This window comes from Apteryx mantelli, chromosome 6 (genome assembly GCF_036417845.1).
Source record: "Apteryx mantelli isolate bAptMan1 chromosome 6, bAptMan1.hap1, whole genome shotgun sequence".
NCBI classification, from domain to species: Eukaryota; Metazoa; Chordata; class Aves; order Apterygiformes; family Apterygidae; genus Apteryx; species Apteryx mantelli.
Window position 1 is genome coordinate 29,208,407 of NC_089983.1, and position 72,089 is coordinate 29,280,495.

Sequence of the window (72,089 nt, forward strand, 5' to 3'; positions counted from 1 at the left end):
ACAATCCATGAAAACATGTAACACACTTCTTGGTATTTCTGTCCTGTGTATCATTAAGAATTTCGGAGGTTATGAAAGTCTTTAGAGTTTAAATCCTTCCCTCTCTCTCCCCCACCCCCCAAGTGGAAAAAAACTTACTTTTTGACTAAATGTCAATTAAGGCACACTTGAATCAATAGGATAACACCAGTGAACAAATTGTCAATAATAAACTCATTATTTCTGTGCAATACATAATATGATGTAGCTTCCTTCCTGATTTTTCCATAATCAAATTCAGATTGTCTAATAATTCAGAAGAAAATCACAGAAAATGGATTTCAGAATGTAAACTCATTTGTTCTTCCTCAACAACTTATTCTTGATAATGGTTTACTCTTGAAAATGTTTGTTGTGCCAAATGACACACTCATAGCTTTTTTTTTTTAATGTTAGCATCTCATGCGAAGAAAACTTTCGGTACCTCTTAAATGTAGTATGATGCCTAATCTCTTACACCTATGTGAGGAAAAACAGTTATTGTTTCTGTAAAGCTGAAAATAAGGGTCTGTTTAAAGCTCTGCTTTCCTTATACCACTGAGGTGTTGCCAGTTTCTGTGACCTGATTTTTAAGGTATTGGGAGTGAAAATTGCTTGGATCACACAGAATCACAAGATAATTCAGGTAGGGAGGAACCTCAGAAGGTCTCTAGCAGAACCTCCTGCTCAAAGCAGGGTCAGCTAAAAGATCAGATCAGGTGGCCCAGGGTTGATCCAATTGGGTCTTGAAAACCTTCAAGTATGGAGACTGCACAACCTCTCTGGGCAACCTGTTCCAAGGCCTGGATGTCCTCATGGGAAAAAAGTTTCTCCTTATATCCAATGTGAACCTCTCTTGTTTCAACTTATGCCCATTGTCTGTCATTCTCCTGCCTCACATCAGTGTGATGAACCTGGCTCTGTCTCCTTGATAACCACCTCATAGGTATTGGAAGGCTGCTGTTAGGTGTCTCTGAAGCCTTCCCTTCTCCAGGCTAAACAAGCCCAGGTCCCTCAGCCTCTCCTCCCAGGGCGAGTGCTCCAGGCCCCTCTTCATCTTGGTGACTCTCTGCTGAACTCGCTCCAGCTTATCAATGTCTCTCTTGGGGGGGGCGGGGGGGGGGGCAAACCTGGGCACAATATTCCAGATAGGGTCTAACAAGTGCTGTGTAGAAGGGCAAAATCACTTCCCTCACCCTGCTGGCTGTGCTCCTGCTAATGCAGCGTGGGAGGCTCTTGCCCTTCGTGGCTGCCAGGACACACTGCTGGCTCACCTTCAGCTCGCTGTCTGTCTGCCAGCCAAGACCCCCAGCACCTCTTCTGCAGAGCTGCTCCCCAGCCAGTCAGCCACCAGCCTGTTGCAAGAGGCTTTTCCTTCCTAGGTGCATGACTTCACATTTGTCCTTGCTGAATGTCACAAGGCTCTTGTTGGCCTATTCCTCCAACCTGCCTTGGTCCTTCCAACTCAGAGCCCATCCTAGACAGCATCAACAATTCCCCTCAGTTTGGTATCGTCTGCACACTTGACAAGAGTGTGCTCTGTCGCATTCTCCAGGTCATTCATAAAGATGTATAACAGGACAGGTTCCGGAATAGATGACTACATGAGTTTCAGCTTTCATTAAAAAAAAAAAAAAAAAAAAGTTACTGTTTCTACTGCTTACGGAGAAAAGGTGGGTGAAAAATATGAACACTAACAGCTCAAAATCAAGATGATGATAATTCTTTTGATTTTACAGTTGTCATAGTTTTGAACACTTAAAGTCGACAATATTAAATTGATTAACAAAATTGAGTTTGCCTGAAGCCTACAGAAATAATTTCTGTCTACTTTGAGTGAAATAGGTTACAGTGTTCTCTTTCTGATTTTAATTGTGGCTCATTTATTTCAAAATCTGCTTTTACTACCTCATTTAATGTTGTGTGTAACTTTCTCTCTTTGAAAGTATACACTGGGGCAATATTTGAGGTAAAATAATAAAAAATGCTATATTTAATGAAAATGTTGATCATCAGTCAAAACACATATGAGCCATTTATATTCTGAAAGGTGGTTGAAGCAGAGGCGAATGTAAAGTCCTTCCCTGCTTTCCCCCAATTCAACAGACTTAATTGCTGCCCAGAAAAGAACTAGGTATATGTTCACATGCTAGTGGCATGGATTTAGCATATAACTAAATCAGATAATTTTTCCCTTGAAAAATAAGCAAAATGATTATGTAATTTTAGGTCTGTTCAGATATAAAACCATTCAGTGCACAGCATTAACAACTGACATCGTTACCAGAGTTTTGCTCCAGGTTGCGTACTGGTAACTTTGCACAGTTCCATCTGAATGTAAGAAAACTTTTTCATGGTGAGGATGACTGAGCACTGGAACAGGTTGCCCAGAGAGGTTGTGGAGTCTCCATTCTTGGAGATACTCAAAATCCAATTGGTCACGGTCCTGTGCAACGTGCTCTAGGTGACCCTGCTTGAGCAGGGGGGTTGGACTAGATGATCTCCAGAGGTCCCTTCCAACCTCAGCCCGTCTGTGATTCTGTGAAGTCAGTCCTTCCATCTGAAGACTTACTCACAACACTGAAGGAGAGCAGGCATTCAAAAGCAAGACAGGACAACCAGGATGACTTGGGGAATTGAGATGTACTACAAAATGCTTCTGTAGTAAGAAAGTTCTTAAATCAGCTGGGATGTATGGGTTTTAATGATGTTTGAATCTTTAATTAAAGTGTTTATGCATGTGGCTCTTAAACAGACAAACTATTTATAACATTTGGGAATTTCAAGTATTTGCCTGCCTTCCTTTAGCTTATGGTAATTCAGCCAGCATTATATGAAAATTCTATATTCCCAGTATTTCCAGTCAGTTTACTAGACTTTGAAAAACATGCAAGTAGACTGAGAAAACATGTTGGAGAGAGAAGACAGAAAAGATCTTGTACAAAGACTGAATTTCCTTTCCAGACTAGCGGAAAGGACCTGACCACAAACACAAAGAATATAATCATTTAGAATCATTTAGTTACAAATAAGGAAGTCCCAGTCTTGAAACCACTGAATGAAAAAAGAACCAAAAGAATCTAAGTTAATAGAGTAGGTTTAAAAAAAAAAAAAAAAAAAGTAAAATTAAAAGCCTTCATGAGTTTAATGATTCAAAAAAGAATGGCTCATCCGAGAGATTTCACAATGATAGCAGAATTATTTCAGGTAAGGCTTCCTTAAGGAAAGGATCTAAATCTGAATGTCACTCAGGTTGATATCAATCAAGCTTATTTAAAAAAAAAAAAAATAAAAAAAATAAAGAGAGAGAGACTCAAAAGAGTTTATATTTTACTGCATAGTATTATTAAGCAGCTGCTTGATGATCACTTTTTTTTCCCCTCCCCTGTCTGCATTTGTGTAACTGTTTCCCCTAACACTCTCTCTCTCTCTCTCTCTCTTTTTTTTTAAATATACTTTGATTGTATGCTTTATAGGGCAGGTAGGGTGCTTTTGTGTTTGACTGCACATACCACCAGAAATCCAAATTAACAATAGTTCCTGCTACAAATCCATCATAAACCACTCCATCAACTAGCAAGCCCATAGTAAGTTGTTGCATTTTTTTTTTTTTAATCTTTGCCTTCCTCTATCACTAAATGAAAACTTAAAACTTTTTTTGGACAGACATAAATTTAGAGCTCATTTAATCCATGTTCAAACTTTTCCTAAGTTGTTAACTTAGCTTCAGTCTGACCATGCTAAAGGAGAGCATTCTTTGTTTGCTTTTAAAGTCTAGCGTGTTACGAGTGTCATTCTTCAAATCAAACTGAAGGACAAGTAGGATGGTCATTACACAGCCACAGTTCAGAGAATTTAAAAAATAATTTTAATGTAGAAAGACTGTAATTGATTTGTTCTCTATATGGAAAAGGCAGTTTTCTTATGGAAAACTTTTTGTATTTGAATTACAAAAAACAGACCATAATGATGTATTGAAGTAACAGGTTCACAATCTGGATCTACTGTGGAAAGGGGCAAACACAGGTCACTTTTTTTGAAGGGGTAAAAATATACAAAAACTAGAGATAAATGCAAATTTTACGAATTGAGCCTGCCTCTTGACTTTTTTGACCCTCTGCCACAGCAGGGAGGGTCCATTCAATCATGTTTTTGCTAAGTAGTGCACTGAATGGAAAAACAGAAATTCATGCACTATGAAAACAGTACTGTGGAATGTTTCCCCACAGAGGAATGATATCACCACTGTTATCTTAGCCCTCTCCCTCAGTCAGGACTGAAGCATGCCACAAGAGCAGATCTCTCCAATAATGTCCAGTGGAAGAAAAATAGTATATCATCATGGTGACTCTCTGGCCAAGATCCTTTTGTTAGTCCTGATTTACCCAATATTTAAAAACTAAAAGCTAATATTTAAAAACTAAAGTGTAAGACTACAAGTAACTTATTTCAGGATATGCACATTAGTCAATTAAATGACTTATGTTATATGTCTTAAAAGTGACTATTTTTGCTGAAAATGTAGCAGGCAGCAGCAAGTGAAAGAAAACAGAAAAAAGGCTAACTGACCTCCTGAAAAAATATCTAGGGCTAATCAGTTGGCCAGAAAATATCTTTGATGCAGATATCTTTTGTATTTTCATGGCAAAGCAAATTGCATGAGCGCTGAGTTTGGTCACTGTCCTTGTTATCCTTGAAATATGCTATTACTACTGCTACAACAGATGGAGTATTGGTAAATAACCTATCAAGTGCAATCCCATGCAGAGAAAGGGTGTTCCAGATTGGTATCTCATCAAACTAAATTGAGAAATCGCCATCACTGGTAGTGTCACTGGCAGATCCTATCTTTTTGCCAGGGAAGGTGATGAATAGATAGGTCACACTCGTGTGATTTTCAAGAGTGCTTTTGTATCACAGTTTGGCAACTCAAGAGGTTGCTTCCGTCCTTAATTACTGTGGCATTTGCTTCCATTACAAGGCTTTTGAGCTACATGCTTTATTGTTATCAGTCCATGACAGGAAATACTTAATATTATTCTATGCCTTGTGCTTTTTGGTAAAACACCTTCCACTCAAGCCTTCAGTCTTAAGCAATAGTTATCAGTGGTTAGGTGACCTTCTGTACAGTATCTGTTATATTGGGAAGATGGGTGTGTTGCCGTGCAGATAGTGGTCCTCACGATGCAGAGCAGTGGCTTTAACGAGCTTCTCTTTTTATTTACTATACTACCTCTATTGAGGTAGTGTTCCAGCTCTATGACAAAACTTCATCTATGCTTCACTGCAAGTATGTGTGTGTAACAGGGTGGGTTTTTTTTTTTTTCTTCCTTCTGATCTGGAGTCCAGCTTTAGAAGTCATTTATAGCTGCAAAATTAATTTCCCATGCAGGCAAGGTTCTCAATATCTTTATCTTAAAATGGCAACAATACCTTAGTAAAACAACATAGAGCAAATGTGCACTTTTGTCAGTCTTAACTGTTACCATATGATACAAATATGAGCATATAATATATGTAGTGAGAGAAAGCAAAAGAAAGCGAGAACAATGTTATTTATTGGTGTATACGAGTATGTTATCTAAAAAGCTCCTTGGTACCTATTCAAGAAAGCTATGGAACATGGAGATTTTGACTATTTAGTGAGGTGCTCTCTGCAGCAGTAAGCATAAGATTTTCTCAAGCTCTCCATTATTTTAAAAGTGCATTAATGAAAAAAAGGTAAAGTATAAACAATTTATTATTAATGTCACAGGTACTAAAAGTTAAAAATAGAGCAGATAATTGAACTGAACAGTACAGCTTTTCTAATCGGCCACCAAAAGGGGTAAATCTCTCACTCATTAAATACATACACACACACACACATATGTGTATGTATGTATGTAAAGCATTGTACATGGGCAAGTTTATTCAATTCTAGGAAAAGAAATCATTTTCACTACAGCAGAATACTGTTTCCTTGACTTCAAAAACATGAGTACATAAAGCTCACAAGAGCTGAATCCACATGCACAGATTATTGAATAGGATCTCTGTATATATGACATGACATGTATTCATGTATTTATGAGGTTCTCCTCATGCATACGTTTTTCAGTGTTAGTGTATGTTAATGATTATTAGTTAAAATAGCATAACTCAGAATTCATAAAAGAGTTAATGCATCAGTTAATCAAGATAATAGAATGAAATCTCTGTTATGGGGCACTAAATAGCAGCCTTATTAATGTCTCCAAAATATGGAATACATTCTCTTCCCCTTATTGTTGTTTTAAATAACAGCTAGACTTAACCTGCTAAGAAGATGTTCTGACTATAAAATTTGTGGAAGAAAAGCCACTACCAATTTTAAAATTTGGGGAGGACTTAGGGAAAGAATCTGCAGTGTAAATAACTACCTGGCACTGCCTTTTTGTACTTGGTCCTCCTAATGGAAAAGGAGTGAGTAGTGCCTTGTATGGCTCCATGAACATATCAAGCCAACTTATATTCACAAAAGTAATGGCATCTAGTAAGTGAATCTAAGCCGGTGTTTGTAGAAGATGCACACAAAAAAAGCTTCCAACAAGTACTTCTATGCGTATGCTAAACACTTTGTTATTAGACACAAGTTTGGTCATGTGAAACTGGAAGCTTTCGGTCTGCTTCCGCTAAAATTTCTTTCAATCCTTCATCTTCTGTTTATTTTTCAAATCTTTTAAAATGATTTCAAAAGGTCTGGAGCCAAACAATACTGCTAGGTGAGTTGCAGGGCTTGCATCACGGCAGTGCACCAGACAAACTCTGGTGATCTGAAAAATGCAAATACCAAACTGTGAACCAGCTTTGAAAACAAGCATTGTTTTGTAAATATCATCCTCTGATTCATACTTCCTTGGAAAATCCCCGTTTGCTAATAAACGCAAAATGAATGAATGAATACACTTCTACAGGGAGCTACTGCAAGAGCCTGAATTGAAAAGTTTAACTTGTCTAAACCTCCTCAGACCATCCAAGAGGAACAGCGGCTGGTTTGGTACCTTATACAACTACCCAGAGGAAGATTAAACAGCACCTCAGCTGAAATACAAACGTTCTGAGCAATCAACTTGTTGGTGTCTCTTCTTAGGCTCTGATGTTGTACTGTGGCTAACTGTTCTGTAATTAGCCATCTTTTGCAAGTATGAACAAAGTCCCCCAAATGATTTCAGATAAGAGTATGTATGGGAACTCTGTTATACAGACATCTAATAAGAGGTTCTCTTCCAAAATTTTCATGATTAAGAAATTGTTCTACTAATGGGCCCAAACTATAGGATAATACCCTTAAAGAAAGATAGAGCTCTATTTTTATTTTATTTGCCCTGAATCAGAAATAAACTCATCTGAAACTGTACTTGAAAGTTACAAGTTATCTGGTAAGTATCATTTCCACTTTTAAGGTACTCTAGCCTTAAAAATAATGTCAGGGTTGTTCTTGTCCCTGGAGTTTAGAAAAAAATTCTCAGACCTAGGTAGTTATTGTACAGAATATTTAGCGGGACATTTATACCTTCTGTACACATTGGCATCTATGCATATACTGGTACCTGGGCCTAGGATATACAGAGATTGAATGTATTTTATTCTGTATTTCTCTTTGAAAACTCAGGAAGCCTTTCACCTTCATGAGGATTCAGAACAGTAGTATGAAACTCCTTAAAGAAGTTATTCTGGATCTGTTTACTTCAACCTCTTGACAACTACTTCAGAAAACATGGTGAGCCCACTTCTCTTTCTACTGGTTACTGTCAGAGAATAATGGAAGTGATAACAGTTTATCCTCACAGAAGTTATACAGATTGAAAGGAAAAAATAACAGGAACAGACACATTGGGGAATTTATTTTCCATGTTTGATAGTCTACTGAAATAGCCAGTAATTGTGAGTACATTTTGGTGCAAGGGCTTACTTGATTGTTAGCTTGAAATTGTTCACTTGACATATTACGTATTGTCCTCCACAACTGCAAGTCATGTCTCCCATTCCTGCTTAATTAACAGCTCTGCTCTCCCCTGCATGCCACCACCTGTTGATTTCTCAGACTTCTGCTGCAAGCCTACTTCCTTCCCAGTCAACTTAACCCAGATGTGTTTCCCTATCTGTACTGTTTCCCAAGACATGCTAATAATGAAAGTATTTACTTCCCATCTTTCTACTTCACTTTCATGCTTCAAGAATTGATCGAGGTGCCACAGGCTTCTAAATTGTTCCAAATACCAGCAAACAAAATGGCAGTGAAGTGTTTAAGATTTCTTACTTTGTGTCACAAGTGACAAATATTGTACAAAAGGATACTTAGTATTATCTATAAAATATTGCAAACTAAAATTAAACTCAATGGGGGGATGAAGTTAAGGAACATGCTATAAATAAAGTATACTTTTGCAAATGCAATTCCTTGCTGCCGATCTCTGGAGAAGGCGGTGTGGCTCCACGGTCGCTTTCACATGCAGGTTATCAAGCTCTGATGCCTCAGGCCAAGAGCTTGCAAACAATATAACCGCAATGGTCATACTACAGGCTCTGGGATAGCTAGGAATTTACTGGCTTAAATGTCTGTAAAGCCTGGAGGTGGTTTTTTTTTTCTTTTTTTTGAATGACCCAGAAAGCAGAGTTCTTTACCCTAAAGATCAAATTGCACAAATACTTTTTAACCTTACTGATGTCTGCAAATTTTTTATGCTTATTCCTACACCCCCCAATTTCTGGGTAATCTCTGAGAGATCATGTCTCTAAAGAAGAGTACTTTCATGCTATTAATTTTTGTGACTTTCCTAAGAAGCCCTGAGGGACACTTTCCTCATTTCTACATTCTCTTAATAAGCTTGCACAGTCAGATTAGAGATAGAATCAGCTTATGGAAGGCAGAGCCTCTCTTCTTTTCTCTCCCTTCTGGAGATCTGTGCCAAAGGTTAGTCAGTGTGCTGTAACCCCGAACTTCCATGAAGATAACTTCTGCTAAATCAAGCCCTAAATAAATATTAAGAAAGTCAACTCTGATATCTGTTCAGAATAAAATTAACAGCTTTTTAAAAAGGAAGTTAGCCAGGTCCTTTGAAAATCTCATTTCTTCTTGTAACAGCTGCAGCTTCCAATGCACTGTGAAGAGCAAAACCAAAACATTCCTCCAAATCCCCCCCCCCAAAAAACAAGGAGGGAAGAGCAAAACGAGACAATATTGAAAATTGCACTGATGAAGGATTAGTAATATAGTGGGAAAGAAATACAGTGTTGCATATAGAAGTAAACATCCTGTAGTCTCTATTTCTGTCCTATTGCTACAAATAGACTTATTTTACAGTGTTAGCATGTGTGTTTAAAAAAAACAAACAAACAAAAAAAACCCAACCTGATGCTTTTGGTTCTTCCAGTGTTCCTGAAGTGAATGAGGCTCTCCTCCATTCATTCTATTCCCAAATTACAGGCTCAGATGGAGAAATCCAACTAGTACAAAATAAAATGATATTTTATTGAACTGAAAATATTTCAAAAACAGGGTTTTTTTGTTTTTTTTTTTTGCAAAAAATCTCTTTGGCTTTGTGCTTTTCTCACTTCTAGACTTTGAGAACACGTATTAGATTTATACATAACTTTTCCATGTCCAAAAGAGCCTCACATGCAACTTTTTAGGGACGTATGCTAACATGTAATGATAGAAGCGCTATTGTGTTCAGCAGCATAAAAAACCCTGGGCTTAACCTTGTAAAGTGCTCTGTGTTTGTTTCTTCAGTTCATTATCTAAACTACTGCAAAACATAAAAAAGATCACTTAGTACTTCAGAATATGCAAAGCCATACCACGTATAACAGTCTGGAAAGTTTTAGGGGAAAAAAGTCAACAAGCTCAGAGTTTCAGGAGCACAAATAAGCAAAAGAGTTGAAACTCCCTGACACTTCTGACCATTCTAAGTCTAGCCATTCTGGTTTCGATTCTGTGAAAAAGTTTGTTTGGGGCTTTTACTTATTTTTGCTTTCTGGAAAGGCTTTAACAATGTGCTGAAGGACTGTTACAGTAACCCAGCATCAGTATGAACACTTGGAAGTCCCTGAATGAGGAGGAAAAAACAAATCCCAGTACTTTGTTGCTTTACTTTAATAAAAAAAAAAAAAAAAATCTATGGCAAACGCCACTACTCCTCAATGGCGTGCTAGGATGGCAGAATGGCCTTTATCAGCCTTAGATCACTGATTTGTCAATGTCACAGAATTTTTTTCATAAAGATTGCACAGGATGAAGCATGAAAACAAAGAAATGAGAACACATAATGGAAAAAAACAACTTTTTGTATTCCATGTTCGGTTTAATAAATTGCTTATATAAATAGGAATTCTGGGGTTTTCATCTGTACTGAGCAATCTGATCACAAAATCATTCATGTTTGCAGCTCTATGAATGGCAGTAAGATTCCTGAGACTTGCCTCTCATGCATAGCACAGCTGCACATGTAACAGATTTGACTCATGCAATGGCTATTTGTCTGAAATTTGCTGCTGCTCCAACTTGGTTGCTAGACATCCAGTAATCAAGTAGATTATTTATAAATGTGGTATGCCCAAATATTGTCAGTAGAAGCAGTAATTTAGATAAAAGCAGGTGTCCAAAGTCCAGATATCTTATCAGTTGTGGCAAATGGGCATCAAACTATACAAAAATTTTGCTTCTGTGATTTCTGGGGCAAATCTCTTCTTTAATTTCATATAAATTCTTTAACTGTAAGTTCATTTACTTTCCTCAGATAGATAAAACTCCCTGGGTAAAACAGCTAGACTATGCTTATACATTACATTTTTACATGTAATTGGCCTCTGCACATAAAACCTCTATTTCAAGGATTAAGTATTCAAGGCCCCCTTCGTGTGTTTCCAAATAAAAGGCTGATTCCATAAATTCTTTAAAGGCCAGAATCTTAACACAATTATTACAAGAAGGGAAGAGAAGTGTAGGCCAGAACAAGGAAGGAACAGGTTAAAGAATACTTAGAAAAAATAGGTGTATTGAAGTTGACAGGGCCTGATAGAAATTTGCCAGAGTACTTTAGCAACTAGCCGGAGCAATTTCTGAACCATTTGTGATTACTGCTGAGAACTCAGGGAGAACAGTGAGGTCCCATGAGGACCACAGAAAAGCAAATGGAGTGCCTGACTGTAAAGATGGGGAAAGGAGGATCAGGGGAATTTCAGTTGACTGGATTTGTGCTGCCTCTTAAGGACAGATTTGAACTCTCTCTGCCCGTGCTGCCAGCCAACACTGTGTGAGCTCTACTAGAAGCTGACTAACAGTGAGCCCTCCTCAATGAAGGTCTCCTAGCTTCAACACAGCACCGTGATATGAGCCGAAAGAAGCATAAATGCCTCCTTTGACACCCAAAGCAACAACAATCAATCTATAAATACCCAGATAATGACAAAAATAGTTGACACATGCAAGAACGAGTCATGTTAAAGCAACCTAAGTTTTCTTTACCAAGATAAATGGACCTCATGAGTAAGGAAAAAGCAAGTATTCTCTCCTGAACAGAGAATTTTTGCCTAGATGAAATCACAAGTCAGGTGAACAATTACTGGGAAAACTGAACATCAGAAATACATGCCAATGGCTCAGTGTCAGACTGAGAGAGCAGATCCAGGACGTGGTCATTTCATTCACTTGTTCCATTAGATGATGGAACAAAGGGTATGCTTGTAAAATTTCTGAATGATATCAAGCAGAAATTTGATTGAAATATGGTGAAATGTGGGACTGGAATACAAAAAACCTTGATGGGTTGGAAAAATTGTCCAAAAAGAAAAAAAATCCATGAAGAAAAGTACAACATATTACACTTGAAAGCCATCATATACTTCAAAATGGGGACTAACATAACTCAGGCAGCCATGTGAATCTGTTGCAAGGAAGACAAATATTATTTTGTGACAAGTTAATGTCTGTAAAGCATTGAAGGTAACTCTTCATCAATGATTCTTAGAGATCATCTAGATGACTCTGGAACACTGTATTTTAAGAAATACATATACAAAAACAATAAAATTCAGAGGTAAGCAAAAAGACAAATTCTGTAAAATATGATCTATGAGAAAACTTTGAAAAAACTGGGTACATTGATCTGAGTGAAGGGAAAGTGGAGACAGCTTAAAATATGTCAGAAGCAGAGAAACCTTTTTTTTAAAACACAGTTTATTTATGCTTCAGCCCAAACTTTGTCCATCCTAAGTGGACATAATTTGCAATACATATGGCTTAGCTTAGATGTTAGGAAAAACTTTCTCTAGTTTTAAGCGTAGTGAAACATTGAATCAGACATCTAAGGTAACATGTCCTTTACTAGAAAATTGCAGAGTGTTTGTCAGAAAAGATCTAGTTATTTTTACCCTTCCTTCACCTAACAGATTGAACTAGGTGACCTTTTAAAGTTATTTCCCGGTTTTCATTTCTGTGATTTGATGAATCTACAATTCATAAGTGTCTAATCATAAATTGTTCAAAATGCAAATAGCTACGTACATGTACTTGCCTTCCACAGTATTTCAGACAGACACAAGCATATATGTAAAGCAATTTCAAAATATGATCTCTACATTATTCGAAATTTTAATATGGAGAAGTATATATATTCTCAGATGTATACTACATATTTTCAAAAATGTATATACACCTTTAAGTATTAGATGAATACTGTTTCAAATATATCAGTACGCTCTAAGAAAGGCTCATCTGCTTTATGCTGAAACAAAGCAATTAGCTGTATAATACAGTCATTTCCAGCTGAGATGGCAATGAATATCTTTAGGTTATGTCTACGTTAGGAGCAAATCTGGACAGTGAAAGAGTTGGTGGGGAGTACATAATGTCTGTGTTACATGCACTTCGGGAGGTTTTACTTTAGACTAACTGTTGGTGATTAAAACATACCCAAAAGAAATGCAGTTCACGTGCTCCAAGACCACCCCATGAAACACATCAAAGCATGATAAGCTTACTCAGGGTATTTGCTTAAAAAGAAAGTCCTGTTCCAAACTAAAATGCTGACATTGATGCATCCTTAGAGCTACAGGGTGGTCTGATGTCAGCAGATGTAGAAAATGTGCATGGGAGTGAACAGAATATTCTAACAAATGGACTTAGGAGGGCTAACAAAGCTGAAGTAAATAACAGAAAATCAAAGATGTTCTGCAACCAGCAGGTGCCTTAGCTGTTACATTGACATTTTGACAGGAAAGGAAGCTGCAATTCTTTTTGTTTCATGTATTTTTCCTGGATACCTGTGACTATATTTTCAAGACCTACTCATGTAGTTGGTAATTTTTACATAATTTTTGTTTAAATAGCCCTGTACCTCTTTAAAAAGAACCAAGAATTACATGCACAAATTTTAAAGCAAAGTGTAAGAATATACATCCATCCATGCTTTTATAGCAGACAGGTAAGCTTAAAGTGTGCTGTTGAAAACACTCATTATTATGTCCAAGTTCCTTCTGAATTGTAGCTATCATTTAGACATATGTGGTTCAGAGTTCAAACACAACTCATGGCACAGCTTTATCCATTTGAGACACAACAGCACTGCTGCTTGCAAAAATGAACAGTCATGACCTAAGTGTGGGAAACTGGAGCTTGTTCTTAAATCTTGTTTAGGCTCTGTGAGCAGAACAAGCCAGTGCAGCTAAGAGGAGGAACATATTTGGCATCCTCCTATTGGAAATACTTCTATTTTACACTTCTGAGTTCCAAAAACTACTTTCAGATTTTTAGACTGACTTCCTAGGAAGGTCAATCATCCTAGGAAGTAGCATTTTATGCACTGTAGAAATTTGTTTTTCTATTGACTCACTAACGAATCAACTGCCAATAACAGATGGAAAAGAGCCTCTTTCAGTTGAGAATACAACATACAAAAAACAGGCAAAAAATCTTTTTAAGAGAGGGAACAGAAAGAATGTAGGGAATGGAGCCAGGCAATAATCAGATGAAAATGAGAGCCACACCTGAAATCAGTGCAATTTGTTTAGGAGTAATCCTAAAAATAAGTCACTCTTATTCTCAGCACACAATACACTGATGAATCTTAGTGGTTTTGAATAGGCAGTAAGCAACAAGAAATTTTTGAACAATACACTTATTAAATAGCAAGAAGGTGACTTCCTATATAAATTTTAGTTGAGGTCATGCAACTATATTCCATTCCATCCTGTTCCTTATAAAAATGTAGTCTTCTCAAAAATATTTTATATGTAAATGAGATCTAGAAAAAATTAATATCTCATAAAGAGCCAGTGAGACAAAAGTTTCAATTTTCCAACTGATCTGTGGTACTTTCTTCTAGCAAGCTTCCTTCATTGTTGTAGTAACTCAGACAATAGCATCACGCTGTGAGGAAAGTGGACAATAGATAAATTGATTCTATCCTTTTAAGGTGAGCTCATATTACAAATTGTTTTCTCTGCTGCACACATCTTCAAACAAAGCACATGAAATAGTAAGTCTGAATTTAGGGCAGAAGAATTAGAGTTCCCAAGGGTATGTTAAAAGAAAATATTAAAACTTGTTATTCAGAAAACATTTAAATATTTGGCTTAAGCATAGTTATTTAATATTTAGATAACTATAGAAACAAGGTTAACATGGGCATGAAGGGGAACAAGGTTTGAAATGCTGTCACAAACGTGAATCATTTGTGTTGATTTCAAATCCAGTTTTGCATAACACTTTGAGGAAGGCAGATATACTTTCCAGAAAATAATGATTAGTTCTGTGTGTATATATAATTAACAGTGTAACTAACACAGAAAAAACAGCTCAGAATAACTGAAGAGCTGCAAATACTACACTGTTATGGAATGTGAATCAATGCAAATTCAGTGATTAAACAGGAAGGAACAGCAGTACGTTATAGAAGACCTCTATATCTATTAACCCCCCCCCCCAAACTATAATTGTTCATGAAGCACCCTGTAAATGACAGAGCTTCAGAAAGCTCCCTTCCCACTGTCTAAAGAGCTGCTTTCCCCGGAGAGAAAGGTTGTAGAGATCGGCAAGAATTCTGTCAACATGTCTAGCTTCTAGAAAGGTAAACGTTTAGCGCATGCTCCAAACTCTAAAAAGCCAGACCAGTTCAAAGATGAGTTAAATGAGAACAAATGAAGTGGGGGGAGGATCCTTTCTTCAGATGATTTATAAGGCAAATATAAACAGCCAATGTAATAACTATGATAATAAAAGCACAGAAGAAAAACATTTCTATTAAGGAGAAAAATAATTTGAAATTTAACCAGAAACTGTTCTTCACAACCTACAATTCAAGTCCCATAGACACTGTGACCTTTCCTTGTTGTGGAATCTTTTGGCATTAGACAAAAGGTTAGACAAAGGAAAGAAATGTGTTGTATCATAAAAAGAATGAGCTAAAAATACACATTAAACCAAAAAACAGAAGGTTGACCATACAGCACTCCCCTCAAGATTAGGCTTTTCAGCAAGGATAATTGTTTGGTCATCCCATGCACACCTTACTATTCGCTTTTATTCATCCATAACAAAAATACAAGTTATAAATGATGCAAGCACTGATGGGGTACAAGTCTGACCTACAGTGGTTGTGGGTTTTCCATTCTTTTTTTTCCATTACATATCTTTGCTAAATTAATATAAATGTTTCTTATAGTATTAAGGGAAAAAAAGTTGCTGCTTGTTTAAACAATTTTAATGAAGGTCTAACCTTTTACATTAAACATCTGTTCCGTTCATTTACTTTCTGGCAGCAGTTCATATGTTTTCAGCAAAGGACACAGTTTAATGAACATATACCAGATTATTTAAATGAATGGTTTTAATGAGTTCTTTGAATAGGTTTCTCTAAAAAGCAAGCATGAAATTACTTTCTCAGTTGGGATGCTTTAACATATTTTAAGAAAAACATACATAATTGCTTTCCAGCAAACACAAACCTTAGTTGCTTTAACATTCCAATGCTTTTGAGTGCTAATAAATTAAAGTAGTTGTTTCATGGAAATGATAAGTCGATATTATCGTATAATATATTATCACTTTATAAGAAACAGGTTTTTGTTTAGAAAAGAGGAAAATATCTTTCTGTAATGTTTGTCATTTTATCAGAATGGGACATCAACTTAATTCTAAATCATTGAAAGTTCCTGGACAGGCATGATACCATACGCTTTCATTAAAAGGCTCCAACAACACACTAACTCATTAATATTCCTAAGAAGAAGGACTTATGTCCAAGTTCCAGTGGATAAACTGTGGCAAGAGTAATTTGTTTGACTTGCCCAAGTGATTTAGCTTCAGAATTATTAAACTTAGACTCTCATTCTATTTACTCTTGTATATACTGTCTTATTTTAATATGAAGGGTTAATTCCACTCAAATAATTAGTATTGGACATACTCCATATGTGGCCAGCAGGAAGATAAATCTGCCAAAACTCTAAATACATTTACAGCTGGCTTATAATAATGTCTTTCACTTTCTAACCAGCTGAGGGTTCTTTACAGGATTGATCTAATTGTTTAGAAGTCACTTCATGGTTTAACATTACTTAATGGCCCTGATTTCTCCATTTATTTTTAAATATACAAATAACAGCACATTTTGGATTTAGCAATGGAAATGCAACCTGAATAAGAGATTTTAGGATTTTTAATTAGCTTGTATTTTGCCTTCTTAGAATAAAATCATATTTTACTACTGAATACTGTAATAAGATGGGGCCTGGTCTTGAAATTCTGATTAGTCAAGAGATGGTCTATTTAAACGTGGTTACCACAGTTGGCAGTCTTTTTCTGAGCATAAGGCTAATGAGCACATTCATTTATGCATATGCTAACTTTAGTAAAGTTAGCAGGCACAGAGTCTTAAAAGATATTTTATTTAAATTTTTAATATTCTATTCTGAATTCTATGGACTTGACTTAATTTTACATGTAGCCATTTCTGACTTTGTTCTAACCTTCTCTATTTTTTCTGCATAAAACCACTATAAAAATGCAAGGAAAACACATCAGTTAATTCCCTATCCTTCACCCCTCCTGCCTGTGAAAATGCACTATGGCCGAAAGAGATAAACTTTTAAGCTATTAGTTTGTTAAAACCATTGCATAACCTTGCATTATATTGTGATATAAGCACTTTCTTCTGTCAATCTAATTGATAGAGCTATGATCAAGTATTTTTAGTAGAGATGTAAGCTTCTATAGCACTCAATTACACATCTCATCTTCAGTTCCATGAATTTTCCTTTAGTAAAGATGTAGTCTAATGAAATACGGTTTACCTAAGGCAGCAGTCTTTCTCTGAAAAGAAGCCTAAGGTCTTACAATATACCTATCAGCTTATACGACGAACCTAAACAACATGCTGAATGAGTCTCCAGTTACCAGGGTTGTCTCCTAGAATTCTGACATGAAGAAAGAGGTGATATGTTCTCTGTGTTGGAATGGCTTTCTTTGGAGGTGAATCACTTAATTCAGGGGCTCTCCAATGCTTCTCAGGAGTAAAAGTTTTTTATTGCTTTCAGAATTGACCTGAGGGTGGTTTTGTGTTTTGAAAAAAAATTTTTTTTAAGTTAAGAACAAAACAGAAACAAGCAACAAAATGGATACTGCAGCATAAACTGGTTTGCTAAATTTCATTAGCCTCTTCCTTGGTTGAGAGAGGGTGTCTTGATTTCCAAGGAAAAAAATTAGTTAATTCTCTATTCTTCACCTCTTCCGCCCATGGAAATTTATCAAGGCTGAGAGAGATCATTTTTGCATTCAGCTTGCTGAAAGCCTTGCCATAGAGTGGGAAAAAAGAGGTTGTGGAATGAAAGCCTATAGCCAGTCAAAAGAGAAGATTTGATACAGACAGGGTGCTGAGCAGCTTCACAGCATCCTACAACTATCTTCAAAATATGACTGAGGAAAATGGAGGAGTATATCCTAAGTAATACGTAATTTATGGATTTGTTTCATCACTATACTTGGATATATACTAAAATTCTATGAGTGAATGCCAAATCCAGTCAGCTTTATTATTTTAACATAATTTAATTAAATCATTCCTTCACGCTGTACTGTTTCTAATATGCTGCTCTTGTGGTCACTACTGGATGTCTTAGGTCTTGGAGTTTCTTACACAATATATTATGTACTGTAATTCTCCTTTCAACTGCTTGTTTCTCAAGCAGAATTTCTGAGTAGTCTATATATAAAAGAAACTATTGTTTTAAAGGTGCAACTCTTTAAATGATAAACATATGACCTAATATTACAGACTTTATGCAGATAAAACCCTTATTAAAGACAATGGTTGTAAGCATTTCAACAGGATTGCAGTTTAAATATTCATCTGTCATGTAGTCTATAAATAGAAATTTTGACATCTCTTAGGAAGGTAAAATTAATTCACTGCATTGTATTTTCCATTATTTTTTTAAAATGCAAGTATTGTAATCCAAGATTTATGGCTAAAAAACAGTACTAAATTTCACATGATGAAATCTATATGAAGGATTGCAAAACAACAAGAGCACAGACTTTGTACAATACAACTCTGACAGTCAGCAAACATATTTTATTTTTTTCTCATCCAATCATGTAAACTCTCTCCACAGCTTATTCCTGTTCTTTTAAGCAGAATCATGTTTTATCTGTTTGGTAATATCTTTTTATTTTTAACGGGCCTCATCAGTGTTAGAAATAAAATAGCAGAAACTTATCTTTTCAAATAGATATTTTACTCCTTAGCTTGTTGCTCTTTAATCTACTGGTGTATTTCTTGGGCCCTAAGAGGTAGGCAAAGTTTTAAAATTTCTGACATCTATGTCAAACAACTGAAAAGGGAGAAAACAATGAAAACATTTAAGGGGCATGACATGTAACTCTCCATCCAAAATGTGCTCTTCATTTAAAATAGGAATTGTTCCCAAAAATCTCACTAATGTTCTTATTCTACTGAGAACAGATAAGGTTTTTAGAAAGTAGTCTCAATCAGTGATGTTGCATGTCCATCAGAGTCTTTCATGCAAAGGCAACAGCACTTAGAAGCATCTATGATGGCTAAGCCTGTCCAGTCATGTATTTCTTTAAAATTATCAGGCCAAGTGGACTTCACCTATTTATTTTGAGCTACATTTTCACACTTGCATAAGCCTTATTTGAGATGCATCTACCCTGCTGATGGGAGATAACCACAGAAGCAGACACTACACTGCAGATTAGGGCAGGTTATATGTGAGCTCTTGTATATGCATGTTACTCTGATGGGACCTCTGGCAATGGATGCAGAAAGGATTCTGCTTTTGAGTTTTGGGTCATAGTCAATTGATTCACAGATACATTAATCCACTGAGCTATCATTATCTGTGTACAAAAGGAGAATTAATCTGAAATAACTAAATTTAAGTTATAGGACTTCAGTTAAGTGAAAGAAAGATGATGGGTTGTATTCTGCCTCAAGCTACCTGGTAAAGCTTGACTAACATTATTTATGTCAGAGTAAAGGACGGCAGATTTTAACTTGATGATGCCAATAAAAAGGTATTTTTCAGTTTATTAAACAAATGAGGGCTCTACACTGAAAAGCGTATTAACAGTGTTGGAAGGTACATGATCCTAACTGTCTTGCTTAATCTTATTTTTATCTGCTAAGCCTTATGTAGCCAATATATTTTTTCTGTTTTTGAAAAAATCAAACTACCTACAGTTATTTACACTTAAAATATCAGCAATCAAATGTTGCTATTTTGTTTCCTAAGCGAGTTGCTAAGACTACATACTTGTACTGGTAAAAAAGGTTTAATAATAATTTTAATAAACCCCCTACTTTTTCAACATTAAAATTTAAACTCCTGCAAATGACAAGCCTTTACCAATAGGCTATGCAGTTTGCATCTACTTCACATGGTATGTAAAGTAGTGTTAAGAATATTCATCTACTCTTCCCATACACTGCCATATTCCAATGAGCTTTGGCAATATAAAGGTGGAAGAAAAATACCATAAGTTAAGTCTTTATATTTGTATAAGCAGACTTACTTTGGCTCTTCCTAGCTCCTTGAGGTAGTAAGAAAAAAATGATCCCAGAATAAATAGTACCAAACAGAAGACAAAAGATAACAAATAATTCATTTAGTTTGTTTAATGTAACAAAAAATAATCAAATTTAAATTTAAAGTGCTAGGAGTAATTTAGGGAAAATTTGCTTTAGGACAAAGCTTACCTTAAAACTTGCCAATCAGTTGAAAAAAGTTATTTAATACTATTTAGCCTTTATTATTTAATAGTTCCCTGTAAATATGTTTCCACTAGTTACAGATTTCATAGCTTTGCTTTCCTATCAAGCTTCCAACCTATTCTCCATCAATATACATAAGTGGGGGCTTTTAGAACAAACACCTCTCTTCATTTAACCATACATAAAAGGGTATTGACTTCTCCCCAGATCTCACCACAATTAAATAGACTGTTGGGAAAGACAGATACGATAATGCAAATTACTTTGAAATGTATTTGTGATTTTGTAAATATTTTTCAAATTGCAGAACAAATATGGACACGTTTTAATCTTAAACTTTTGGAGTTTACCAGTGGTGAGTTATTTGTAACTTTAGTGATGTCATTCAGTGTGATACAATATTACAACTTAAAGGGTTTTCTAACAATTTTATTTGAACACCAATTACTATAATTTCAATCTCTTGGAGTGTTTTTTAATGCCCTAATATGCCAGCTCGAATTCCATTTCTGTTTTTATTAAGACAGCATGTTCAAAAGGGTGAAAAAAGAGAGGCTTAAGTTGCAGTCATCAGGGATTTTTGCGGGTCCTTATTTCTACCAGAAATTGCAGTTTGATGGATATTAAAATAACAAAGAAAATGTAGACAGAAATCTACATCATATCACAGGTTAGTTTTAAGAATAAATTTGGTGCAGAATACAGTAAAGAAGCAGCATTTCCAAGTGAGCTGAAAGAAGTCACACTGCGTTACAGATGATTTATATGAAAATTCTTTAACTTGATATAATGGGACATAACTAACTTTTTACTTAGTCTTATTTACCCTTGTGAAAAGAATACTTCTTGATAACAGCATGTAAAAATATACATTACACCAAAAGCATATTGCTATTTTAGAAAACAAACTGAAATGTAAAGGTAAGAATATTATGCATTGCAGCTGTATTTTTATGAGTGGGCTTCCTATGCCAGATATAAAGGAACCAGTATTTGCTCTTCCATGAAAAGAGGTTATGTGCTTTGTATAGGTGTATTTCCCCAGTGCATTCCCATTTGCAAAAGAGTTTCTTTCCTTCTTTCAAGTAAATAAACTTGGGCAGAAGACAATCTGTGAAGGGATTAGGAATACAACAAGTACTGGATCTGAATATTCTTTGATAATGGTCATTCCCATATTCCAGTAAGATCAAGATTCATGGTAATAACAGTTCCTGCACTTGTGAAGCCACAGCTCAAGCATTATTTTAGCTTGTCTTAGCTTTTTTAATTTTTATGGGCCTTTCCAAAACACAGTTGTAGGCTCCATGACAATCTATTACACAGGAAATCCAAAAATGAAAAAGCAGTAACAACTACAAAAGGATGACTTCAAGCTGGTCACAACATTGCTTTGGTTTGTTTACATTTTCCCCTTAAAATTACTCAAAACCTGAAGAAGTGCAGGGGTAGAAGGGATGTTGTTTATTGCTAGAATAAATAGTAAAATGGATCTAGTGCTGACCTGATCCTCAAGGTGCAATAACTTACAGTTCCCTGTTTCTTTGAATACTATACCTCTATTGACAAAGAAGCTAGGACTGAAGAATGAGGATTAGCACCCTGTAGCATGGAGGTAGCTACAGACATTCAAAGTTTACAAAATCAAAATAGAACTGGAGAGCTGTCTGTTGGAAAGAAAACTAACACCAACACTATGATATAGGCAAAGTTGGCTTGAAGGATAAAAACTGATATATTGTTTATCTCTGGGTGGGGGTGATGAGAGAGAGAAAAAATTTTAGATGTCTGGAATACCACAACTGGAAGGCCACGTCTACAAAAATATCTGAAAGCAAAAACCACCCCAAAAGCAGAAAGGCAAAAATGAAGCATCCAGAGAAGATGGCTGAGTGTGTAAGATGATACATGCAGTAGAGGGCCAAAGGACAATCATTCTAGCAGCTAAATGTACCAGGGTCCAAAAGAACAGGGATTCCAACTATCTAAAATTAAAGTTTTGTTTTTTTCCTTTTTTTTTTAATTGGACTTGCAACAAGTATCAAACGCATCTTGCAAGTACAATACTAATAAAAATAATGAAGCCTCTAGGTTTGATTAATGCAGCACAGTAAATCTAGGAATGAAGCTGAACAGAACCCCAAATAGTATAAAAATCACTAGGTTATTAAATCAGTATTACGAGACGCATACGAACTCAGTAATCCAACATTTTGCTCCCTGTTTATCACTCTGAGTGCCCCTAACTGAACATAACAGTCTAGTTCAAGGTCCCTGCTCAGCTATGAGACACCCTTCGGGGGCTGGTCCTAGTAGTCCAAGATCCCTATAGCACATTATCCATAAGCTCCTAAAACAGTTAGGCTCCACCAGAACCAAGGAACAGTGGTTTAGGAGGATGTGGCTTATAAATTCAGTTGCTTGAATTTTTTGTAAGAATTGTACTTACGCGGAAGAGCTGACTCTCATAGGAACTAGAGATGACACCAAATCTGTATCATTTAGAATTCAAGGCAAATTCCAACTTTTTGAGTTAGCTTTGCTCTCATTATCTTTACTCACACTTTGTTCATTTATAGGGGAAAAAAAAATCAGAAGAGAGTTTTCCTTTCAGTGCTTCATTATTTTTCACTTTGATGGAGGAGTTACACAGATACTACAAAAATAGGAGCTACATGAATAGGTAATTAGATATCAGTTTATCTACACATATATATTAAACTCGATCTAACAGGTCTTCAAGTCTTGTTTTGCTTTAGGCAACAATGCTGTTAACAATAATGAAACCAGATCTATTCAAAAAAGGTTTTATACTGATTAGTGCTAGAGATTGTAGAAACTCGGATATTGTTTCTAGAGCCAACAGAAATGTGGGAACACACAAGTGCTATAGATACAGTCCATAAAAGCAGGTAATCTGCAAAAAAGGGGTGAAGAATGTCCTGTTTGAGTCCATGACTGAAACCAATTACTTTATTACATTTTTGGTATTTTTCCTCTGTGACCAAAGAAAAGAAGATATGACTGATGGACCATGTCTGGTTTTAGTGCTTTTTTGCCATAGCCTTTTGCAAATAGATAATGACTACCTGTGTATCCATTTGAAAAAGCTTGGAGAAAAAAAATCTGTTTAACAGGATTTTTGTTGACACTTGTTTTTTTAAAGTATGCTAATAGGATTTTATCCAACATTTGAGAATTTTAGCCAAGGTTAAAACTTTGACAGATTCAAATGTTTTAAATGAACATTAAAACATATAATGTACAAACAGTTTTCTCTCTACTAAAACACTGGAAGATCCCATGGCTGCTATACCAGTTGGGTGCAAGAATTCAAATATTCAAAATGCAGGTTAAGATACTTTAATTGCAAAGGATCTTTGAACTGAAGCAATTTCATGTAGAAATCTTCTAGCAAAGATTATGTTAACAGCAATTATCATATTATATTTATTAATAATAATAAGCTGTGACTTGAATGAAATTCACAAATATCTGTTGTTTAAATATACAGTTTTGGGGAGGGTATTCTAATAAGGGATCATATTCATAGTTATATAATGGGAGTGTGCAAAAAGATTGTAGAACACTATATAATGAACTTTTCTACCTTAGCTATAATAACTAGTGTAGCCCTAGAAGAAGTATTTCATTAGAGACCTTGATGGTAGAAACATGGTTGGCATGTAAAGAGTAACTTTCCCAGAGGTGACACTCAGAGAAATGAGATACAGAAACAGTAAAAATGCATAAGGAAATTCATAACCGAATTGCTACCTTCTGAAGTGACTGACACAGATTTTATCTTGTGAAGGTTCTTTGATTTGTAAATTAACCAAACAAGTATTACTTTCACTCAGTAGAACTTGGCTGATGAAGTGGATATGACATCAGCAGATTTTTCTTTGTCTCAGAGTCACAAATCTGAAAAGTAAACTCAGACCTCCGCTGAGATGATCTGTATATATAGGTAACTATATAATAGGTAACAGTAAGGGAATGTACTCTTTCCTAAGATTGCTGTGGATCATATTTATCTCACATTTTTTTCATGCTTATTCACTGTTACCAAAGGACAAATCAGTAATTTCCACCTTTTTTGTGTTTTTAGATCTTGGATGTAGATGCCATTGGTAGCACCAGTATCCATTTGGCTATAACATTTCATTTTAGAAGGTTCCTTTCACAGAACTCACGTGCCTGTCTGGTTCACAGATTTTTCTGAAACCTTGTCAGTCTGGCTTCTGGTCTGTGTTGCCAAGATCTGTGAGTGAATGACCTCTGCTTAATTATCCATACTTCTTCAGCATCAGAAACCTTTGATATTAATGACTAAATTTTTTTATAGACTCACTTTCAAATGTTTCTTCTCTTAGCTCTTGCTCCATGAGAAAAGCCATTAGGACAAAGCTTATGTGACAACACTTTATAATTGTACAAATAGTGTTTCCAAACAAATGTCCTAATTTTTGTTTTGGGTATGTGTTGCTCAATGATTAAGTGGGTAAATAAATGAATACATAGACTGGAAGTGTTATTCTGCAGCAGCCAGAAAACGGTACATATATGAAAACAGCAGAGAAGCGAGGAGGAAGAGGGAGAAATTGAAAGGAAAAAAAAAAAAGTAGAAAAGGAGAAAATGAGTTATTTTAGAAAAAAGAAACTATTAGGAGTTAGCACTGAAAAGTGAGAGGAAAGGGAACCAAGAGAGAAACCAATGAGATAAGGTGACAGAGGAGAAAACATTCAACAATGAGAACATCTACCTGAATAAGCCTAGAAGAAGGGAAAAAGACAATAACAAAGGCAAAGAAGTGAAGAGGAAGAATCAAACTGTATGGAAATGCACTAGAAAAGAACAAAAAGACAATCTGGAAGATTAACAAAAGTAAGTAAATAAAGATGAAAAAGGAATACTTATTTTTAATAGTTATTAGAATTTTAATGTTTACAATAAATACTTGATTTTTATAAAGTAACAATTCCACAAAATTGTATCAAACTTTTTTATTTTAACATTTGATCAGCACACAGCACAAAAAGCAACAGAAAAGTAGAGAAAAAAATTAGTCAAAAGCACTTGCACCTAAGAACTTTATTACCTACTTCTTACAAAGCCATTTTCAAACTGGTTGCTTTTATCTGGCCAGTGTTGAAGGCTGGTGTGGCATATAAAGCTGTGATATTGAGTATTAGTATATCTTTGCCCCAGAAGCAGGGCACAAGTTATTCAAAGAGGACTTTTCTTTAAACTTGTCGTTCCTCACTTGTCCAGTTATCAGTGTGGAAGGTATAAATACTCCATGTTTATGCAAATACTGTATCAACAACCAAAACCTAGAGGAACACTCTGGTTTTCATGCAGAAGAGGTAAAAACATAGTGAATAACTTTTTAGCCACAAATACAAACAAAGCTGCCCAAGTTAAGATTAATAAACTTTTCAGTATCCTACATTTTTATTATGAACATCAGAGTTCAATAAAGCTGTAATTTCTATTAACAGTTTGTTTAGCTTGGAGGATGCAAGGCCATCAACATTATCTGCATAATGACTGTGTAAGCATTTGCAGTTGTTCTGTTCATTCACTTGTAGCCCCTGCTACTGTTGGTTAGCTGTCAATGGCCACCCACATGTCCCATGTCGTTGTGACTTTGGCTTCCTGTCTTCTAGTAAGATGGTCCAGTAACAGTTACATTAGGTTGCTAAAGAATTAGAAGGGGCTGTTAAAGCAAAGAGATGTGGAAACTAGACATCTTTACTGGCAAGCATCTGTGAGAAAGGTCATGGTGTCAGAATTAGCTATCTACCTACTTTTTGGATGACTTTTTTTGGATGTTTAATGTTTTTACTTTACTAGATATGTTAAATCTGGATGGCTGACAAAGTGTTAGGAATGTTTTTGGAGCTTTTTCATGCTACTATTTGCAAACTAGTACTCAAAAAGTAAATGAAGAAGTGTAATTTGGAATCTATTTGTCAGTACCAAATACCTCTTCACATCCCTGCTGTTTGTTATTCTGTGGTTCTGCCTTGAGTGAGCCCCCTTGGACACTGAGGTGGTGCTGAGTGTATGCATAAGTGATAACATTTCATTTAATTCCTGTAAATCTTCATTTCCATCTGGAAATAAAGAATGTCAGGCCCAGACAGAAGGAAGTACTTATTTTCACTGTCCATGAAAAAAAGATGGTTTTGTACCTTTTAAGGCAAAACATTCTCCACTGCAACATGAAGAAAAAAACCCTCTAGTCTTTGTTGTTTATCTTAAATACCACAAGTAAAGCCACAATGACTGTATTAAAATTCTTAATGAAAAAGTATTCAGGAGAACTAGGCCAGTTATGATTTCACTCTAGGTACTGTATCTGTGCTTGAGGCACTGCCAGCATTTCAGTATAGTATGGCATAAGACTGCTGTTGCTCTCATACACGGAGAGAAAGCCTGGTGCATGTTGTCACACCATCACAGAAACTATACCAGCCTGTTGGCTGGTACTTGCAGAAACACAACAATCAGGTATAACATAAGGACTGTGCTGCATTTAGATTCAAAATGGTTTATCAGGATGGGTGTTCACTAGTTGTTGTAATCTATCATTGCCCACTGATCCATTCAAGATTTTAATCAAAAAAGCAGTTAAATGAACCTGATGCTATTTTTTCCTCACCTTGTTTGACCCATGAAGTAGCTCAGCAACAATACAGAGAGGTTTCTGCCTTCTAAATATGTAGACTTATTGGAATAAGAAAAAAGTTAACCATAAAAAAAAAAAAAAGCTTTGAAATGCAAACACGTTCCTATTTTATTTGGATGAGTATTTTATTTGTGAGTTAATTTTTTGGTAATCTTAGAAGCACTTGAAGGTTGTTGATTCTGCACAGAGGTCTATTCTAGCTAAGATCACTTTAAGAACTACTGAATGAGTGGGAACTCTGAAAAATACACAACATTGCTAACTCATGTCTTAAGCAACTTGTCAGAGAACTGCAAAAGGGATACCAGTTTACAGAAGATTGCCTGTAGATGGTACCTTTTTATCATGTTTGCTTTTTTATTGCCTTTATATATTGCCACATATTTGCCAAATTTCTCATTTGCCTTGACAAATTATGGGCCCGATGAGCAGAGTTGCCTCTGAAAACATTTTCCATGAGGCATAGGTGTAGCCTATTCTATTAAAGAGACACTGTTGACCTCTGAAGGTGTATTCTGTTACATGTGTCAAAAAAGAAGGCCTCAAGAGTAATTATTGCTACCTGTTTAAATCCTGCCTGCCTGTTCTTGTAAATATTCAGGAAAAAAGAAAAAAAGATGAAGATTCACAATCTAATGATCACTTAAAAAAGTTTTTTAATTAAGTAGTCTGGAGAAAAACCTGAAGGAATAAGGCCGATATTTTAAATGACAGTTTTCAAACTTAAGAGAACCTCTGGCAATGAAATTCTAAACATTTCAAAAGGGAATGGCAGATAGCAGGAACTGCTCAGTATATTTAAAGAACTGCTCTGTTTGTTTCTCCCTGTTTTCTCAGTCCCCGTGAGAAAGTGCTCAAAGTTAGCATGAGCAACAGGCAATTTGATTAAATTGCATTGTGTTGTATTTGTGAACTGTTTTCTCTGTTAAAAAATATGGATGCTACATTGCCACATTTTGTAGCAATTTGTCTAGTGGCATACGCTAAATGACTTACACTGACATAAAATGTGTTAGCTCACAATTAAGTGTCATACATCATTGATTTTTGCTACCTTTCAGAGAAGAAACACTGAAACAGTCTGAATGCGTTCCAGGTATTTGAAATCCTTAGGGTTCTGCCCATAATGAATGTAGGAAGTTGAAGACACCTTAACTCTTTTAAGTAGAAAAACATATTAAAATTTTACATGTTTAAAGATATTATTTCAAAATCTATTTCTTCAGGAGTGTCAAAAGGCATATAATATTAGAAAAATAGACTGGATGATTTGACTTTAGTGAGGCAATGATTCATGAACTCTCAAATTTTAAGGTGTTTTTTTAATTTATAAGGCAAGTATATAACTGTTAAAGAGTTTTTTTCTTTTTTTTTTCCTCCTTTATTTAAGAGGTAGCACCTTTTAGATATGCAAAAAAAAGAGTGGCATGACATTTAATAATTGCTTAAAAACAAACAAACAAAAAAACCCACAACCACTAACTTCTCAAATATTTCAAAGAAATACTTCTTCCTCCTCAATATACTTACAGCCATGAATAAAAACTGGGCAAAAATTTGATTACAACTACAGTTTGCAGTTTGACCAAGCCTATCATGCCACAGAAAGTCAAGGGTGAAGTGACAGCAGGTTTCTCAGTTGAAAAGGAGTCAATGCTATTTTACAAATAAGATACAATTGGCTCAGAAAGTTTTAAAGTGTATGCAAATACTTCCAGTTGGGAATTCTTCTCAGACAGTAATATCTTATTTTTCCTCCCTCCCCAAATAAAGCATTGGCCAAGCATAATTGCAGACTAAGTTACCTAACCTGACAAGTTGGCAGATGGTGCCATTCAGCAACCATTAAAGTGATCCAGACCTGAATGAAATTACTAGAGTAAGGAAAGATATATAATATTTGCTATTATATACTGATCAACATTGTCCAATATTGAACTATCCCTCTCAGGGCCCATCAAAGCTCAGGTTAGCTGGGTGTGCTGCAGTTACTAAAAGATTTTGTGATGGAACACCATCCTCCTGAGGAAGATCTCTCCATAGCTCCTCCCTCTACTTTAAGTTAAAAAAAGTTATATCAAAGCTCCTCATTCTTCATCTAAGTTACAAAGGTTATATCAAAAAAGGAGATTCTTGTGTTAGCATAAAAACCAGTTCTTGTAACAGTTTTGTCAGGTGAAAAAGGTGCACTGAAGTCAAATTGCAAAGGGTATGGCATAAAGCTGGGCTTACCCCCCATTTCAGGACCCAGATGACACCAGAATTCAATAAATGTCAAAACTCCATTTACACTGAGATGGGAGGTGTGAAATTTAATAAAGGATACCACTGGCCTACCTCACAGACACAAATCCCAAGTGTTTGCACTTCTCTTCATGTGAATTTTATTTGTAAACTACATATACTTGTCCCAAAGAAAAAGCAAGATCCTTCTGAGGTCTTTTTTGATGGTTGTTTCTCTTGAAAAATATAGAAATATTTTAAATATAGTTGTAAATCTGCATTATATTAAAAAAGAAAACTTGATGGGAGGGGAACTGCTACTCATTTTATTCCATTTGCAAAAAATGTTACTTGGCATACTTCCACATACTTACATCATGTTTACAAAATAGATAAAACCATTTAAAAAAAAAAATCAATATTCCTAGGATCATTTTCAGCTGCAGAACTTAGTTTTTATTGTACAAAAACTTAATCTTCAATTCTAGATTCTTAATTCATCAGTAAACTGCAGCAAAAAGCACTTCACCTGGATGTACTCATTTTTTGCCTCAATAAAGGAAGATCATGCTACTGACCTCATCTAAGCAGTATTTAAAAGCTCTACAGAAACAGGCAGAGCAAAGCGGATTTTTATAGGGACTGAACTTATGTGAACTGGTGCCATTCAGTATTTCAGAAATAAAAAACAACCGGTTGTACAGTTAGTAGGGTCTACTGGCCTCTGGCTCGCCTGCGGGATGTGCCGGCGCACGTTAAGCGCCTCGCCCGCCACCGCAGCGGCGCCAGGTGAGCGGGCCCGGTGCGCGCGGCCGCCGCCTCGCCGGCGCGCGGGCGACCGTTAGCGGCGTTGGTGCGGCGCCGCGGGAGGCCCAACGGCCGGTCCCAGACGGTGCCGCGGCATTGCCGCAGGTGCCCCCCGCCGCCGCCTCGCCCCGCGCTCCCTCCCGCTCCTCCCTTCACGCAGTTCGTAGGGTTTGGACACGGCTCGCGGGAGTCGGGTAGGTGGCAGGACGCTTTCCCTTCTCTTTAGCCGCTTCCCAGCGCGTCCCGGCAGGGCAGGGGCGAGTCCTCTGGCGCCAGGGCCGGCAATGCCCGTCCCCCGCGGCGGGGGGGGGGGGGGGAGGGCGGTGTGAGGCAGGGGGAAGACGCGCAGGGCCCGTCCTCATTCCCCGAGGGGCGCGGGGGAAGGTGCCCCCGGCCTGAGTACTTACCTTCCTGCCCCCTGCTGCCCCGCCGCTCGGGGCTTCGAAGCGGCTCCTCAGGTCCTCCAGGGCGATGGGGAAGCGCTCGATCCGGCGGGGGCCGCCCAGGGGCTCCTCCTTGAACACCTCCACCCTCCCGCCGTCCGCAGGCGCTTTCTCTACGGTGCTGCCGCGGCTGCTTTTATCCGGCGCCGAGCCTCCAGCTCGCCCCTCCTGGCCGTCCGCGGCTGCGGGGCCGGCCTCCTCCGGCTGCGGGGACCGCGGGGCGGCGCGGCCACTCCGGCCCTCCGGGGCTGGTGAGCGGCGGCAGCGGCGGTTCCCGGCCAGGCCGTACTGCCCCCGGGGGCCGGGTCTCAGAACCTCGCCGGACTCCCATTTCTGCTTGAGGAGCTCCAGGGAGCCCTTCTCCATGGGGAACTCGGCCAGCTCCAGCGTGCCCTGCCAATGCAACGCGTACATGGGGTCAGAAGCAGGCGGGCGCCCACCCTGTGCAGCTCTTGCGCGGGCGGGCCGAGCCTGAAGTGGGCTGGGGTGGACCCGCAGCCACCGCAGGGGCAGCTCGGGAGCCCTCACGGGTCGGGGGACAGGCCAAGTCACAGGCCCATTGACAGGGACATAAGCCACTTTCCAATGGAAAGGGAGATCCCAGCCAGCAGAAAAGAGGGACAGGAAAAAGCCAGTTCCACTTCACTTCCTTAGAAGCACAACAAACTCACGGAAGAACTATTGTATGAACAAAACTCCCCAAACACCTCATTGTTTAGAGCTGGGAAAAGCATCATTAGTGACCTTAAATCCAAACACAGTTATTATTCAGGTTCATGGTTTGGAGCACATCCAAGATATCCTTATCTGGAACAAGTTAAACTCATTTGCTTGAAATTATATAAAATATTTTGGTCAGCGTGGTGCATTTGCACTAAATGGAATCTGATTCCCAAACACAGGTTTGTGAATAAGTGCTTGGATGCCATTACACCTACTTGCATGCATCAGGATACACAGATAACAAATGTGAGATGTTGTTTTTGAATGGCATATCCATGGCTTTTGAAAGAAGTGAGAGAGGTTAGCTCTAATGGTGTTGGTATAAGAGCTGGAGTGTATGCAGTTGAATGTCTGACGACCAAGGCCAGAGACCTGTAAAGCTGAACAAATTTAGGACCTTTAAATTACCTCTTCCAAGTTAAGTGAGTTTTGTAGAAACTACTGAACTCCTGTTTTCGAAAGAAAAGAGGGGGAAAAAGTTTTCCTTTAAATAGAAGGAATTGCTAACTTCCAGGAGTATAGAGTTGAAAGAAGGATCATGTTTATCTATGTACGTCTGTGAACTGTCAGTATTTGGCTTTATCATGAGCACAAAGTACAAGATTCGTGCATAAATTCATTTGTAATGTGGTGCCAGCACATGCAAAAAGAACTAACCTCCAGTACTTTAATGAGTAAGCTATAGAGTAATTAAGCCTTGGTCCCTGTTTCTGCACAATCCAAGCTGAAAAAAACAGTAACAGTAAATCCATCTGGAGAAAATTCAGCATGTTTTCCAGGTAGCACTTCTGGAACTTTATGCATAACTAGTGCACGTTTTAAAGAGACTCTGCTGACAAATCGTCTGATGCATCAACTCTTGTATTAAAGAGTAGGTGTAAGGGTTGTTACTTTTAGGTGAAGAGACTCCTGACTTCAATGATTTTGTTATGATGAAGGAGTGCTACTGTTAGAAATGATAGTGGTAACCTCATCCTGATTATTAAAACAGAAATTGTTTAGGTCTGTACTGATGCATGGTTCATCTGTGTGAAGGTGTCAGTATTGTTAAATATTTATTCTAGCAAAGTCTACTTTTCCACTTTGCATATAGTTAGAAATTTTAGAGTCACTGACCACTGTGAACTTGCATTTCATCAAATACTGCAATTATAGCTGCAAGGAGTGGAGGGTAGAGCAAGAGGGATATAGAAAATAATTGGAGAATACATACCAGTTATTGCTTACATTGCAGATTTATAAAAGGGAAAGGGGGAAATGACTGTATACATTTCTGTCAAGTGATTTTTATTAATCCATTGCTAATGTTTGACTCTTTAATTAGTAATACTTTGTTTTTCTCCTAAAATGCAATCAGCAATTAAATATCTCAGACTAATAAATAGTACCTAGAACTTTAGTTCAAGGACCCAATGGAAAATGAACATGAGCTACTAAACAACTTTCTAAGCTTCAGGAATGCTGTGAAATAAAATTATGGAAGACAGATTTTACCAAAGTCGCTATATGCTACCAATATATAAAAAGAATTTTTAAAAATTAATTTAAACATGTTAAGAGGAAAAAGGACTAGTGTATAATTTAGGTCACTGAGTTTGGAGGATCACATGATAACAAGTGCATTTTGTAGGTCAAGAGTGCAGCATCTGTACCAAGGAGATGAAGTGAGTGAATTTTTTCTTATGTTTCTGAATCTGGGGAGTAGCACACTAGGCTTTTGTGGGGCACTGAAAGTTAAATTCAGTATGATGCTTGGGAAAATTCTAAAATGGCCAAGATTGATAACTCATTTTGGAAAACAGTTGTTTTGCATAATTAATGGCCTTTCTAGCCCTCCTTTAATCAATCTTGAGACAGGCAGCAATAGTTTGAATTGTGCTCTCTACCATCCATAGACTAAGAGATAAGCTGTTGTTCTGGATACAGTGTGGACACAGGCAAAGCAAAAGTAGGATCTACTCCAGTATCCATCAAAGTTGGTAATAACGCATGTTCGGCCCTTCCATGGAAGCAGCATGTGATCTAACAGATTTCATCATGGTAGTGATATTTCATCATGGCTTTTTATTCATTGGTTATTAGTAATATCTATTAAATATGCTGGAATTACTTGTATTTTTTTGCTTTGTTCTTACAAAGTTGCGGCTTTTTTACTTCTGCAAAACAGGTATTCTTGGCTTTTTGTTTTGTTTTGTTTTGTTTTTTTGGAAACTACATTATAAAATATGCCCTTTCATACATCTGAGAAAATAATCCAGAAGGACCTTTTCTGAAATACAATTATAGCAAAAATTAGTCTATAGCTGTTACAACAGGTATATTAAACAAGCTCTAGTGAATTGGGCCCAGTATCAAAGTGCATGGAAGTTACTATAAGGGCTAGTATTGATGCCTGTGAGGTGTTTGGATCTGTGGCAGCCACCACTCCCAAACACTAAACAGTTTTCCACCTCCTTATTAAAATGTATTTTAGCTACACACCTATTAGAGCTTACAGTGTTATAAGAAAACTATTGTTATTGCAGTTGCAATCAAAATTTTGGTTCCTTCTTTCTGTGGAAAAAAATCAGGACTTATTTCAGCATTATGATAATCCAGCATAATTCTGTTAAGAATGGCTTGATGTGCTAAACATCTAAAAAGAGTTACATTTTTTTTCAAAGACCTCAAAATAAAAGCCATTGGATGTAGTGTTTCCTCATGTTTAAAACCATATCCATTAAAACATAATTAATGAATAGATTTTACAGCAAGAGTCAATGAAAGGGGTCAGTATGTTGATACAGTATGAATATGTTAATTAAAGAGTGAATTAAGTGTGATGTTCAGATATTTTATTCTTAAGGTTACTAGCAAAATTGCTGTCTATCATGAATGGAAAAGCAGCAAGCACTCAATTAGGGAGAATTTCAAACAAAGTGGAGCTAATTAATGAGTGCCTGGTAATCAGTGTGTGCTGCACTGAAAGATGTTGTGACAGGTGACTGCTGTTTTCTTTTAGATTTGATACAGCTGTCAGTATTGTAGAGTGAGACACAGCATTTTAATGCGTCTGTAAGATAGTAGGACTGCTGTATAGCTGTTAGGGACAAAATACTTCTATAGTCTGGAAACACATGCTAGTGCAGTACTCCTAATTGCACAGTAATTCTTCCAGCGGGTAAAGTACTAAGTGTTGATATCAAATCTTTCTGATCATTTGACCTTCCGTGTTCTCACAGAAGCTTATTCTATCTCTCTCACAGTATATTTGGAAAGGAAAATTAGCATTCTGTCATTTTCCACCAGTTGCTGGAATCTAGTACCCGTTTCCTGAAATCAGTTCCCAAGAGATTTGATTTCAACATTTTCTGCATAAAGTGCCCTGTAGCAAGTACTCAGAGTTAACAGTTTTCATCTCTCATTCAAAATGAGATTAAATAGAATGCATCTGAAATAATAAAGATAAATCAATTTTAACAAGAACTGAAACCCAGCTACTGCTTAGCCATGTAACCACTGAGGTGGCTGGGATCCTGACTAAAATCTTGATTCTTTAGCCCCTCCCTTCTTGGCAAGACAATTTGTTTTTAACTTCAGATTCATGCTTACATTTGACTGAGTTAAAATCTATGTTGTGGCTTTCTTTTTTTTCCAAGAGTCTTTACAAAAGAAATTCATGATCCACCTTCTTTGAACACAACAAGAAAGAGTTTCTTGGCTTACAGCTTTCACCTCCTTTCCAGCTAGAATTTGGCCCAAGACTTCTCTCTCCTTTTGGCAGTACCAGACTGTGACTATGTGACATCCTTGTGTTTCCCCTTCACTGAAGCAAGGCTTCTCCTATCCTCTCCCCTTCCTGCAGACAAAACAGTAACACCCTTCCTTCCTCTACCACATGTGTCTGTTGTTCTGAGCTGTGTGGTTTCATGAAAGATCCAAAGTGGATCTGACTTTTAACCCAAAATGAAGGACAGCTGTTAAACTCACCAGTTGCAGAATGTTTAAACCTAACTCATAGCTGTATATTAGAATTACTCCTGTTTTGCATCGCATCCACAGATTGATTTTAGACTATGGCATTTTTTTTTTCCATAAAACAGGTGAGTGTATTTATGCAAGATCCATATTCTCCTATGTTTTGTGGTAAACTTGCTTCTGAACCCTTTAATGCTAGTGTATCTTTTTGTTGGTTTTAATGGGCATCAGAGTACGTGTTATGCTGTTATTCAAAACTAGTGAAGTTTGTCTCATTCCCCCTTGCAGCTCTCAAAATAGATTTAACAGAGAATGGTAACTTCTCTTTCACATTTATGCAGTTTGGTACCTGTATATCCTAGACCGGAGATAAAACAGTCTTCTTTTTTTTGTTCACGTATGCAAATTGGCTAATATAAGGTGATCATACTGAAATTGTTTGGAGATTTGGCAGTTTATAAAATTGATGTTTAGCTGCAGTTTTATTTTCAGGAAGACAAATTTCCTAGTAGCATCTGCACTTGTGCCACCAATAAAACTGGATTAAATCTGACTTTAAGCCACTTGCTAAAGATATATTTTTGATGAAAGTCTCTTTGTAAAATTCTTGACCTCTCAACCCTTAAAAAAAAAAAAAAAGTTACTAAAAACAAGTGCTTACTAAAGGTAGTATGAGGTTTTTACATTTATTACTACTGTCTTTAAAACTGGTTTCTGATTCTTTAGTTCCCTTTCCTACTTGTTCATGGTAGTTTAAATCACTATAGAATATCAATGGGGATTTATTTTCAAGTATAATATTTGAAAAGTATTTGATATCTAAAATGGACAATTATTTTAACTGTTTCCTGAATTCCATGCCTTTGTGAATATCTAGGAAGAAAATAGCAGAAATAAGTAAAATGTAGATTTGGACTTTAACCTAAATTAGTATTAGCATTTAAAGCCATCTTCGTTGACTCTAATTTTTAACTTTTACTGGCCACTTGACAAAATTATCTTACTTACATGAAGAGAGAGCAGATTTTGTTGCTTTTATAAAATATTTTATTCCTTTCTTTTGTATGAAGTATTCTTAGCTTTCAGCAGTCTGGCTATATTTCTCCTCTGACACATTCACTTTTTCCCAAAACTTAACTTGATTTATTCTCTAATAAAAGAATAAACTTATTACAGTATCCAGTTTGCTGAAATTGCAGGCGACTTCACTTATATATCTGTTAGGTCTATGTACATAGTCAGGACTGGAAGCAGAAAAGGCTGTGTGTGGCCTTCAATTTATAATATTCCTTAGGAATTGGCTTTGGCCCTCTCTGCATGCCCACATGCATCTTATTCTTTTCCCTTGGACAGCTCTTACAAGATGTATCTCTGTTGCTAATACAATAAGCAGAAAACAGCCTTTGCAGAACCACTTCTTTCCATTTCATGCAAGTAATTTAAATTGTCTAGACTATCCATTCTTGGTACTCTGGATAGTGTGCCTTACCTGGAGCCAGAGGGATACAAAATACTGCTGTGCTGCAGGGCATGTTACCTGCTGGAGTTATTGGGAATCGGGGCATAAATTATGGTTCTGTGACTGTCATCTTCCTGAGAGCTGCAGAATAGGAGTCTGCATTTGCATGGGACCTGTGGCAAGGAAGGACTTAATCCTATATATTACATTAAAGTTCTGAGTCTCATTTATTGCAGCAAACCCATGAGTTAAGCTGAACTGTGTGAAGGAAGCATTTTGAATGATGCTGCTATCTAATGGACATGGTATTGGTCATAACAGTCAAATAACAGCCCATAAAAATGAACAAAACATGAACAATTTGTTATCAATGTTACAGGATAAAGATTTCAGCCAGGGTAAAACTCTGCAGGGAGCATTGCCCTCTCATTCTTCTTACTTTGTGGGACTAAAACTTGTTTCTGTGGCAAAATGTGATGTTTTTAAGAGAATAAGATTGCAGATCAAAACCAGATTAGGTTAGCTAGTAAACAGTCATTCTGGCAGAAATTGATGGTGGGATTTTTGTTAAGTAACGAAGTAAAATGCTGTATAGCCTTCAAAATTAGGTCTTTGTGAATACTACCTGTAAACTTTTTGCATATTTGCATTTGTTTATGAGGCCAATGATTGTATAGTATTCAAACACTGTGCAATCGGCCTCTAGGTTTTTCTTTTCCTGCATTTCTTCTCTGAGATCCTTTTGATCTGTTGCCCACTGATTTCATAAGAATTCTTCATATTTGAATTCTTCATTACCTTTAATAAATCTGAAAAATGTGTACTTTTTCTGGGCAAAACATAAAGGAAGACTTACGGATTTTGCAAAATCATTAATTGCAATTATCCAGTATATTTCAGGGTTTTTTAAAAACGGAAGTTGTTGATACATGTATCTTCACAGTAGGATCATTCAAATGGTATTTTTCTTCCTGCATTATAAATGAGATCAGTCCCCTTCTACTATTCACAGACTGTTTACTCAATTGGTAGATGAATATATTCATGCAAGTAATTAAAAGTGCTTTTCAGAACAACTGTATCAGTTCTGCTGTGTATGCTTTTGCAAAATGTGTTTAAACCCACGTTTTCATCATATTCTTGCTATCTTAAATGTTTTTTGCATGTAAATGCCTTCATTTGTTTACTATCAGAAAGTACATAGAAATTGTAACCGTATCAGTAAAATGATACAGTTTAATTGTAGAAATATAGGTGTATAGTCTAGCTATATTCATTTAGCTATATTAGGGATGATATAACCATGTATACTATACTGTGGATGCCTAGGAAGTCCTCTTTTGACATTAGGAGAATTTTGCTGCCGAATAGCTGCCATTTGCCCAGCCCCTGATGATGAACTTTCACGTTGTGTTTTTTTAATAGAAAACCGTCAAAGAGTTCCCATTCAATCAGGGAAAAAATATTAGAACAGAATCAAAGCTTTGCTGAACTTTTGACAAATATGGCATCAGTGTAACTGTTAAAATATTATACGCAAAAGTAGCTTATTTGATGGAGAAAAAAAATACATTTATTTCCACATGAAGATCCATCCTGTTAAAGTTTCATGTGGGGACACAAAAAAACAACAGTCTCTGTTTACGGACCTCAGTGGTCCTTGACCTGAACCTGTAGTAGTGACAGAAAACTAAATGTCTCCCTTTCCTAGCCAAATTGCTGCTGAGTCACTTGACTAGGTCCAAAGCCAAGAAAATTCAGTCCTGTGGGTGCATGAAGCAATAAAAAATTTAGCAGAGTGAGCATGCAGGGATGTAATATAACTTTAATCAGCTTGTGTGAGACACAAGCTTGCATATTGGGCTAGATTTCTTTCTCCCATAATTAAAAAAAAACACCTTTTGAGGTTAGGGATCAAGATGATCTCCCATGCTGTTTCCTTGAGCTTTTGCCTTTGACAGCACCCCTTCTATCCCATTCTGAAAGTCTGGCTCCAGTTAACTTGTACTCTCAGCAGTTTTGGCAAATTATGAGGAAAATAGAATTTAGAGAAGGATCAGCATGTTGAAAATTTTATATCTTTCAACCCAGTGTGTTTTCCAAACCACTGGAGCAAAATCCACAAGATCCAGAGGACGCTGCAGAACAAAAAGCAGCTGACCCCTTAGTTTATGGGAATGCTGAGGAAGGGGAATGAAAGGGAGGATGAGTAGCTGCATTAGTTCTCCTCTAGTTCTAGTGAATACCATTCACTGACTACTTTTCTCTGAATAACATCTTTTCTCCACTGAAGACTTTTTAAATGTGCACATGATAGCTGGGTGCACACTTCTGGCACTTGGAAAGCTTGCAGTTTCTTCTGCAGGTAAGCAGAGCCTCAAGTATCTGTAACATTTCTACATTTACATTTCAGACACTACTTTAATAAAAAGCAGCTCAGACAAGGGTATGAAAAGAACTAGAATTGTCTTTCATTATAAAAGCACTTTCAGATTCCTAGTCATATTTTGAGAAAATAGATTCATTTGGGCTGTCATTTAATATGCCAACCTTTATCTTGACACAAATATTCGTAACTAAATTATAAAACTTTGAGAAACATCATTTCAAATATAAATTGTGAGTGACACTCATCCTAGCAAATGCTACAAGGTTCCACCGTTCTGAAGTGAGTCACCCTGGAACACTAATTCTCAGTTAACATTCTGCACATCTTACACACAGGCTGCCATTGACACATTGTTTCATCTAATAAGAGAGGACTAGAAACTATGCATTATTCATATTCATGGGACTAAACTAAAGGAAATACATGTTTATTTTTTCTTTTACCTCCTCATTCTCATTTATTACATGCACAGTATCTGGCCCCATGCTAGATAACCTATTTCAAAAAAATCCATTAAATCGCATATTTGTAATGAGCTTGTCTTACCACTGTGTTCTTTTCAGTCAAGTTTTCCTGTTGTGACTCTGCTACAGTCGTTGTGTGCCTGTTTAAAGGAAGACAAATTTAAACGTTCTCTAATTCACTGGTCTCATTTAACTAATGAACATGAAGCTTTATAGACAAACGTCTGACAGTAGTTACAAGACACCAAATCTCTTATGTGCTCGTCTTGCCAATGTATTATTTAGTGAGGCATGGAGGAAAGAAGTATGTTTTCTGCCATACCTCTGGCTGTACTGTGTGCTCACCTTACACTGCTTAGCAGTGGCAAAGGCTGGAGGCAACAGCTTTTGTTTCAACACTCTTTAGCAGAGAACAAAGCACCCTCCAGTAAAAAATAATTTATTCTTAAGAAAAGGTTTGGAGAAAAAATACAATTGCCAACTCATAAGTCGAACAGATAAGAAAGTATCAGGTATGTTCAGTACTATGTGATATTGTATTTAAATGCAGCTGACGTTATTGCTTTTCAAAATAATAAATATAATTGTTTTTAAGGGTTTCATCATGGATCAAAACTATAGGAAAAAATGTATAAAGAATTTTCAAAGATACCCCTCTCCTTTTCAGTCTGTTTTCCTCTGCTATATTACAAGGCTATTTACTCTCTCTCTCTCTCTCTCTCTTTTTTTTTTTCCTCCCAATCTGTAATCAATTTTTTTAGATTAATCTCTAGAAGTTTTTGACCTTTCTAGCTATTTTTCCAGTCAAGGGAATTACCATATTATTGCTTCTAGCATTCCAAATTATATTGCTTATTAGCTAGAACAAATTAATTTGAAGAAAGAAATACATTTGAATGAGCTATTTTAAATCTTAAAACTTGGTAAATGCATACAACTTGGCAACTGAGGAAGATACTGCTCCTGAGTTAAAAAAAAAAAAACCAAAAAACACTTATGATCTTATGCATGAGTCAAGCATCATATAAATGCAACAGTGTCATCTCTTTAACTCTGCCTTTTAATAGGACATAGATAATTACTGACTATATGAAAACTGTTGAGAAACATCATTTTCCACTAATGGCAGACTATACATTTGCATCACTTGTTACACGTTTGTGGAAAGTCAGACACAAACCATTACAAGCAGACGCCTTCCATTTAAAAAGTCCTATTTTAACTGATCATAACTGGTGAAAAAATTGGTCTGTTTGATGTATCTGAAGCCTTTCATGTATGGTATTTGAGTGGTACTTAAATATATGCATGCAGAAAAAATATTTTTGCTGTTTATGTCTGGAAATCTGTGTAATGGCCTGAGTATAGTTTGAGTTGCCGAAGCTATAAAAACAGGGATCACAGGCATAGCTAGGAAAAGAAAAACCTGTGTCCTCAAATCCAATTTTACTTCATCTTTTAATTATGTACATTATCTACATTAATTATCTAATTACGTTTTGTGTATTATTATATGTATTACTTGTTTTATCCTACTGGAGTGAGTGGCAAACTGCCTTCCAGGGAAGCTACAGGGAACTATTTGACTGTTTAGGTTTGTTTAGTTTGTATTAGGAACATTACGTATAAAACATAGAGTAAAATGAAAACCTAAGTAAGGGAAGCAGCTGTCCCAAAGTAGTGTATGTTTTTGTGTGGTATAGTATGTTTTTTATCTGGAGTTTTTCTTTGGGGGAGTGGGTTTGGGGTTTTATGTTGTTTTTCTGCACGTATCTAGTGGAAAAATTGTTATCAGTGAGAGGGGCTGCTCTGCAAGGGAAGGCAAGGTGGGTGTCAATGGTGGTTGCAGGGCAGGCAGGGGCCTTACTGACCAGGGTGCAGCACCACTTTATCTGAACATGAAGAGCAGAGCAGGTCTGATGACAGAAACCAGGTTCAGCCAACAGTACAGTACGGACCAGAGGAGTCTGTAGTGACAAGGTAGATTTGAGGTCCAGTCTGGAAGTCAAGTCAAGCAAGGCAGGATCGGGATCAGCAGGGTACAAGACCAGGCACAGACAAACTTGCTACAGGATAGCTCAGGCAAGGACCAAGGACCTGAAGTTAAGTGCAGCAGAGGACCCAGGTGAGGCTTCTCCCAGCTCTTTCTCACAACTTAACTGTTTTCACAGAAAGTCTGATCCAAGGTTACAGGGCTGCACAATGTCTGAACTGGCCTTGAGCACAGGCAACTAAACGCCTGGGGCTGGGGGAAGGAGGTTGCTGAGCCTGTTGGTGTACTCAGGGCTGTGAATGAACATAGCACCTACAGATGGGCACAATTCCCATTAATTTTGAGGTTGTTATGTAACTGATCTGGTTGGGTTCTGATGCATTTTCTTTCATCTGGGAAAACAACTTTTCTGACAGAATCAGTGTTGCCTTTACAACAGCAATCAGCATGTAGGGTATAAATGCCATAGCAAATCAACCAGATGCTCTGTATCAGCCTGCTTCAGTCTTCTGTTAGTTAATCTACCTGTTTATAGTGTTTAAACAACGTATCCTTTTGGTAACAGCATACCTGAGGGACAGATTAGTTACTGTTAGAGTATTTTCTGCTAATGTGCCATTCCCATTTGCTGTGAAGTTAGCACTGCTTTACACAGACAAAGGTCTGCGAGTACAGCTACCTGCTCCATCTGAGTACAGTAGAATCCATCTGTCCCTGAGGGCATGTTTTATTTGCTGGTGTGTCCAGCAGATATTCTCCTGCAGAGTGTTTTCTTAATCCTTTGTCTTGCCCTGCAAATGCTTATCACAGTGCCTTGAACATGTCCTCTTCCCTGCATGACCATTGTGAATTCCGGTAAAGCTGATTCAGTGGCCAGCATATCAAATAAAATTCCCAAGCTCCTGCAGAACTTTGATCATTTTTGTAAAGTTGGATTTGTTTTTCAAAACTGAAATTCAGTGCAATTAAAAAAATGAAAACTTGTCTGGTGGGGCCTTCACAGCAGTAATCTGCAGCCAGGTGCTTTATCAAGCTGATGTGGACAGCCTTTTCCTCTGCAGAAAGCTGCCTGTTTTCTACATGTAGGCGAGCTGTTTGGTGGCTTCTCTGGGTTTTTTTGTTTTGGTGGTGTTTTGTTTTCTTTTTCATGATCTCTAAACTCTGCTCTGGTCAGACCTATCCCCAGGTCCCAGATACTTCATCAAAGGTTTCACTTTCCTTAAAGAGTTGTTACAACTGTGACATTCCTTGGCACATGCTGGGTTGCATAGTTTTAAAGAAGACAAAGATGGGATATTTCTGTTCTGAGACAGGCTTTATCCATATAAAAGTTCCTTTTTCTAGAAAATCTTGAATAAATTGATTGTTCAGAGTATGGCTGATGTTTAAATTCGAAGTCTGACACTACCATCCTGGGTTTTAAAAGGTGATAAAAAGAATGTGAAGCAAGATGTGAGGGTGAAAACACAGAAAAGCAAAGCTAGACATCATTAGCATTTTTCAACAAACATGAATGAAGGCTTACTGATGTAGACTCACTGATGAATGATATGTTATTGATTCAGAGTTCAGCAGGGCTCCCCAGCTATCAGTTTGGCATACCAAGGTATATTTGTAGACTTTAGTCTAAGAGGGATTCTGGTAATTTAAAGGGAGCTGATACAGTCTCCAGAAATCAAATGTAGGATCTGTCTCTGTCTTCCTCCCAGTATTGTTTTTACTGGGGTATATGAAGAAACTCTTTCTTGTCTAGATTCCTGTGACAGACCTTCTCTTTCCTGTTCTAGTTCTACCTTTGATACTGCTAAATCAACTCCATGTTACTGTAGTAGTGGTGACTGATGAACATTCATAATTTGAAGACAGGACATTGCTACCAGATTTTTTTTTTTAATTTATTTAATCTGCTGCAGTTTGTTTAACACTGCAACTCATTTATTATAAAGAACTATATTAAAACACTGATATACTGCAACAGTAAATAGTTTTTTATGGTCTTAATGTGAATTATGTCTCAGTTCACAGTCCATAAAGCTAGATGCCTTGTTACCATGATGATGAGAACATTAATGATACAATGGAAAGGAAGGGCAGTAAGTTTGGTACTGATTTACGTGATGCTTTTGTATTCATCATTCTAAATTTCTTAACAAATTGTGATTGCAAATGTGGATAAATATCCTCAGAATCAACAGCCTGAAGGAGAGACTGTAGATGATTTCATTTACCATATGGAGATATGAATTCTAGAGACTGCAGCTGAAATTAAGTGTTGTGGCTCATTGCATGAGCCCACAGTTCTCCAAGGACAGATTTAGCTTCCAATACAAAAGGAAGGCAGTGTTTCCAACTCGTTTATATTCTCTGAGATGCCAAATTAGTAGAAGGTCTATTGAGAGAGGATGTGACAGTTTCACCCTCCAAGAAACTGAATGCTTGAAAGAAGATGTCAGTGTTGTTATTAATGACGGCTGTTTTCATTGGCTTAATTTACGCAGATAGACAAGTCTAAGTTAAAGTCTCAGTGCTACTTGTAGTTTTGCTCCAACAGACTCATTTTAAGAAGGACAGTGGAGGACTGTCTCATGACCTTTCTCAAAGTTCTTCATGGTAGTGAAAGAAGAAAAGATTTGTTTCACCTTATCATTCCTCTCTACCAGAAAAAATTGAACTCTTGGGCCCTGCTCTGCCATGTTGCCAAATCTTGTAATTGTTTTTTTTGAGTCATACAGTAGTTAATGCTGTTCTTGGAGCTTCAGAGATCGACAGCCAGAGAAACCTAGCTTTCATTTGATAATAAACATATGTTTCTGGACCTCATGGTTGCAGAATAAAGCTAAAAAATAGGCACCATAAAAGGAGAGTAAAAATAAATAAAGCCATGCCTGATTAGTTTTGTGAAGAAGTGAAGGGGTGTGACTGCAGCATGGGTGGACATAGCTAACTTTCATCCAGCTTGGTTGGGTATGAGAGGCCATGCCATGGAGCACAGCCATGACTTCCTGACATTCTGTGGAGCTTCAGAGGTGTGCGTGGCCTGGTGTAAGCTTTGCACCGCCGTAGCTGCTTTGCTTGCAATGGTATCAAGCTACTTTGGGTGTGCCTGCAGCCATTTGAATGACTGCAGTCCACATTATACATTTGTATTTTTTGTAGCCAGCTAAATGTCTGAAATATCCAAGGTCCTGCCTCATAAAAAGTTGGACAACAAGCAGTGCGTGCTAGCAAACAATGTAGATATGGGTTTATTTTATGTCATTCTGCTCTGGTCACTGAGAAAGTGAATTAGCCTTCACAGGACACTTGCAGTGTCTTCTCTTGACTGTTTGCAGTACCTAAGTTAGTCACACCTACAGTCTTGTGGAGCATAGACATTATCATCTTAGAGTATCATTGTGAGAGGCTCAGTAAAACTACACAGGGTTTTTTTGCATGTCTTTTGGCCCTTTTGTTAAAATAAAGAACCAGAACTTGTGCGCTTTTCCATGATAAAAGGTATCATTACTGCTTTGGGGTTGAAAGTTGGTGCAAGATTGAGGAGTAAGATTTTGCTTGTGAGAAAATGAACCAGAGAAACATCTCGTATAACAAATCCCTTAAGTGACACTTACATGGTTTATCTTGCTGAACTGCAACCTCCATGCTACTCTGATTCAGTACATTTATTCTCTCTGTGATGCAGAGTACATCTGCTGCTTCCAAATGTATTTAATGTATTTTTAATATAGTTTTCAAATTTATGAGTAGTTGAGCAGCTGATGCTATGAATGGGCTAAGAGATGTATATGGCCAAGCCATGTGAGAAGCACTATGCATGATTAAAAGCTATGTAATCAGCCAGTGAATCTGACATGGAGTTGTTCTGTGTCTTCTGTGTCTGTTCTAACTGATAACATTATATAGCAAGAGTCTCTGCATAATGCACAACTACTTCTTGCAGAACATCTTATAGGTACAACATGCTACAAAAACTATTAGCTGGGAAACAGGTTAGCTTAATTCAGCCTCAAAATAGAGGATACTTCTGGGCATGAAATAGAGTGCACAGGAAAGCACAGTGAGGGGTGAAGGAACGATTTAAGTGGAATGACTAGGAGTGATAGTAATTGTAACAGAAATACCCCAAAACTATAGACTAGCCCTTGTAGTGGCCCTAACCTGAAGTACAATTGAGCTGGAGAAAGGTTTGCAGGAAGAAAAGTAGCACAGAGTATGCAAAAGTAATCTCACTTTACTGAATTGACTTTGTGATATAAAACTGAAGTAAAAAGAAAGCAGGTCGTAGCACTGTTAAATTGGTTTGTTTACAGATTTGACCGCCTTTCAGATCTGAAAGGTGTAAAAGAACACTTCATGTGGGGATAACTCAGATATACAAACAGCAAGAACAAATATTTACAAACTAACTATTTTGGTGGCTCTTTGGTAGCTATTTTATTTTAAATCATAGAATAATTCAGGTTGGAAGGGACCTCTGGAGGCCCTCCTGCTCTAAGACTAGAGTCTTGCCTCCTGCTCAACAGAGTGCTAACTTCAGAGTTGCAACAAGTTGCTCAGGGCCTTGTCCTGCTAAAAATTTCCAACGATGGAAATTCTGCAAGCTTTCTGGATAACCCATTTCAGTGCTAAACCATTCTCACCGTGAACATTTTTTTTCCTAATATCCAGTTGGAATTTTCTTTGATGCTAGTCATGTCTGTTGTCCCCTGTCCTTTCACTGTGTACCTCTGAGAAGAGCCTGGTTCCATCTCTTTTCTTACAGTTATGTATTATGTAGCAAAGATCTCTTTTTTTTTTTTTTTTTTTTTTAAACCTTCTCTCGTCTTAATTCTAGTGTTGCTAAGTACAAGTAGATGGTTACTATCTCCATGTGTGAGCGTATGTAAGTCCATATGAAGGTAGGACAGCATGTTCTTTCAGATACCTGTCATTTCAGATTTCCTTACCTGAAGATATCTGCCAGGTACATCTAGTGACAGATTCTGGTGCTCTGATCTCTTCCAAAATGAAGTCTGTGTCCCTAGGGACCCAGTTTTGAGTGGAGTTTTGGTATTTTTATTACCTTTTGGTATACGTAGACAACATTTTTTGTTCATTTTTACTGTCAACTATTTAGCTAACTTCAAATTCTCTCTTACTGCTAATTTGGCAGACGTATTCAAGCTAGCTGTGGCACGCAACCCTTCTTTTTCTTTGATTTTAAAAGAAGTTATAATGTCAAGAAATTTACTCTTTATGGAGTTCTCCTTTCTCTAGTATGATGTAGATTTTCCTGAATTTCAAGCTAAATTTCCTTGTCCAATAAAAAACTTAAAGGATTCTGCAACTAAGTGTACCCTCTTGCATGCTGTGCCATGTGCTTTGCAACTCATAAAAATAGACAAAGTCTTATTTTAAAAATTGCAGACCATAAAATATATAAAATAGTAAAGGCATTTAAAATATGTAAAAAATGCAAATTTTTCTACACCTTTAAAATAGTAACAAAGTAGTGTAATAGAACTTACTGTGCTGCAAGCTGATTATACTGGACCCATGCTTCAGTATAGCATTTAATGAAAAGTGGTTAAATCTATGTGCAGAAATGCTTGGTAAATGCACAGGGAGTCAAAGGTAATTTGCAATCAGGGTTGAAATAACAGTGCCACAAAGATCAGAATCTCTTCTTTCTTGTACTTGACAGTTATTTACATTTGTATATAGTTGGTACACAGATTGTACCCCTTCCCCCCTGCCAAGTTTGATCATGGCTAAATGACTACAAGACAACAAAGAATTAGGCCCTTTTTAAACTGAAGGTTCGGAAAGTTCATGAAGAGTATTACTGAGCATGAAATCCCTATCCTGAGGCTCATCCATCTCGTTTCTATACCTCCATAGTTCTTACTAACTCCCCCAGTTCCTGTCCTTATCAACTAGTATGATGCTTATATACACTCATAAAGTGTCTCTTACAACTAAACTTTCTGACTACTGTAATTATAGAGAAATGTATTGAATTTTTAGCTTTTGGTTTAGAAAATCAATTTAATCTCTTCTAAACAGTTTTTTATTAGAACTGTGTCAAAATGAGAACATACTAGATCACTATCTGATTAGTGTCATTCCAGATAACTCTAACTTAAAGCACAGTAATCATAAGGCTACTTCATGTGTGTTGCAGTCCTTTGAAAGGGGCTTTTTTCTGGTTAAGCTTTCTAAATGGGAAATTCAGAGGGGAGAGCAGAAATCCTATGTGGACTTCTTTGTACCTATGGGGAGTAAATCAGCAAGAGAATTCAGAAGTTTGTAATTATAATGATATAGCTTAAATTAATAAAGCAACTCAGTGGTCAGGGATATGGTAAAAGGTGATCTAGAGTCACACGTTACCTATCTACTTTAGGGTACCATCTGTTCTGTTTTTGTATACCACTGACACTTAATAAATGTCCTTGGGAATACATTGCAGGAGGAAGAAGAATAGAAAAGGTTTTCATGTTGAGTTGTTTCAAACAAGTCCCTAGTGTTTGAGTTTAATTATTACTGAGTTATATGATGGATTTCAAAATAGGATTCAGCTTTTTTCTACACAGATATGGAAGTGAAACTGAAAGAAGGATTTTATAACCTTGTCATTTTAGCCAGTGTTCTGGGAGCTCTGAATGCAGCCACATAAAACCATGATGGCCCCGACCTGGCAGGAATATATTCATCAGAACAGAAAACAGTATCATTTTGTGACTGTGTGAACAGAGAGTGATCATTGGCAACACAGATTAAATGTCTGGGTGAAATTCCCAGGATGATGGCATGATTCACCCAGACTGGATAACTCTTTAATTGGTCAGTTATTTTCAAATGGAAAAATTGCAGCTGGCTGGTTTATTGATAAGAATGTGTTATGCGTATGTTAATAGTCATTTTATTATAATTCACTTAAAATAACCATTATTTGATTTCAAGGGACAACGAATCCATTAAAAACACAGCTGATGATAGTAGTTGGTCACCCTTCTTACTCTAGAGAGCAAAGATAACTGCATTTGATCAGTCACACTCCATTATAGGGACAAACATTTAGGATGCTAAAATCTTGCTCTTTGTGTCTCAAAAATGACTGGTGAAATGACATGACATTCTTTTCAGCTTGATGGGTTTTTGCATAATACTGCTGTATCTGAGCCTGGGAGGAGCTTCACACTGCGGGATCATGAAACATGAATATTTCAGTCATCTCTACCATCTTTCTGAGCCTAACATGAGAAGGATTTCTGGTCAAGTTTTCCACATGAAAGCCAGTATTACTAAAGTATATTATTTAAATTGTTCCTAATAATTCTTCTAATAGGGAGTTTGCCATATGTCTCCATACTGGAAAACATAGGGTTCAGTGGAACAGTTATGAATGTCTCTTAAATTCTCTCCTGGAAGTATAGGCATCTTTCATTTATTCTCCCGGTAGTTCAGCTTGGCAGTATTTAATTTACCTTTCTTTCTTTTTACTCTGATGTGGTACAAAGGTCATTATTTACTTGTCCTACTGTAAATAATATTTTCTTGCTCTGTGGCCTATGTGAATAAAAGCAGAAAGAAGTGTTTAGAGGGCAGCAGCACATGAGAGCTTCCATGTTTTACAGAGGCCTGCACACTGGAATCAGTCAAGGCAGTTGGCATATATAATCTTGGATGTACATCTTTAACACTATTAAATAGTTTGAAAATGATGAGGTGACTTCAGTCTCAATAGTCTGTATGAAGCAGAGAGGAGAAAGGTTCCAGTAGTTAAGGGAAGCAGAAAGATCAAACTAAGTGCATGGACAGGCACTGAGCTGACATAAGGAACTCTTAAAAGGTGAGTACAAAGACCCAGGCAAGCAAGTCCAAGGCACATGAGAAAATGTCTGAGCAATAGAAAAATGAGCAGAGGTATTTGGATCAAGACAGACCTTAAAAACCTGCGAAATCAAGGAACAAGGCAAATGCTGAAAAGCTGAAGGAGTGGCAGATCTTGCTGCCACTATAGTTAAAAATCTTTAGGGGAATATCTTCTGATTTATGGTGAGGAGGTAAAATCTTGATGTGGATCCCTTCCAAATGGTATTGTCTGAAATAAGAAATACAAGGTTACTAATTTTCCCTCCAATTAGCACCTGATTTAATTAATCTTTTAGCGTTTTGCAAAAGGGATTTAAGGTGGGAATGAGAAGTGGAGTGTTGTCCATAGCAGTGCCTGGCCTCATTCCTTGCTCTCTACTAAATACAGGAATTTTCCACTGAAAATGCTATGTGGCAAAAGACAATAAAAAAAAAAAAAGGAGGAGAGAGGGTTGTGTTCATTCGACTACAAAACAATAGGAGCACTGGAATAAGATGTATCTTATTTTCAATGAAGACTCATGCCCGAGAGGATCAAATAGATTCTGTGACATTATTATTTCAGCGTGCAAGCAATAGGCCTTACAAAAAAAGCTAAAATAGGGAAGTCAATAAAAATTACATATATAGGCCTAAACCTGTGGCGTTAATGAGCTTACTATAGGATCTAACACAGTAGGACATTGCTGTTAATCTCTGCATAGCTCTCTTCACAAGTGATTGCAAAAAGTTGAGGAGAAAGGGAACTGAGTTAACAAAGGTAGAAATTCTTTTCTCAGATTGGCACATTCTTGCTTATTCTTGCTCAGAGCTTCACCAGTTTATACACTGGAGGATCTAACAAGTAATGGATCTAAATAAAAAAGGTCCAAGATGAGCTTTATGCTGAAAATACATCTGTCAGTTGGGACTCTCCTGGCTCCATTGTAACTTTCCAGAAATCTTTGGTTATTTATGTTTGAGGGTTCACATAAGAATCTCACACTTTCTGTGCATTGTGATTATTAAATCTTCAGAATTGAATTGATTGAACCCTGATTTACAGGTCTTAGATGATTATTTTGGGGGTTGTCATCTTAACAGAAAAGCATGATAAATAGATTGTTACGGTTTTGAAAATACTGAGATTGTGCCAACTAGAATGAACAAAAATTCTGTATCTGATATGTGGAGACAGTCTGATATAGCTGTATGCAACTATAACTGATATTATAGAAAGAAGTACTTTTGCTAATGTGAAAGAGAACAGTAATGCCAAAAATACCCTCCAAGCAAATTATCTCATCTTTATTTTAGAGAAGGAAAATAACTGTGGGACTGGACCCTATGGGAAGAGCTGTAGAATTGCTAACTTTTGGGTTTGGATTTTTTTAATTTTTAAAATTTATGAACAAGATCAAATGAAAGTGTGTTCTGCAAATAGAAAGGAACAGTTGCCCGCTGCACAATCTTCTGAACTCCAGATGTTCCTTGCACACCCTCATATTCTTCCAAGTGCAGTGACTCTTCTGGGTATGCAGAGACTTGAGGATGAGATCTGAACTGTTGAGATGTTTTTCTTTTCCTGTTTTTGTTCTGGTCAAGGGCACATCAACTTAAATAGTTTTCAGATAGAGTAAATTATATGTTCTGCTTTTATTAAACCTTTTTAAGATCATTGTTTCCCATATATAACTGCAGAGCAGGTCCAGTTGCATTGTACTAGGAGTGGATTTTCTGAATAGAATTGACATTGAAGAGTATGATATTTAAGGACACTTTGAAAGAGAAGCTAGTTCAGATAGAGAACTAGCTTCTTGGAGAGCAAGTTCAGACAACTCTCATCTGCTCTTTTACTAGATGTGTCAGAGAATTAGAGCCCTTTTGCAAAGTAATAACCTTAAGAAAGGAGAATTAAGATACTTCAGTCAAGGGACAGGTTTGTAGCCTAAGGACTGGCAAACATTGATTTGGAAAAACAACTGTTATTTAAAAGATTTAGGCATTCAGGTTCAGTGACAGCTTTTAGGTTTCAAGTAGCTTGGGACAGTCTTGGCCTACCAACTTATTTTTCCCTCTTACAAATAAAGTTTCTGTCATCTACCTGAAACAGCACTGCAGGCTGTCTTTACCTGCTGCCAGTACGTTCTGCAGGGAACCAATCTCTTTTTTCTCCACTGGATTTGCAAGAGCAATATCAGAAGAAAATGAGATTATTTTGTATCTCATATAAATGAGTCTCTTTTCCTCTGCATCAAGAATTGAACTTACCTGCTTCCTGCTGTCATCTTCTCTGCATTGAGCTACATTTCTCACTTTGACAGTGGGGGAGATTTCATTACTAATAGTAGCAGAAATAAATTTTTCTTCTACTGGAAAGAGATAGTGCTAATACTGCCTAAAACACTGAAGGGAGAGCAAAACATTTCTTAATGCTTTCTCAGATAAATTGCTGAGTAAGTAGAAAAGAAAATGAATAGGTGACATCAGCTTTCCAGACACAGTATTTATGAAGAACCTGGAGTCAAAATTAAGCTAGAGCTATATACAGTATTCTTTTTCAAGCTGTTACATTTACGTTCAGATGCATCCTTATTATACTATTCAGTTTTCAATTCTATGCACAGAGAGTCAGTAGGTTGTAGGAAATTACTGAATCTTGTGAAAGAAATTTGGCAAAAATATTTTAGGGAATGATTATGAAAATTTCAAAGATCAGAGTAACAACCAAATGTAATGGGGCTTTTGGAAGGAAAAATCAAGGGAAGGAAGACATTTCAAATATCATCATCACTGAAGGTAATGACACTAATAATTTTAACTTGGAGGAGTTCTACTATGGAGTCAACATGACATTGCATAACTGAACAGGAGAATCCATAAGTCTGAACAATCCTTGTTCAACAGGACTTTATAGTCCTACAGTGATGAGCTGCGGGAAACAGAGTTAAAACCTTGACATTCAGAATCAGTGAAAAGCATGTATCAAGCAATGCTGAGTAAAACACATACAGATCATTAATCATGTTTTGTTGGCGGTGATGGTGGTGGGGTTTTTTTAGCTTGCTCTCTCTCCTCCCCATAAAATTTCCACTTTTATGGATGAAATAGTAGGTAAGTTGCAAGGAGTAGCACTGGGAAATAAAACATAACTTGCATTTTTATTTATATCTCTTGCCTAAGGTATGTTGTGGCCAGAAACATAAGCTTACAAATGCTAGAATAAAAAGAAGAAATAAAATGCTCTCATCTTTCTTTGAACAGTTTTAGAGCCTTTCTAGTGTACTGCTGTCATTCCTTGTCCCAGCAGAGAGGGGGATCAGACCTAATTATAAGGACAGAATGGCTGAAGGGATTGTCCTTTTTACTGGCTCACTCTGGTTGTTAAATGTGACCATGAGAATTATAAAATCAGTAAAATGCTTTCTTTTATATCTATCTGAAGCAAACTGTTCCTTCATGTTATTTAGCCGTTGGGTAGTCATATTTATCACTCTGCAACTGCAACATGAGAATGTATGTCTGGTCTCAAATTGATTCAGTATGAATACTTGTCAAGATAATGTGTCAATATAGGATTGTCATATAGGAGTACAATGCTTTTTACTTAAAATGTCATTTAAAAGCAGGTTGACTCTTCATGTGCAACTTGAAGTACTAATACTAGAGATAGATTTTAACAAGAGTTGGGGCGTTTTTTTGCCTGGAGACTGCTCTTCTGTGAGCTCTACACACATTCATGGCCAAGTGTGTGGACAACTAACTTGTCTTTGTCTTTAACCCTGGCTCTTTATGCCAAATGAAATTATAAATTTGACCCCATCTGTGTGATGCCACAGTACTTCTTCCAACAATATTTGATGATAACTGGCTTTTCTCTAGAACCATAGCAACCCTGCACCCTTCCCTCTTAAGAGAAATGTTTCCTAAGGTAAGAAGGTATCTAGTTTAATTTGCTTCTTTACTGAGACTGCCTGACTGGAAGAGACAAGGTTTGTAGTGTGCACCTCGTAGACTGTGGTGGGGAGATTATTATTTGTTAGCACTCTCTTAGGTCTTCATATTAAACTTGCTGTGGGCAGGGATTTGAAGATTGAAATGCTACTGTAGTTTCATTTTTATGTCTTCCCAATCATATTTTCTTTCCTTTCACCTTCTTCTTCATATATATTTGTATTGCAACAGTATTATTTTGTTAAGCTGCCATTGCTCTAATGGAAGACCTGTTTTCCAACATATGCAATGGAATAGGATGTTGTTCCTGAATGAGTTCCACTTGCGACTGCAATAGCTGCTTATACTCCACTCTCAGTTAAGTGGCCTGATGTGTGTTCTAATTGTCAAGAAAGAGGATCAAAATGTTGTCTTCTGCTAGTCTTTTAATACAACAGAACAAAGACTTCTATCTTTTGCCTTAAGAAGACACATTCTTTTGTAATGAGTAGTAAAGACAATAGCCAATTGACCTCTGTTAGCTCGCTGAATAAACTGTCTGTGAAAACAGAATAAAAGTAAGGTTATGGGAAGGGAGAAAGAGGTAGTGATTGTGCTCTCTGAGCCCTTACAGACCAGCCTCCCCAGTCTTTGCAAGAAATGGACAAAGGAGATAACAGGAGGTGGTAAATCTAGGGCATGACATGTTTTCTTGACCTGCATTAGAAGACATACAGGTGCTCTCTTTGGTCTATTCTTGAGTGGTTACTTTGGTCTGTATTAAATGGTATACAGTAAATTTTCTATTGTTTCTCTTGTAGGCATGTCTAATTGACAGTAGCTGATCCAGCTCAAAGTTAGTAATTTTCGTTGAGTTCCCTTTCAACTGAATCAGTAAGCTAGAGCTGAAGCAGCAAAAGTGGCTTCACTGGGAACTGTGGGTGGAAGGAATAGTGTCTGTCCTTTCTGAAGCACTTTGATTTTATACTTGCTTGATCTGCTCATGAAACAGTATCTGCATCCTCACTGATCCTCCACAAGAGCCCCCCACCTCACATTTATGTATCCAATTTAAATCTTAATCTTTTCAGCTGTATTTTATTATTTATTGTAATACATTTTCTAAATACATTATCACTGTTGCTTAAATCAGTACATGTAGACTGTCATTTATATACCTCTTCCTTCATCTTGTAGCAAGACTGTTAGCTGCTGTTACTGTAGCTAGTAAAAATACTATAGGTATTTTACATTTTTCAGAAATTAGTTCTTCTACACAGGCCTTTAATCATTTTTGCTGTTCTTTTTGAATTCTCTTCAATATGTTGATGTCTTTTGGGGGAAAAATCTTAAAATACTCTAGATACTTTGCTTCCAATTCTGCATAGAAAAATTGTTTGATGCATGACTCAGTGCTGTGACTATATAGACTCAAGTTAAACTTTCTTGGATGAGTGAACACATTTTCATGTGCAGACATTCACAGTCTGCTTATTAGCATTTTTATGCCAGCGCATGTTCACTTCTAACTTTCTATCAATGACTGCTTTTAGGTATTTTTGCTTCCAACTCCTGCTCTGCATTTGTTTTCATAGAGAAAGAATATTTTACAAGAAAGTGATAAAAGTTTTCTGCAATGTGTTAATAACCATAGTGGACCCAGTGGTTCTGTCAGGTTTTAAAATTCTATGTAAAATTCAAGGGCTGTTGATCAGAGTGCATGGAGACATCAGTTCAGATCTTGGCATTAATATTCAAAAGGAACTTATGAAGTGAGCCATGAAATGCTCAATGTCAGGATCACGATTTTTAACGTATATCTGATTAATTTAACTTAGAGCTTCTCTCCTGGGTTTTCGTCATCTTCACAAGTCCAACAGAGAAGTGTCAGTATCATTCTATGGCAGCAATACTTTGAGTGTATCTGTTGAATTTTGTCAACTGTGCTGGGCAGTTTGCTACATTCTGTATTTATTTATTGGAAAAAAAATATCGTTGGCATTCACACAAACCTTTTACAGAATACTTGTAAATGGTTTCCTTGGTTTCTATAATACAATTTATGTTCAAAATGGTTTTCCAACAGTGAAGTGAAAGACTAATAATTCAGTCAGTATGTCATCTCTTTTAGCTCGGGTTATCCCTTATGGTTCTTCTTTCTGCCATGTCTCCTCTCTGTTGCATAATATTGTTCTTTGATTAATAATTATGTTTTTAAAAATAAAAAATGCTGCAGATAGGGGGGCTTTCTCTTAATTTAGCTCTTGTTTTCTTCACAAATGTTTGCCAATCTGCTGGTGAGTTTTGGCTTGCTTTTCTTGAAGCTTTGCGGAGCTTTCTTCTTTAAGGGCAAGACAATCTCCTTTTTATGTAATTACCAGCTTTCTCATGGCTGTCTTACCGTTGCTTTAAGGAGCTTTACCTGTGTGACTGTATTCTTCACTGCAGTTTACTTGTGCATGCAAAACTGCCTGTTCAGAGGAAAACTCCAAACTTAGGTTTATAAACTATCGCCAATTAAAAAAGGATATCCCCTCTCAGCTTCTTGCTTTATTGCGAGTAAAATTGTAAGACCATGTTAATTTCAGTTGTTTTCAAAATAACAGGTTGATGTTTGTATGAAGGAAACTGCATGTATTTCAGTAACTTTGTTGTCAGTGATATTCAGTAGCACAAGTCTTCGTGCACAAATTTGGAGTAGTGACAGGGATTTCATTTTGAAAAAAGAGATGTGTTGAAAGGGTTTTTTGTTAATTTATTTTGTAAGGAAAACAAGGAATGCTTCATTAATTTAACTTTGATTTTATAATTTTTAATGGATAAAGCTTTTAATGCCCATTTCAGTTGCAGAATAGTATTTTGTACAGTTGAACTGCTTTTGGATGAAATTTTAAAATGCTGGCATCACTTTTCAATCTTATGTATGCACTTGCAATACAGTGAAATGTTCCATCATTATCTTAATCCAGTTTTCACAGAAACATCAAATGATTGTGCTTTCTTCCTTAGCTATTTCATAAGGAGGAAAAGTGAGATTTTAGTCAATACAGAGAAATGTAACAAAGTTATTTTGGAAGAAGTGATACAGTTCTGGTATTAAGATCAGACAATGAAGGAAAATTACTAAATAATTATCCATTCACCAGAGATCTTCCGGATACAACTGTGGCATCTGCCATTAATTCTGAAAGTAACAGAGTATTCTTTACCCATCCTTTTCGCACAGAAGTTACCCCTGTGCATCTCCTCTGGCATTCCTGTTATCTTTAATAATACCACAACACAGAATGCAGTAATATCAGTGCTGTAATATCAGTGAAAAACTTTCATGGGCCTTGCCTTGTGTTCCCAAGCATTCTGTTCCTTGTGCTGTCGGTCGCTTTTATCTCATGTTCAAAATAAAATAAATCCACTTTTGTCTTTACACAAATGTCATGTTTTTCTTTCTTTTCCTTGTTAAGGATCAACACAGTCATGTTGCACAACTAAGTCATTTACAGACTGGAATGTTTCAATACCTGAGTATTACGGTAAGGAGAATACACAAAATGATTTTTCTTATGAAATTTAAAAATAAAAGTCTGGCTTATATGACATTAAAAAAAATTGGTAATTTGTATTATGGAATCCTAGATCTCTATTTATGTGGCCCAGCTCAGCCTTTGCCCTGTGAAGGGGACAGTGCTATTTGGCAACCAGCAAGGTGCAGATTTTTAAATGAATAAATGCAGTTTGAAACTGGAATTTAGGCTCCTAATTTTCTTAGGTACCTTTGAAAATTTTGCTCATTATCTGTTCCACTGATTCTCACATTTACTTATATGATTCACCTCCTCTGACTTTCTCAAAAGTCCTGAATGCTTAGAGGCTAAGATAGACAAGTCTAACTTGTGCTGCTGGAAGCAGTGGGATTCTTTGGGGCACTTTGCATTCTAAAAAGGAAACAGTATTATTGCGGAATAGTGACCATTTCCTATCCCGTGCTTTTTACAGTGGCTTTACTTCTGAGTTCCACTGGATATACCACTTGAACTGCTTGCTCAAATCACTAGTCCTGTAATGGTTAGACAAAAAAGAAATCTGTAATGGCTTTTCTGCACCTTGTGTACGTGCCAGTAAGACTGAAGGACTGTGTCTTCCACTAAACCTGCATTGGCTCTACTTCTTTGCAGGGAGTTCTGTCACAAGAAGAAAGGATGGTTTTGCATTCTGTTTGGAAGCTCAAGTCACAGACTCTCTCCTTAGGATGAATATCCTTCTTCAGATGGTCTGCTCATATCTTCCCCTGAAGAAGATATCCAACTGTCTGACAAAATACCTCAACACTTTTTCTTGAATGCATGACTTCATACAGAGGCAGAAGTTCCTAGTGCTGTTTTGTTTCATCACCTGCGATTGCAGTATCTTCCAGCCTCATGTGAGGCCCCCGTTTCTCTGGAGCCATACACATAACTAATTGGCTCATCTCGTGTCTTGTTTGCTTCTGCCTTTCTTGGAATTGAATCCGGCTGGGAAGAGACTGTACTACTCCTCCAGCTAGTACAAGTGTGGCAATTTCATGTCTCCATAGTAGGTCCTGTCTTCTTGAAAGAGGTCCAAAAGAGAGAACGAGAACATTGTTCCATCCAATGTATTTTCTGTATTGTTTCCATTAGAGAAATGTGATCTAATACCACAGAAACTGAAGAGTTATCCTCCAGTTTTTACAGATTTCCTGTAAAACCTGTGATATATTGCTTAATTTCTGGACTTCTTAAATACTAACAGATTTGCTAAGGAGTTGTTAACTGATGTTTGAACCATTTTTAATATTTTTGAAAATTTAACTTAAATGAAAGACATCAAGAAACTACAAATTAATATGTTATTTCCCACTTCTCATGTAAATGTGTTTATAAATATTATTTATGTGCTGTTAATTCCCATAGATTCATATTTCAACATACTTCGAATCATACATCCTAAGTGTAACCTTTATTCCATGCTGACCAAACTGGTTTATTTCTCTTTTTATAAATTATTAACATGAGAGAACTTAAAGCATGACAATAGAAATAATAGAAAGCTTTGCTTATAATGTGAAATCCTCATATCTATCATGTTAAGCTTGGTGTGTTGCAAATGTTTGGGAGTTGTCCCACATAGACATATGTGTGACCACATATTTTATGTATTTGTTTTTTTTAAACAGTAAGTAATGCAACAGCCACAACAGAGAAAAGAGCATATTTATATATGCAAATACCTTTACTTAACATTTTGGAACACAGGTTCATTGGTTCATGAAAAATTGCAAAGAGACAGTCTACATTAAGAATTCCTAATACACAGAATATTAATATACAGAATATTAATATTTTATGCATCACGATCACTGGGATTTGGGGATGTGTGATATTAGTTGCCACAAAGCCCAGTTGTTTAGTAGAAGATTTCTCCCTTCAAAATCAACAAAATATTACAAGAAACATGTCAGTAGGTTTTTATTTTTGAGCTGAGTAGACTTTTTTTCTAGAGTAACGTTTATGTACTTTATCCAGTCAGACTGGATACTGATTTGATATTTGGCTAAGAGTTCTGGTATCTTATGCTGCCTTGTAAGATCTAAACATAAGGTGCCTGGGAGCAAAGAACCTCATAATATCTCGTGTGTACGTTGCCCAGTGCCTTGTGTTAAAGCCACTCTGTTACCAGTTACTCCCAAAACGCACACATCTACAAACCTGTTGTGAAAGTGGAATTGTTGTCAGTACAGGACTTTTCTGCTTTTAGGTGCAGATAGTTTGAGTGGTTTAAAATCAGTTCAGTGAAATTGTAATCAGATCTCTTTATATTTATCTGAGCAAGTACTTTGTTTGCCAGGCTTGGCAACAGTTGGACCGCTTATGTTGTGTGTGCCCAAATCCTTTAGGAGCAGAGTGTTTGATTATAAGTTCTTTGCCATGGAGACTGTGCATTTGTACATTTGTAAAGAGCTTAATGCAAAAGTGCTGTAAGTCTCCTTGGAGTTCCTAGGATTTGCTGTTATTAAAAAAAAAAAAAACAAAAAACATAAAAAAGGACTGATGAAATGTGAACTATGGGGACAGCTTTTTACAGGCATTGTTATCCAACTTACTTTTCAACATGTAATCAGATGCTATTAGCATGTGATTGGTTAAAAAAATTCTGATTTGCTTCATCTGAGAGAGATAGAATAACAGAGGAACAAACTGTGCCGGCCAACATCTGTTTTCCATTATGTCAATGGATAGGCAGTGTCCATTTTTTTCATATTTGTCACCTTAGGAAAATTCTTACATAAAAGAAGAAAAATTTGAAAACTCATTTTGTGCAGAATCTTTTCAAAAAAAAGGAATTCTGAATTCAGAGGTTGTGTATTTTGGCACTGGGTTTAGATAATTTTGTGCAACAGAGGGACAACATAGCATAAATTCAAAATTTGACTTTGAGTTTTATTTGACTTGAGTTTTAGGGAAAAAAACACTGAGGAAAAAAAGATTTTTTAAATAAAAGTTTGGAATCATAAGATACTGTGTTCCACAGGAACATTTTTGTAATAATGCTGCTGTTGTTACTGACAATAATTGCTGTACAGTGATAGCAGAATATTATGCTGATCTGGTACAGTTGTGCAAATCATACATTATGCTCTGTACGTAAGCCCCACTATTCATGTACTCATTCTGTGTTGTATTTTTCAACACCCTGTAGTAGCAGGTTTATGTTAAACATGAGGTATAACAGGTCCTTTTTATAGTAAACCTATATGAAAGTGAATCTTCTAAATTGCAGTATTGTTTTCAGTTCTGCAATGTATATCTCTTTTTTTCACAGTTAACTCCTGGAGTTCTCTGAAATATAGCTCCCAGTATTGTTGAAAGTGAGAGACACCCTTCAGGCAATAACGCTGTAGTACAGATTTCTGACAGGGTCCTTCAGCTTTCCCATTGGCAGACCACTTGAGATGTCAGCTATGTGTACATTTTTTGTGTGAGGCCCCAAAATGTCACAACTTTGAGGCTCCTTGAGTGCTTGAAGTTTACAACTATTAGCAAAAAGTTGACCCGGTTAGTTATGTGATAAGGAAAAAGTATTGTTATAGAATCTTATGATCTTTATGCCGTTGCTCTCTTGACTTGCTCTGTCTTGTTAAGCCTTCAGCAGTGAGGTGTAGACTTCTTGCTAAAGAACATTCAAGTTTCAATCCGATTAAAATGTTTAAAATATTCATGAAAGAACTCCAGAAATTTTGCTGACACTGTTTTTAGAAGTACTAAATGCTCTGGAGCGCATATTGAATTGTATGTGACTGCTGTGGTAGAAAAATCCACCTGGAGACTTCTTTTTTTCTGGGCTCCATGACAAATTTTATGTCCATCACATCTGCACTTCAGTCCTACAAGAACATAAATATCAAACTATGTTAACTTGCACCCAGCTGGAAAATATATACTTTATGAGAAGAATGACATTATTTAACAGTACTATATTCATAGGTTATGAGTCTCATGTGGATAATAAACCTGAACCCTACACTGCATCCAGTATTACATTATTGAAAAACCTGTCTTTTAAAAAAGTTTTTAGATTGTGTTCTTGATTTGTGAAGAACGCAAAAAAAATCACCTCACATATTGTTGTGGACAATGCTTAAAAATGAGCTGGAAATTTAGAAATTATGGGTTTGTTGCTATTGACATATTAATTATTTGTTTATCAATATAGAGCCTGATTTCATTTCAGAAGGCTGAGAGGAAAAGATTCCATCTTCTGGTCAGCATTAATCATTCTTACTTCCCCAAAGGAGTCACCAGCTGTGGGGCTGTCTCTGTGTCAACAAGGAAAGTGTTTCTGTGTAACGCACGAAGGGATGCCAAACCATCTTGTTTGGCAAAATGATACTAGAAGAAAAAAACCAAGTCATTTAGGAAAATATAATGGGGGAGGGGAAAGTAAAAGGGACAATAGGAACCTTTCAAATAGGGACCAAGGAGAAAGAGTCAATTAATTAGCTCCATGTTAAGACACAAGCAGCTGTTAATGCTGCAGGGTCCTATGATTTCTCAACGCCTCATCTCCTGGCTTCCTTGCTAACAAGGAATGGTAGGACTAAAATACATTCCTCTTTGCAAAGCTGAGTGTATTTTCGATGCAGAGATAAAATATCTGTTGACTTTTTCTTTTTTTTTCCTCACTGAAGCAAAACATATAGTGAATTACAGAAATCCCTCTGGCTTTTATTGTCGTCATGCTTGGATTGTCTTGACCTCTGTGGACAGCTTTTGCTTCTCTTACTGGTTGAAGTTCAGAATTTTTATCTATGGCACTCATTGCCTAGGAAGAATAAAGTGTGGCAGTGTTGCATAATCTTTTCTCCTTCCGGATGTTCTACCTCTGCACATGTTCAAAGACCCTTCTCTCCAGCATTAGTTACATTTAGCTTTGCGGATACCAGGCTGAGTAGTTCTTCAGCTTTTGCTGAAGCCTTTGCTGCTATATAATGACACTCCTCTCAGAGTTCACTTTGAGCCTATTTTAACTGCCCTTTAAAAACAGAAATCATGTAAAAGTCTGCAAAAAAAGCTATCTCCCAGGCTATTTTGTCTCTTCAAATACAGGTCAAGATGTCTTCTTTCATTCTGGCCTAAAGAAGATAATAATTAAAGGTATCTAAAATCTGTATTAATACAATGGTAAGAAATGATAGATTGCCTTTGAAAATCATGAAGTGCAAAGTTTATGATTCCCAGAATATTATATATGCAAAGGTAGTGTTGTATCACAGCAAACAGTAATGTCATGTGAGAAGGTCACTGGAGTGTATATTTGAGAGATAAGTGTTTCTGATTTATTTATTATAACTCTGCAGTCTTAATGTATCATTAATGCAGATTTTCACATTTAAGTTCTACATTTTTTAATGAATAGAATAGGAAAGGACTAAGAGATGCCATTAAGTTTCATGAAGGGCTTAGGGCAGCCTTAAATGCGTTTTTGGAAATAAGTATAGAAGAAATTCATTTGATCTATCCTTATTAAGTATTTGTAATGCATTTGTCACTCTAGTATGAGTCAGTGCTATTAGATAGCATTCATAATGTCTTAAAGGGATTTTTTTTTTTTTTTTTTTTTTTGCTATTCTTTGATTTTAAATCTTCTATACAGTAAAAACTCAGCTTGGATAGGTTCCAATTACTGTCTTTTTCATCCTTTTTCCTTTCTTATTTTTTCCTTCATGTTATCAAACAACAATTCTGATAACTTGTGCTTTTATTTGCATTAGTTCTATCAAATATTCTCTGGTAAGGGTTCCAAGATGAGATCTTGGACGTTATTTGGTTTCTCCATCCACATCAATGTTTCTGGATTATAACAACCAAAATAGGTTTTGAAGCAAGACCTTGAAAATACTGTCCCTTAGAAATTTAAGGTTTTCATTTAAAAAAAAAAAAAAACAGGACATTAAGATCTTTCTGTGCTTCACATGGATTTTGATCTCGAAGGAACTGCATTTTCTCTGCAATGCTAGTGTTACAAACCATGTAGTAATGGTGTTCTGATTAGTACATGATTGTAGCATGTGTTAGAGTGGCAAATGTCTTGTCTGAGATAAAGAGGCTCTATCTTCTGGTCAGCAGAGGCAGAAATACACTCCTCATTGTTTCATAAGCAGAGAATCCCACCACTAGATCAATTAGGGTAGATTCAGGACAGTTTTAGCTTGCTTTTCCTGGCATGTTTTGTGCGTTTGACACTTAAGAGAAATAGCTGCTTTATTTCTAATCTTTCTAAATAAAAAGTTAGCTGAGATTTTGTTTAATTTTCTTGTTTTCTCCAAAAACGTTGTCCCAGCTTCTAAATCTTGTCAGCAACTTTTACTTATCCAGATGATACTGGATGCAAACACCTTGCTGTTTGTCTTGGTTCCTAGAGTGTCATCTTGAAAACTGGCAAGGTCTTGGTGAGCATGAGAACTTTTTTAGCATGTGTGTTTCATTCTGCACCCCAGTGCCTCCCTTTGGGAATCCAATTGTTTCTGAATGCATTTTGATCAAAACGATGAACCAGGGTTTGAATAATTAACATAATTCAGCTTTCCCCCAGGAGCAAGGAAAACCTTTAGAGGAGGAAAAGTTAATTTCTGGAGGTAACGTGGAAGATACGAGGCATGGAGAGGCGGTGTCATTTCATGTTAGAGCTAGAATAAAAGATTTGTTGGTTCATAGACAAAACTGGATTCCATGTGGAAATAAATATTTGATGCAATAATAGATTCATATTGGTTCTTCCTCTTTGCTTCGAAATTTTTCTTCTGATTGCACTCACACACGGCTAACAAAATAGTAGTCTTTCATTTTCAAGGTAAGGCTGTATCTCAAAATACAATGATACCGTTTTACAGTGATGTTGGTTATAGTGCAGTTATAGTGATACAGAATTCAAGTACACATAGCATAAGTGCAGTTTCAGTGTGCACACTGCAATTCCATATATAGCATCTGTCAAAGTGGTGTTTTTTTACACATCCTCCATGTGAACATAATCCATAATACTTGCTGAAAAGCTGTATGAGGCCTAGTCCCCCTCCTACATAGTCACTATCTTAATACTTCTGTGGAACACAGTATGAAGAGCCCTAGTCCAGATGGGCAAAAAAAGCAGCTCTGCCTTCTGGAGTCAAAGCCTAGATGTCCTGCCTGTGAGCTAAAGCATTCCAAGCTTCAACCACGGTAGCCCCATTATGAGAGATCACTAGAGAGACATGGCTTGAGAACCAGAACAGTCTCCAGCGTGGGAAAGGGCTTGTCAGGGCCTGGAGTGTATCCCCCTTCTAGGAGTGTAGTTGGCTAAGTTAAAGAGTTTAGCTGGTTGAATCCAAGGTCAGCTCCTTTGCTGATAAGAACTGTTGTGAAGAAAGCTAGAAGCGAGGGCCTGCCCCTCCTTTCCCTTGGGAACTGCTTTTAAGCTGAAGCTTTACTTTGCAGCTATTTATCAGATATGTTTGTGCACTGTCTCCCACCACTTGATTTCAGAATCCAGATTTGGATCTGGACCTGTTGACATGACTTCCTGGCTTGACCTTGGACCTGTCTCATCCCTATGGATTAACTGGGTGATCATTGGACCATCTGACCTAGACCACTGTCTCTGGCCTGATCCTGACCTGACCTGCTGCTCTGCATCCCCACTCCTTGTTGGTGAAGTTGCTTGCACCTGCCTTTTTATTGTGCTCAGCTCCCAGCTCACCTTCTCTTGCAGAGTAGCTGGCCCTCACCACTCCTTGATAGTGCTATATGCATGTCTTCATTCTTCCTCTTTCTCTCCTCTGATTGTTGATCTTTCCCTCATCCTCCTTCTTAACTCCTTCACTTACTCCTCTACTTACCAAAGGATTTTAAATTCCTTCTAAGGAGAAGGGAATCTATTGGTGGAAAAGTATTACCTGAAACAGCTACTTGCCACATGAAGAGGATACAAACAGGGTGTGTTTCAGCTGCATTCCCTCTTCAGCAGCTTGAAAGAACAGACCTGAGGTGTAATTTCTAATGATTTCTTCTGTCTACTTCCTTTCTGTAGTGTGCACATTCTTGCTAAATCTTTGATCTACAGAGAACTAAAGAGTATGGCCAGCACTTTGTTTATGGGGTTTTGTATATCATATGGCAGGGGTTTATCAGCAACAGAGTATAGCATATTTGCAAGTGGATCAATTATCTAAACACTAGAGTTTTTCTGGGAACCAATTTAGATAAGTGCTTATTAGGTAAGTGCTGATTCTTCACATATACTCATAAAACACTGAATTCTCAGTCCTGATTGCTGTAGTTCTAAAGTATAACAGTAAATAACCAATTGAAGAGTGTGCAGAACCAGAGAAACCTAATTCAAACCTTGCTTATGAAAGTGGATTAGTAATAGTTTTAGGCAATTAATAAATAGAATATTTAACTTCAACAATTACTCTGAAATTAAGTTAATATCAAAATGATTTCTACTAAAATTAGCATTCATTTTAATGGTGGGATTACTTTGCAGATAACTGGGTGCACCAGCACACTCTATTTAGGTAGGAATAATTGTTGGTCTATTTTCCTCTGTGTGGTTATTAGACTCGGATCTTTTTTTTGGAAAGCATTGGTCTTTTTGCTTCTTAGCCTACGCTGACAATGAAGATGTTGTAGATATAACTGAGCTGATTCTCCTGGAGCTAGCTTAGATACTGTAGCACAATAAACACTGTTCGCATGAAGTGCTTAGCTGTTACAGGCAGATTGTATCTGCTATATGCTTTAGATGCATGAATTCAGTTCTTCCTCTGGAAAACAGAAATAGCACTAATTCCCAGTTGCATGTTGGGAGTGGCACTGTGAGGATTAATCAATTAATGTTTCTGAAGTACTCTGGTGTTGCAGGGTATTACATTTGTTCATAATGTTATTAGTTGATGTTGTTAGTAGATGATGTAATTCCAAACTATGACTAATGGCAAAACACATATTGCCATTAGGGAAGAATATATTATTTTAATGTGTCCTCCACCCACAGAAATTTTTCAATCTCTTCTCTTCCAGTTTACATGGAGGCTGGCATTTTATTAACAGTCTTTTAGGGACATTGAGAGCATTGAGAAAAAGAAGCTTGGTGAGAGAGAATCATAGTGTATTGCCAGCCACCTATTATTAAAATTGCAGGTAAGAAAACAATCTAATTGTTAAGTAGTTAAGAAAGAAAGTAAGTATATATTTGAAGGATGAAATACAGATCATAAATACTATATATAACTGCTAGTCTCCAAGCCAAGCAGCGTTCCAGCAGAGAGAATGAGAAGAGTTCAGCATGTCATTAGAGACAAAAACTGAGAAAGGGTGTAAGAGTTCCTAAAGCTGCTTAATGATGGGCAAACTAGCTAAAGAAAATATTCTCTGAGTTTGCTTGGAGCTTAAAGCTCAAGCACTGTGCTTTTGGGGGCCGCCTAATCTCTTCTCATTATTAACATTTGTCCTTTGAATGAAGATAACTTTAAAATTCACAGTAATGAATATCTTATGCATTAATTCCAATACTGGGCTCCCATATTCTCATGAAGCAAAGGGTTTGGGAAAGCTTGGAAACCAGAAAAAAAAAAAAAAAAAGCAAAAAGTGGAGTACGTGATAACTAATGGGGTAAGACTCAGCAAAAAATGAACATTTAGGCCCTGCAGTACCATCTTATTCTCAGGCTAGATTTATGCCAGCCCACTATAGTTTAGAGCAGTCTTAGAGATACTCTAAACTATACCAACTGGCCTCTAAATAGCTGCCTGCCAAAAGAGAAGAGATAAAGCCTAGTAGTGCCCTGTACGCTGGGACTGGAAGCTGAGGCAAAAGTGCCAGCATTCTGTCTGCCAAAGAGGCTCTGCACCAGCTGAGCCCTCTTCTGTCATAAGGAGATTCTCAGCTGGGAAAATTGAGTTTGTTTCTGGTATCCATGTGGCCAGAGCAGCAAAAAGAGATCCAGACGGACTGGATAAACTGAGCCTTTTATTCTTGTATATGTATGTTTGGTGTATTTTGTGCTATCATGTTTGAAAGTAAATCCAGGCACGCACAGGAAGGAGCTGGTCCAACACTATTTTATTGCCAGAGCTCCAGGAGCTTGCTTAATACTCTGTAACATTTTATGAGTTACTGACAAATTCATTGGTGGTGTTGTCAGGCTATAACCATATGGTTGCCTTTAGAGGAATGTACCAGTTTATTTGTTGGACCAAATTTTTGATTGATTAAGATATCATTAGTTAGATGAGCTTTGAGCTTAGTTATCTCAGAAACTGTTCTTCACTAGAGCAGCCTCCAGGCTTGCAGTGATGAAGACCCGAATTGAATTTAAGTTTAGGAATTTATCTTAAGACTATCAAGTGAACAGCAATATTAGAGCACAGTGGAGATTTCACTCATCTCCCTGGTGAATATGCCAAGTGGGGCCATATCGCAGTGTACTCCAGAGAATAGAGAATTGGCTTCAGGTTTCATGTGTTTTTCTTTATCATTGTTTTGTGGTATTATATAAGAGGATATAATTTATGCAGTGTGTCAAAACACAGTTGATTTATTTTGACTGTCTGATGTGATGCCTCTGTAGTTCCTCCCACTTAGCTGCATTACCATCCTGCCTACCAATTTAGATTTCTAGTAGGAAAAGAGGATCAAAGACTTTCATAGCACAGCTTTTTTTCTTGGTTCCTATCCATTCTGGCACTCGGGTTATAAACAGAGATGGGAGCAACAAAGCCCTTGCACTTTTTCTGTGGCACCAAGGGATTGGCTTCTCTCCTTCCTTTTCTCTCTTCTCCAGTGTGCTTTGTTGACATCTGAGGGCTGCTGCAAGTTATGCTTTCTTTCCTTTACTTTTGGACCCCAAGAGATGGAGAGGAGCCATCTGCATGGGGGTTACCAAGAGTCATTTTTGCATGATTTGAGACCTCCGTGCTCTCCAGTTTAAATGGTCTTAGCAAAACTATTCTCTAACCACTTGGGCAAGGATCTTTATTTAACTATTTCATGAACAGCATCTGCTTTTTCATCAGTTAGACTGTTCTGTAAACTCAGTACTGATTGCTATGATGTCACCTGAGAAAATATGCACGTGGCGTTGGAATTGAATGTACTTAAGGATGTTTTGAGCTCCACTATTGGCTGATACTGAAGCAATACTGGCCTACAGTAAAAAGGATCGTAATGAAGATGAAAGGGTTTTTTACAAGATATGGTGGAAGTTTTCTTGGACGGCTGAGGTACGTTTAACATAAAAGGTGGTATGAGCTGGCTATAGTTACCAGTTCTGTAAGAATCTACAAAAGTATTTCTGTATGAAAATATTGTGTATATGACTGATCTGTTGCCTGGTTTTGGCAATGCAAAACATCAGTAAGATACATATTGTGAAGTCAGATACTAAGTCACTTTTTGGCACGCTTGGAAATACTTGGAGATATTGTCTGTTGCTTTTTATATGAGCACTTGCCTACTCTCCTTGAATGTGGAATAGCCCTCTGGGAATTAATGCTCTATTTTTACTCATGCTAATCAAAAGTTGGTGTATGAAATATATCTGTTGTCAAGGGAGCTGTAGCAAGCAAGAAAGACTGAACATGATGACCTATGAATCAGCTTCTGTATGCCATCTCTTTCCTTTTTTTGCCTCTTCCTCCTGTTTTTCCCTCTCTATAACAATTATCATCACAAAGTAATTCTTCAGTTAACTATTGTTTTCAAGCTGAAAGAGGAAGTAAATGTTCAGCCTGAAAGCAAGAATAAGAAGCACCCTTCTCTAATTACTCGTGTATGTACAGGCATACAACAGACTGCAGTTAATTTTGTGTATGGAGAATTTATCCCCTGCTTCGTGGTGCTAATTATTTAAACCCAAGTACTGCTTTTTAGCATGCTGATATTAAATATACATGCTGTTTATCCTCCAATTATAGCCCACAAACTGAAGTGTCTTGAATAATTAGTAAAATTCCTTTTTGATTGTTGGTCAAGACAATTAGAACCTTTTTTGGTGTTGTTTTGTTATTTTACTTTAAGTGTATGTCACTCTGTTTCTCATGAGGTGTGTGGATAACGTAACTTTTTTCGGTTACTTTTTTATCCTCAGCAGGTGATAAAATGAGCAATGTCTTGCACAGAAAAATATGAATCAACCAGTTAAATATAAGAAGGAATGTTTTAGCCACCTGATGATTTTGGATGAGAAATGTGCATTAAAGGAAAGATTAAAACAGCTCTAGAAACACTGAATGATTTTGTTCTCTGGTAAATAAAATTGCCAATTTTCTAATTGCAAAAAATTCTACTTCTATCGGTAGAAATAGGAACAGAAAGATTTTCTTTTCTAAATAGCTCTAAGAGTATTGTGTCCCTAGAAAGATAAAGCTGAACCTGAAAATGGAAAACCTGACAGTCATGGATCTGGCATCCATGAAGGAGAGAGAGTCAATGAAGAACTGCAGAAAAATGCCACTTCTTGTACATAAACTTTTGTCTGGGGCAACAAGTCTTGCTGAAGATCTTCCTACTGTAGAGAAGAGATGGAGACTCAGTCTAACCTCTGCAAGAACAAGGTATGTGTTCTGACAAGATGTGTCTGACAAAACAATGTTAAATGTTTAAAGCTATGCATGCGTCTGGGTGTGTGAGAAGAACTCACACAATCTTCACGTAAATAAAATAATCATTTAATATGTGTGTATATGTGTATTTATATATGTGTGCCCACCTGTATGTTTCACATTTAAAAGCAGAACTGGGAAAACAGAAGAATAATATGTTATGTGATTTATTTATAGGAAATATATGGGGAAATTAATGAAGGAGGGAAGTACAAGTTTAGATCTATTTCATTTTATGTGTTTAAAGTTCACCAAGATGTGGCACTATTATTTGGCAGGTTTCAAAAGAGTCAGTACAACTAGGATGACTGATAATTTATAGGCGATTTGTTACAGTTGTGCTGATCCCTAGGCTGGTTTTCTGTTTCTGAATGAGTCTAGCAGGAGGGTAATAAAGTTATTTAGATAGGTAGAAGAGATGTAGAGAGATAACGGGATCAGAGAGCAATGAAGGCATCATGATTCCTTCATTCTCACTGAGGTCTTAGATCTCCGCAGCGGGAGTTACGCACCAAAAGGCATATCACATTAGAACTCATCTGTAATGAACAAAGGCATTTATCAGAGAGAAAAGCTGATTTGAGAGTGTAGTTTCTATGACTGTTGTTGAAATATCCTAATGTGGAGGTTTCCAGTAGTCCTTGATATTCATTAATATTAGAAGCTTAGTGGGACACACTAACAGGCAGCATGAATGTACCATGCATAAAAAATCTGAAGGAAAGGAAATTGATAGCTTTTCTGTTTATATGGTCTGTAAAATAGAAATGTCATTGTATTTGGAATAAAAATTCACTTCATATTTATTGAATTTATTAATTTTTAGGAATCTGAAATAATTTTTCACTTCATATTTTGCTATATTCAAGCAGCCAGTTTTTGTGTAGCTTAAAAAATTTGTCAAACTCGGCTGAAGAGAGAAGTATGCTAAGGTGCTACATGGAACAAGGCATTGGAAGACGTGTTGTTTAGTTCAATGACTCAGCTTCAGTAAGATTATTTGTTGGCAATTTATTTTGTTATATAGATGATGGATGTCTGTAACTTAAGTGGCTGAACTGTCTTGTCCCATCAGTGGTACCTTAATGAGATATTTCCAGTACAATACATTGCAGTACAATCATAAAAAAGCCCAGTAGTTTTGCATTTGTAAACAGGCCTACCACCTTTGAAGGCATACACAGATCCCAAGCATCTGAACCAAATGAGGATCTGTCCAGTGATTCATATAAAATATACAAAAATATAAAATACTTGAATCTTAACATTTGTAATTAAAACTTCCCTTTGACGTATACTATAGATTAGATGAACGTATGTTTTATCTCCATTAATTAGCATATATTTTAACATGTAGTTTTGCTAATGTATTATGTTTGTAAATATAAATGAGTTTATTTGAGACAATGTTTCTCTTATATCACACTTTTCTTTCTGAGGCAAGCACCATTTGGGGTTTCTGGGTTCCTTTTTTTTCAAATAGCAGGAGTGTGCCACAGGCATGGTGCTTAAATGGTTAAAGGTATGAAACCATCAGATGTAATATATAACAATTCAGAAACAAGTCTTACGGATTCCAGATGGTTAGCACTCTACCTGATACCAGAAAAGATGGAAGAAATAGTTCATGTGGTTTCTTTAACCACTAAGCTTAAAAATGAGTGGTGTCTTTTCCTAGATTTTAATTATAAAATAAATATTGCAATGAAACTGTGAAAATTTAGAACACACACTTGTGATTTGAAATGCAAGGTAGTAAAATTACATCACTTGCATGCAGAGACCTAAATAAGTCATATTGTCATAAACAGATGTTGTAGGTGTTGATGGAATCATGCTTTCAGGAAAACTAATAACTACCTAATTAAGGAGTTGTCTTCTGCTTTCCCAGAGTTATATCATAAATATCCAGGAAGATGTTTCAAACCCAGGAAAATTTGCTTTGAAAATGAACTTAAAAACAGATCCTGAATGTATTACAATGCAGGTCAATTCTGCTTGCTCACTGTGTGCGTGGCCAGTCTATGACCTAAAAGGGGAAACATGGGGTAACACATTTGCCAGTTACCACCACATGTAGCTTGCAGTTATGTACAACTAGAGCTCTTGAGCTCTCTGAAGCACAGGAGTTTCTTCTACTGTGCGCCTCTCAGGGCACAAGAGGACCAAAGAGGTGCATGGTAATGGCCTGATACTACATGTTTGGGTGAGCTGTGCACACTGGATTTGTAGAGGTGTAGCAGCAGGTGACAGTACTGATACTCTTCAATGGCTTAGTGTGAAAGTGGAAATAGGGAGTGAAATAAGACCAGCTGCCCATCACGGTGCTGTCCTGTTTACTTCTAAATGAACTTGTCACTGAGTCTTTAGTGTTGTTAAAGGCTGCAGATAGATAAAAATCATGGTTTAGTTGCTTGACTAGACCAGGTCCATGTCCATGGTTTGGGGAAAGTGAAGCTATTAGAGGCTGAAAAACCTCTTTCCTGATATTATGTGTAGCTTTCTTCGGAGTGGGCCTGACTGTTTGATTCAACATGGTGCCTATTACTTGTCTTCCTTGAAAGGGGTCATTATATGGGTTATCAAAAGGTCAGGCCACGTGTTTTTAATGGATCAGACATGTTCACAGTCTCCAAAATTTTCTGCTTTGTTGATCCGGCTGAACTCTGTGAAAGCAAATGTGTAAGGCTGTTGCTCCAACTTAGCAGCTTATCCAGCTTCTATGAGGCTCAGT